This window comes from Ursus americanus, chromosome 18 (assembly GCF_024610735.1).
Source record: "Ursus americanus isolate L20-20 chromosome 18, mUrsAme1.1.p, whole genome shotgun sequence".
Taxonomy (NCBI): Eukaryota; Metazoa; Chordata; class Mammalia; order Carnivora; family Ursidae; genus Ursus; species Ursus americanus.
The window spans coordinates 1,839,521-1,902,774 of NC_142144.1; the positions used below are offsets into that span (position 1 = coordinate 1,839,521).

The 63,254-nt window shown below is 64.8% G+C and overlaps 1 protein-coding gene across 1 annotated transcript; it reads right to left on the bottom strand.

Annotated features, from left to right (window-relative positions):
• Positions 1 to 9,273: 9,273 nt before the first annotated feature.
• On the bottom strand, positions 9,274 to 42,506 carry KCNT1 (potassium sodium-activated channel subfamily T member 1). The gene is made up of 31 exons (XM_045813702.2): positions 42,339 to 42,506; positions 37,415 to 37,494; positions 36,653 to 36,752; positions 33,965 to 34,021; positions 33,138 to 33,186; positions 33,009 to 33,068; positions 32,303 to 32,377; positions 32,151 to 32,234; positions 31,386 to 31,480; positions 30,310 to 30,490; positions 28,464 to 28,628; positions 28,219 to 28,355; positions 27,089 to 27,152; positions 26,898 to 27,006; positions 26,567 to 26,675; positions 26,110 to 26,259; positions 25,782 to 26,020; positions 25,345 to 25,579; positions 24,138 to 24,243; positions 22,260 to 22,432; positions 21,492 to 21,563; positions 21,146 to 21,280; positions 20,458 to 20,569; positions 16,896 to 16,997; positions 16,515 to 16,598; positions 16,304 to 16,432; positions 15,941 to 15,961; positions 14,994 to 15,324; positions 13,711 to 13,773; positions 10,504 to 10,588; positions 9,274 to 10,405 (listed from the first exon to the last, which is right to left on the bottom strand). Coding segments are annotated over exons 1-31 (3,525 nt in total). The 5' UTR covers positions 42,341 to 42,506; the 3' UTR covers positions 9,274 to 10,284.
• Between the last annotated feature and the right edge of the window lie 20,748 nt (positions 42,507 to 63,254).

Below are 63,254 nucleotides of genomic sequence, written 5' to 3' on the forward strand. Positions count from 1 at the left end.
TCTTGTGTCATTCAGCTCTTGTTCTGGGATGAATGGCGCAGAATCGTCCTGGGCTGTCTTACGTCGTCACGAGAGGAAGTCACGTGGTGGTCGTGGTGCTGCTTCACCTGTGGGTTAAGTGGCAGGTGGGGCCCCAGGCCGCGACGGGAGGCGTCGAGGGGCCTGCATGTGCTGTGTTGACAAGCAGTTATTTTCAGTCGAGCTGATGAAACACTCTAGTCTTGAGTTTTGCAAGAGGTAGAGTTTACTTTTTGCCTTTTTATTCCAATTTTTGTTGGTTTCATTACAAAACAGTCCTTGTTTGTTTTTTTTATTTTATTTATTTATTTATTTTTTTAAAATGATATTTTATGTTAGTCACCATACAGTACATCCCCGGTTTCCGATGTAAAGTTCGATGATTCATTAGTTGCTTGTAACACCCAGTGCACCATGCAATACGTGCCCTCCTTACTACCCATCACCGGTCTATCCCATTCCCCCACCCCCCTCCCCTCTGAAGTCCTCAGTTTGTTTCTCAGAGTCCGTAGTCTCTCATGCTTCATTCCCCCTTCTGATTACCCCCCCTTTCTTTATCCCTTTCTTCCCTTACTGATCTTCCTAGTTCTTATGTTCCGTAGATGAGAGAAATCATATGATAGTTGTCTTTCTCTGCTTGACTTATTTCACTCAGCATTATCTCCTCCAGTGCCGTCCATGTTGCAGCAAATGTTGAGAACTCGTTCTTTCTGATAGCTGAGTAATATTCCATTGTATATATGGACCACAACTTCTTAATCCAGTCATCTGTTGAAGGGCATCTCGGCTCCTTCCACGATTTAGCTATTGTGGACATTGCTGCTATGAACATTGGGGTGCATATGGCCCTTCTCTTCACTACGTCTGTATCTTTGGGGTAAACACCCAGTAGTGCAATGGCTGGATCATAGGGTAGCTCAATTTTTAACTTTTTAAGGGACCTCCACACTGTTTTCCAGAGTGGCTGTACCAACTTGCATTCCCACCAACAATGTAGGAGGTATCCCCTTTCTCCACATCCTCTCCAGCAATTGTTGTTTCTTGTCTTGTCTATTTTTGCCACTCTAACTGGCGTAAGGTGGTATCTCAGTGTGGTTTTGATTTGAATTTCCCTGATGGCTAATGATTTTGAACATTTTTTCACGTGTCTGTTAGCCATTTGTATGTCTTCATTGGAAACGTGTCTGTTCATATCTTCTGCCCATTTTATGATTTATTTGTTTCTCGTGTATTGAGTTTGAGAAGTTCTTTGTAGATCTTGGATACCAGTCCTTTATCTGTAGTGTCATTTGCAAATATATTCTCCCATTCCGTGGGCTGCCTCTTAGTTTTTCTGACTGTTTCCTTGGCTGTGCAGAAACTTTTAATCTTGATGAAGTCCCATAAATTCATTTTATCTTTTGTTTCTCCTTGTTTGTTTTTTAAACCGAAGCAGAACATACCTACAGAAAAGTAAATGAATCACAAGTGTGCAGCCCAATTTCCACAGTTCTTTTTTAAATTTTTGTTTATTTTTTTAAAAAGATTATTTATTCATGAGGGAAAGAGAGAGAGGCAGAGGGAGAAGCAGGCCCCCCGCTGAGCTGGGAGCCCGACGCAGGACTCAGTCCCAGGACCCCGGGATCATGACCTGAACCGAAGGCAGACGCTCAACCGATGGAGCCCCCCAGGCGCCCCTTTTAAGATTTTTTTTTTTTAAAGATTTTTAAAATTTACTCGACAGAGATAGAGACAGCCAGCGAGAGAGGGAACACAAGCAGGGGGAGTGGGAGAGGAAGAAGCAGGCTCCCAGTGGAGGAGCCCGATGTGGGGCTCGATCCCATAACGCTGGGATCACACCCTTGGCCGAAGGCAGACGTTTAACGATTGAGCCACCCAGGCGCCCCCCCCCTTTTAAGATTTTTAAATGAAAAGTTCCCAATACTTGTCAGCAAAGTTCTCCCTAGGCCATTTTGCTCCTACGTTCTGTTACCCATCGTCAACTTGTCTGTCCGAGTACCGGCTGCGTCCCCGCTGCCGCGGCGCTGGGGTGACGTGAAGGTGAAGTGCGGTCGGAGACCATTGGCGGGGTTGCAAGGCACCGTGTTTCATTGTTGTGTGTGTGTGTTTGTTCAGGTCAGACGCTCCTGCAGCCGGCAAACACCCCTGAGTTTAACGGGCAGTCAGTTCCTGGTCCAGGAGCGCGCGTTGCTTGGGCACACGCGGACCCCGGGGGCTGTGGGCCGTCACGGGCTAAGTGCAGACTGCCCAGGGGTGTCCTTCCCTTAGGGTCACACCGGCTCTTCCTCCTCTGGGTGGGAAGTGCAGTGTCCGAAGACCCGAGGGTCGGACCAGGCCAGGGAAGCGAAGAGCCGGGCGAGGGGGCCTGGGGCGGGCACAGGCTCCTGGAGGGACCGCAGAGGACATCTTCCCTCGCTGTTCGCGCTCCGGCTGGGCGGCGGCCTCCAGATGGGCATTCGGTAGAAGTGGGGGAAGCTTCCCCTCGGGTGCAGGTCCGGGACACCGAGGCCTTGCTCCTGCTCCTGCACTGAAGCGTTGCGAGGAAGGTTGTGGGAGGAATCCCGTGCGACCCTGGGCGTGCTTGGGTGCTGGGGGAGGCACGGGGCCAAGAGGACCGCACTGAACTCCATGGGGACCGGAGCGCCGTAGCGTGGACGGCCCGTGCAGCCCGGACAGAGGCTGAGCAGAGCCACCGCCTTGGTCAGATGTGGATGGCGGTCCCACAAGGAGGGAGGGAAGGATGTATGCTCCTGGGGCGTGTCCTTGGTGGGGGCCCTTCTTACCTGGAGTCTTCCTTACAGGAAGGTCACGGGGGTTTTCAGGGTGGGAGTAGACAGCCACAGAGTCAGTGTACCTCCCAGTAACGGGTGGCAGGAGGGATGTGGCTGGACGGCCTGGCCTTCTGAGCACGTGGGCCTCCAGGAGCAGCACCCAGAAGGCCTCTGTGCAGGGCCGGGGTGGGAAACAGGCCAGGCCCCAAGTGACTGTAAATGGTGACAAGGGGGCGGCACTCTAGAGCGGCTGGGCCTGCTCTGGTCGCCTTCCGCGCACGGACCGCTGCGGGCTCGGACCTAGTCGGCCTTAAGCCTGGCGACAGCCATCGTCAGCTGGGCCGGAGGGCAGGGAGGAGAGCGAGAACGTGATGTTCCCGTGTCAGCAGCCAGGGCTTCAGCAACGTCACAGCTTTCTGGGAAGGACGTTCTCTAGAAGATGGCAGCGTCACGCGAACTCCGTGTGCGGATGCCGAGCTCAAGGCCGACGTCGCGCTGCGCGCTCCCCCGCCAGCCACGTCAGAGATGCCCGGGTCCTGTGTTTGGAGATCAAGAGCTGGAGGCGGTGGTGTTTGAAGATGAGCGTTTATAAGCAGTTGTTCACTGCAGTCCTGACTTTTTGCTTTCAGATAAACATGCAGACGTTGTTTACAAGCCCCATAGAGGTGGCAGCTCTGTCGCTCAGGATGGGGGCACAGACGATGTGAGCCGGGGAGGTGGGCTTCTCGCAAGGGGGCAGCTCTGGCCGGGGCGGCCAGGCCTGCCGCCACCCGGAGCCTGCTCCGCCCGCCACGTGGAATTACTCTCCTTGCCTGGGTTGGGAGTGGATTCATTGAATAAAACAATCCCTGCTTTCCAGACAATTAAATTTGATTTTTGTTTCTTTAAAAACGCAGTTTTGTGGAAAGTAGGAGATGCGTGGCTAGCTCACAGGTGCGGTGGTGAGCGTGGAGAGCCGCGCCTCCCCTCGCAGACGGGCACTGCTCATGCTGTCCTGGGCGCGGCGGGCCCTGTCCTTGTGGAGCTGTGGAGACGGTTTCCAGACGCACCGTTACTTTGAGTCTCCAGGAAAGAAATGCGCCAGTAAGACTGTGCCAGTCCGCTGTTGGGGGAGAGGTGGCGAGTACATCCCAGACCTGTGAAGCAGGTGGGGGCACCCTGCGAGCAGACCGCGCGGGGGGAGAGGAGACGCGCCTGGGAGCCCTGGCATCTCAGGGCAGGTCGAGGGGAGGGCGGCGTCTCCACGTTCTGGGCGCCCAAGCACAGCTCGGAGGCTCACGGGGCCCACCGGGAATCCGGGCTTCAGGGCACGTGGGCCGCCCCGACAGTTTCGCCGTGGAACCCTCGCGGGGGAGCCTTCTTTCCAGGCGCGTGGGTCACCCGTGCTTCCTCTCCTGGGAGCCTCCGGCTCGTTTTCTGTGCCGCATTTGAGTGGATTGCTTTCCCTGAGTAGTACTTGTTGCTGATTCATGGAAATTTTAAAAATAAATAGGAATCTTTAATGACGGAAGCTGCACATTTGCCGAATTGTGGCTTTTTGATGGCAGTTGGCGTTTGGAACACATCTCTGGGGCTTTTACCGAGCGTTTCCCTGATCCCGGCGGAAGAGAGCACGTGTCCGTGTCTTTGGTGGTCATTTTGAGTTTCCTCTTTTGTAAGACGTCTATTCAAGTGTTTTGCCCCTTTTTCTGCTGAGTTGTCTGTCTTTTTTCTAAGTAATTTACAGAAGGTAAATTTTTGAAAGCTAATACAGAAAAGATAATATAAACGGCCCGGTCTGTGATTTTCCTTGGTTTTGTTGGTGTCGTGATAAACACACGTTATTCAGGTTTATTTGGCCCAATTGTCATTGTTCTTATTAGAGCTGCCGTGAGTTTATGAAGGTGTTTTTGAAATGAACGTGTAAAGCCTGGGTTCTGGGCTGTTGTGTTTGGGCCCTTGTGCACCCGGAGCTGGCTGTCACGGCCACCTGTGAGGTGGAAGCCCCGTAGCATTTCCCTGCGGAGGTCGGATGACCCAGAGCCCTTTGGAGCGTACCCCTCTGCCCCAGCATCCCACCTGTGCTGTGATGTGGCTCCTGTGGTCTCTTCAAACCTGCTGGTGCACGTAGGAGGCAGAGTGACGACCCCTCGGGTGTCCACAGCCTCGTCTCCAGAACCCGTGTGTGACTGTGCTTGGTTGATGGTGAACGAGTTAAGGCCGCAGAGGGAATTGGGCTTGTTTCTCAGCTGGCCTTGAGATGGGAGGTGACCCTCCTTGTCCATGGAGCCCAGGGTGGCACAGGGGTCCTCCGAAGTGCAAGAGGGAGGCAGCCAAGCATCAGAGTTGGAGCTGTGGCAACAGAAGAGGGGTGTGGGAATGTGCCATGTGGCTGGCTTTGACCGTGGACGAAGGGACCAGGAGCTCAGGAACATGGGTGGCCTCCAGGATCCGGAAAAGGCAAGACACAGATCCTCCCCCTAGAGCCTCCCGAAAGGGGTGAAGCCCGCTGACCCCTTCACCTTATCCCGTGAGGCCTGGGTTGCATTTCTGACCCCCCAGAACTGGTGAGAGCATCTGTTCGTGGTGCTGGAAGCTGCTGCGCCTTGGCCGCTCCTCGCAGCGGTCAGAGACGCGCCGGCTGCCTGTGTCTCTGCGCCACCTTGCACGGGTCTTACTGCCTGTGGCCTGCTCATGGGTCGTGGTATTTGGGAAAGCAGCCACTCCCGTCAGGAATCTCTCGAATCCTTTTGCATGTCACTGCGTATGTGCTCCCAGCACCGTCCGCGGGAGTTTGCGGTCTTATGCGTCTTTGTTAAGAATTAAGAAAGATGGAAAAAAACGAGCTTTCACCAAGGAGGCTAAGATAATAGAAAGTGGAAGGAAGAAATTCTGCGTGTGAAAAGCGGACATTGATGAGAGACCCAAACACAGCAGAGCTGGTCGGTGAAACCAGCGTGACCGCACACCGGAGCCCGACCAGAAGCAGCACGAGAGTATAAGACTGTGGTCTGCTTTACCAATGGACAGACATACAGAAGCCGAGCTGAAGTAGTAGAGGGGGCCCAGCTGTGATTTTTGACGATTAGGACACCGTGCTCAGTCGCATTCCACGGGCATGAAAACGTCTTGGCATAATCCACACTAATAGCATAAAAGAGAAAAACTGTCTGTGAAAACAGTTGCTAACACTGAAGACGTCCCCATTGATTCTGCAGTTAGAACTTCTGTAGTTTGACCACACCTGCCAGAGACCTCCAGTAAACCCCACATTTGACGCAGGAAGAATCCCCGTGTGGGTCAGGATGGAGGCCAGGTTGCCTTCGGTCACCGTGACTAGCCAAGGCGTTAACTGGACATCCGAGCCATCGTAATAAGAGAAGAAAAATAAGGTATGACGTGAAAGTAAACAAAGGAAACCTCATTAAAAGTGGCGTCTCCCCTCGTGTTGTGACAGGAGTCCGTCCGGTTCTCCATCCCCGGCGGAAGGAGGGGGGCCTGTGGGAACGCGGCGAAGCAGCCTCTCCTGGCCGCCGCTGCCGGACTGGCCTTTGGCTCACCATACGCCACTCGTCCTGAGTTGTGATTCTCTGCTATTCTCAACTCATTTTGCTGATAAAGTAACTGGCTTTTTTTTTTTTTTCAAGGTCAACTAAAAAGTAGGAAAAGAAAAACCCAAATGGTTATTTGTAGAAATAGGAAAGTCATCTTAGAAAAGCAAAAATGAACAGATAATGAGTATTGGACTCCAGAGCGGTGGCTGGTAACAATCCAGCAGGTGAACCATTTCTGGACCCACGCGTAACCGTGTCAGGAAATGCATTGTGCAAAGGGGTCACGGAGCAGTAAGACTAGGAAGTCTCCGGGAAGAAGCCCAGTACGAAACACGCAGGATGCTTGTGGTCACTTAGGACACACTTGGAAGCAGGCCAGTGGCCAGGGCTCAGCTGGGGAGGCTCCGTCACCCACGTGGGTCTACGAATGGAATGCCGTCCCACGCACAAGTCCCCAGAGACTTAGCGTGCAGCTTCATCCACTGATTCTGGGTTTGCATTTGGGGACCAAGGACAAGACAGCCCTGAATTTGGTGCCTGCTGTGGTCCCGTCTTCCAGGCTTGGAGAGGGGCTTTGGGGCCCCTGGTGCCTCTTGTCCATCTCAGCTCCCTTTGTTGGGGACCCAAGGGCTCGGCGCCAGCTCTCAGAGGAGATGCTGGGGGAAGGAGCTCCCCTTGGAAGACTCATGAGCCCACATGGACAGCAGGACAGCTGGGCTCCAGCCACTGGGGCCACGTCAGAGCTCAGGGTGGGTGATGAGCACCCCGGGACCCCTTCTGCCCTGAAGGGCCAGGACCCTGAGATGGGACGGAAGAGGGAGCTGTGGCAGATGCCCAGAGCAAGTCTGGAGTCCGCAGCGTCTCGGGACAAGGTTCAGGGCAACAAGAGGGTGGCATGGTGGACAGTCCTCCAGGCAGCCCCAGAGGGACCCTGGCGGCACGGTGCCGGCGGCTGTGAGCAGCCCTGCCTGGGAGCCAGGCACGCCAAAGACCTCCGGGGAGCCCTGTCTGAAGAGCCCCTTCAAGAAGGGGTCCACTTGTGGGCCCCGGAGACCCCAGGGACCTGCCCGTGCGGCGGGGGAGCCTGTGCACACGACCCCCTCCAGGCGGGGGCCCTTGCAGATGCTGCGAGCATAGGTGGCTACTACCCCGAAGACCCCAGGCTCTGGGCCAGGCCCAGGGCGGTCAGGCCAGACGTGATGGGGTCATTTGTCTCCAGCTCAGTGCTCTGCAGCCAGGGCAAGGCGGAAGGTGCTAGAGATGCTGTGTGCTCACGTGGCAGACACGTGGCAGGGCCCACGACCCAGCTCCCTTGGGGGACAGAGTCTTGGGCTGGAGACCCCCACTCTGGGGTGTCCCCAAGCTCCTGCCGACCTCACTGGGGGTGAAGGTGGTTCTGGCCAGCTGACTGCTCCCCCAGCCCTAGCCCCAGGTGGGTAGGCTGAGGTCCTGGACTTGGAGCGGCCCCCCGGCCACCCCGGACCGTAGACCTCCGTGTGTGTCCAGCCTGCCTGCTGTCAGGTCCCGCCTGGCGCGCGGCAGCCTTCTTCTTGGACCCACAGCCCTGCCCAGCCCGCCAGTTGTGAGACCCGCGCCTGTGCCGCTTTCCAGAATGCTGAGTCCAGCTTGAGCCCCGCAGGGAGAGCGCTGGGGTGTGCACCGGGTGGAGCGAGGCTGCCCGCCTTGGTGCTTCTGTGGAGCCCGGGCCAGTTCGCGAGCTCCTCCTGCGGACACAGCTCGCTGCTCTTGCTAATTTGGGGGCTCCTCTTCCCACGTACGTCTGTGGGTTAACCTGCCTGCTCGTTGCTGTTCTGCCCGTGGCCTTGTCTTTGTTTCGTGATCTTGCTCTCTCCCTTCTGTGGTTCTCGTGGCGTTTTCCACGGTGCTGCATCCTTTCATCTCTGAGCATGTCACTTGGACTTTGGAGACGTTTTGGGGGTTGCTCTGCAGTTTGTGGTGTCTGCCACCCCTGCCGCCACTTTGCAGGGCACACCCCCCCCCGCACCCCCCGGCTGGTGCCTTCCCCTCGCCCGCCCGGCACCTTTTGGGGCTCCTGTCTGAGCAGTGTCCTGTCAGATTAGGAACCAGAAGTTTCTACTTGTGTCTGAAGACTCTTGCCAGGAAACGTGGAGAAGCTTCTCGCCTGTCCCGGGGGTGCCCCCTCCCAGTGTTCACGCCACCAGCCCTGTCGTCCTCAGGCATCCCCATGCCCCATCCTGGTCACCCAAGCATCACTGGTCCCAGTGGTGGGGAGGGTCCTCTCCCCTTCTGCTCCGCAGGGCCCCTTCTGCTGTTGGGGTGATGGTGTGGGGGGGATGCTCACTGGCAGGACCCTGTGCAGGGCCCTGGGACCCCCACCCACTCAGCAGCCCCTTCCTCACCGGCCCCGGCCCCGTGGCTGCACCAAGGGCTTGCAAGTTCCCCGAGGGCAGGAGGCCCGGGCAGGCCGGGCGTAGGGGGTGAGCTGGACGTGTGGCCGGGCCACACCCTCCTTCAGGGTAGGCATCTCTGCCGCTGTCTAGAGGCTTGTTGACCCTTCCCTTTCACCCAGCTTCTTGGGGCTCTGTGAATGAGGGCCCCCGCTCCGAAATGAACGTGGACGGCTTTGTGCTGATGCAGGCCCCCCTGGGGCAGCCCTGCCCTCCTGCCCCCAACACCTGCTGGTCTCAGGAGCCCAGCACACAAGTGCACGGGACTCTGGCAGGGCCTGGGGTCCCCGTGCCCGCCCCAGGGAGCCCCCGCCCCAGCCATGCTTCCCAGCTGCCAGCATGCAGATGCCCATGGAGGCCCAGGCCTGCAGCGCTTCCTCGGGACAGGGGCTTGTGGGGTCCGGGTGGGGTGGAAGTCACAGCACGTGTGTCTCACTGCTGGAATTGGGTGGCTGGTGAGGGGCTGGGCCCAGGCCTAGACCATTAGGCCATGGAGGGAATGCCTTATAAGCAAGCCGCATATTTGCAGAAAGCATCCATTTAATAGAAGGTCCCAGCATTGGCCTTGCAACACCTGCCACACACAGTCACAAAGGAAGCCCAGCGGCGGGTCACGGATGGCCACCGCTGGGTCCTTCCCTTGCAGAGGAGAACCTGGGCCAGCAGCCCAGGGTGAGTTGTGCTTCTGGTCGGGTGCTAACGGGCGTCGAGCGGCCCATGGAAACGCACCTGCCCTGCCCGACGCCCACAGACACGGGGCCGCAGTCGTTCACATAAACACGGAGGGGAAGGACGTCTCGTTCTTGGCCATGAAGTCCTCGGTCGCAGAAACCCTTGTATGCCGGCGGGATCCCTCGGGGGGTCTCGAGGCAGCCCGCCCCCCTCCACGCACTCCGAGCAGGCCCAGCCTCAGGGTGGGGGGGCTCCAGGCCAGGCAGCTGACTTCCTTGTGTTTACGGCTCCCCTCTCCCATCCGCCGCAGGGTGCTGGAGCGCTCGCCAGCAGGGGAGCCCCTCAGGGCCCGACTCTGGGCCAGACCCTCACAATCGTGTGGCCAAGCACAGCCCCATGAGCGGGCCATCGGTACACGGCCGTGGAAACACGGCTTCCACGTGAGCTGTGTGTCTGAGTGTGTACGGCTGTCGGGGGCTCGGTTCCCTCCCGTCCCCATGCACCCCTGCCTCCCCCTGCAGCACAGCCGTGGGCCCACACGGTCCTCCGTCCACCTCAGCCAGACCCGGTCACGAGTTGCGGTACATTGTGTAGGGACGCGGACTATACAGGTTTGTAAAAACAGGTTAAAAAAGGCCTCCCCGCCCGCGTCTCCTGGTGTCTGGGGGCATGCTCCCCCCTCAGCCGCGGTGAGGGCTGCCGTCCGGGGTGGGCCAGGCCCACGTGGCAGCGGGGGCCGTGCCGGCGTGGCAGGGTCCCGGCAGGCGCGGCGGGGTCCCGGTGCTCCATGCAGCGCAATGCATGCTGACGTGAGGGTGGGGGCCCGTGGGCCCCGGCGGCCGGGCTCCTCGCAGGCCTGGCTCAGAGCTGCGTCTCGTCGCGAGTCTCGGGGTTGCAGGAGGCCAGCCTGTGGCTGCAGCTGCTCTTCTGGCTCTGCGCGCTGCTGGCCACGTGGGCCAGGGGGTCGGAGCGGATGAGGTACCTGCGGGGGTGGCGGGACAGCCCTGGACACTGCCCTCCGCCCAGGCCGGTGCTCGGCGTGGGGCGCGGCGTCTGCTCGCCTGTGGACGCGGTACTTACACGATGTCGTTGGGCTCCAGCCTCGTGTCAGGCGGGGGGTTGATGAGGACGTAGGATAACGTGTTCTGCTGGTCGTTCATCTCGTCTGCAAAGGAGACGGGCCCCGTGGCGGTCACTGCTCAGCCGCTGCCCCCTCCGCTCTCCTGCGCCGGACGAGCCGGGGGCTCTGGCCCAGCCCCAGGATCTCCCTAGCCTTCCCAGATGTCCCTCCTGAACCCCGCAGGGCTGGCCCTGCCTGACGGGGTCCCTGCCGCGGGCCCGGCACGGGCAGGGGTCGGCCACCCACACCCTGGGCAGCCAGCACCTCCAATGTGGTGGCCTCGGGCACACCTGCTGCCCGCAAAGCCCCGCGTGCGCCCGCACACACCCCTGTCCCAGCCCTCCTGCCTGCCCCCCTGCCCCCGCTGGCCGGCCTCCCTCGCCGCTTCCTCGCCCTCTGCTTTGGACATATGTCCTGTTGCCCACAACCTGCTCCATGGCGTCAGCCCACAGGGCCCCCCCAGGCCCCCCAGCCCCCTTCCCAGAGGAGGGACCCTTCGGTTTCCACGGGGACAGCCTGGTCTCTGGTGCATGGCTGGCTGTGGGGACACAGCCCGCAGTGGGGAGAACCGGTTCTGGAGAAGCGGTGGTCCCATCACAGATGTCCTCGTGGCCACGCGCGGGGCTGGCAGAGGCCTTGTGTTCGCTAGCAGAGCAACGAATGGCTCATGACCTCAGTTTACCCATGTGGCAAGGTCTAAAGGCACCTTCTGACCCGGGGCGGCCATCAAGGGGGTGGCCCTCCAGAGGAGCCTAGCCCTGGTGGCCTGTGCCCCAGCCCTCGTCATTTCCTTCTCCCTGCACCGTCCCCTATCAGCAGTACTGTACTGGCCAGGCTGCCGAGAAAGGGACTCTGCAAAGCGGGAGAAGCAGCCAGCTGTCTGGCGAGGCTGGGGGCCGAGTGGTTCGGAGCTGAACCCGCCCCCTGCAGTGACGGGTCGGGCACAGCAGCTTCCTGGGCGGCAGGCGGGGGCACAGGCTGGGCCCTGGGGGACCAGCAGACACGAGCAGACCCTTGGTGCCGGCCTCTGTGTCCACTCCCGGAATGGCTGCCTGGTGACCAGGGCTCTTTCTGCTCTCTTCCCACAACCCGTGTTGGGCCCCTTGGGGGCAGCTGCCAGCCACCGGGCAGGGGGGCTCCATTGGTGACCTTGCAGGGAGGCGCACCTCCTAGCCCCGAGCCCTGCGTGCGTCTCTGGGGTGGGCCTCATGGAGCATGCGGGGGTGCTGCGGGTGGAGAAGGAGGTGGGTCTTGTCGACCCCCAATCGCAGGCATCAGCGGAGCGGCCATACTGAGAGATACGCTGGGTCGGGGCACAGAGCATGGGGCTGGTGTTGGGGCCGGAGCCAGCAGCCAGTTCCCCCCAGGGCACACGCGCCACCCTCCGTGGCTGGGCAGCCAGGCACCCAATCTCACTTGCTGACACTTGCCTCGTGGGGCCCTCCCCACCCAGCCTGGGCCCCCACCTCTGCCCCTGAGCTGGACGATCAGGGTCTTCCTGAAGCCAGCGGGGCCTGGGACTGGACTGAGCCAGGCCTGGCTTTGTGCGTCTGGGGTGCTGGGCTGCGAGGTGGGCAGGTGGGGGGTGGGGCCCCAGCTGTAGCGCCAGGGCCTGGGGGGTGCTTGGTCATGAGCCGCTGACCTCAGTTTCCCCAGGACAGGTCAGCTTACTGTAACCACTGCACTCTGGGATGGGGAGGGGGCTGACAATGGCTCTCCTGGCAAATGACCGAAGGAGGTGTCACCTGACCCTGCCCCCATCCCTGCACCTCTACTATCCAGGCCTTCCCAGGACCCTGCAGACCAGGTGCTTCCACTCCCCTCCCTGCCCCATGCCCTGGGGTCTGCACTCACCTCCCCCCAGCCCCCCACCTGACCCAGCCTGAGCCACCTCCCTTAAGGGTGACGGCGAGCAGGGGTGAAGGTGACCGCTGCGCTTTCAGGGGGCTGCCTGCGGGATGGTGCCCTCCCCGGGGGGCCTGGCTAATGGGCTTCCCTCTCCTCTGGTTTTCATCTGGCCTCAGGAACTTCCCAACGTCCACATGTGGGGGGCCCTCAGCCCCAGCAGGAAGCAAGGGTGCGGCTGGGCGCAGGGAGGGGGCGACGCGGCCACCCTGTTCATGGAAGCTGCCGGACTTGGATCTGTGCTGGCCCCATGGGTCTTTCGTGAACGCAGTCCCGGCTTTCAGGTTAAGGAAAAGCTTAAGAACCCAGGAGAGGCCTTGCCGGTACGGGCCCCGACGGGCCAGCCCCCAACAGCACCCCCGGACTGTGAGCCCCCGAGGTTTTCACTCTGGGGCCTGGGTCTGCCCCAGACGGCTCCCGGCCCAGGAGAACCGTCCCCTCTGGGGTCAGCCCTGGATGGGGGGGCTGCCCCCAGGCGCCGGGCGTGTGAGCTCTGAGCTTTCTCTAGGGCCTCGAGGAGCTCCCAGGGGAGGAAGGGGTCCTGGCAGCAGGACCTGTGGCCTGAATGCTGCTCTGACTTCTGTTGGGGTCTCAGGGCAGATCTGGGGGCTGTGGGGGCATCTGCTTGGAAGAAACCTGAGCCCCGAATGAGAAAGGAGTACGGACAGGCTTTGTCTCAGCTGGAGAGGGAGACCCCCTCTTGAAGCTCCTGCTGGTCCGCCTGACTCACGCGGCCCACAAAGGCCCAGGGCAGAGCCCACCCCAGTTCCCCAGCCGCCGGCCCAGGCCTCACCAGGCTCCACTGTGTGTGTGTGTGTGTGCATGGGTGCATGCAAGCCAGGCTCAGAACCATCCGTCTGGATGCTGCCCTGGAGCTGGGTGGGCTCAGGGTCCCCGGCATCTCGGGTCAGCTGCAGGCCGACAGCCAGCAGTGCTGTCAGGGCAGACACGGACGCGGGGCTTATCCTCAGAACACATGGAGCAGGACTGGGGGAGCCCCGAAAGCTGTGCGGTGGCCGTCAGGCTGCCGGCACAGACCACACGCCTTCCCGGGGTCAGTCCCGTCCTCCGCACGCACAGGAGGAGGGTGTCCGGGCCCCGCATGGGGGCGACCTGGGAACACGGGAGCCCCTGCCTGCAGGGACCCTCTCCTGTCTACTGTCCTGTCCGCCTGCCTGGCTGGGGCGGGCCCTGGGCGGCCCGTCGACCACGGTTGGCATGCCCCCTTGTGTGGCAGCCGAAGTCCGCCGGAGCAGAATTACCTTGCAAATATCCCAGGTTTACCCGATTCATGACATCACTGGCTGTTAAATTTGCTACATCCTCTACGGAACACACAGGAAGAGGGACAGACAGAAACAGAGAGAGAGAGAGGTCAGCAAGCAGCGTGCGGCGGCCGGCACAGCGGGCGGGGCAGCCAGCCGCGCGGCAGGCCGTGCACTCGGGGACCGGCAGGGGCCAGCACCAGCCATCTGGGAAGCAAGTCTGTCACCGGCAGCGTGGGCTCCTTCTCTGCCAAGCTCTGGGGTGGGTGGGGGGGTGCAGAGGTTGAGGGAACGTGGGGCAGGTGCCAGCTCTGAGGTCGGCAGGCTGGGATCTACCTGCCGCTCCTGGCATGGGGCCGGATGCACGCCGCCGAGGGGCAGGGACACGGAGGGCGCAGAGGTGAACCCTGCAGCCTCGGCATGGTGGGGGCGTGGCTGGCCCCCAGACTCGAGCCTCTGGTCCCACCTGGAGGGGGGGCGCTAGGGCCCTTGAGCCAGGCAGCATGGCAGGAAGCGGGGTGGGGAGAGCCCGTGCCCGCGGGGGGACAGCCAAGCCCAAGTCACAGGCAGAGTCCCTGAGACGGAACCCGACCCGCCAGAGGCTTGACCCAGTGCCGGTTGTGGGTGCAGACGGGTCGCGGCCGGGAGCCCGGGCTCCCCTTCAGCCCCACGACAGAGGCAGCACCTCCAGAGCCGTGTGAGAAAGAGCGTCACTTCCCCGGGTCTGCCCTTGGTCAAGGTCATGAGCTTTTCCCCAGAATAAGCCCCAGGGAGAAGGGGGCGGCCCAGGTCTGGGGGCGCAGCCACAAAGCAGTAGAAACGGGTGACTGTCTCAGGAGCGGCCTCGGGGCTCGATGTGGCCCCTGGTCCAGCTGCCCCCCGACGTGCCCCGTACGCTCTGGCTGCTGGGAAGGCCAGGGGGCTGTGGGTTCCCCCCGCCACATTCCCGTTCTCCACACGATGCACCCCTGCGTTTCTGATCTGTCCCCACGCGAGGACTGTGTCCTTGGCTTTGGGGGAGCCCTGCCCCGCCCGCCCGGCCCCATGGCCACGGCTCCCGTGACATCCACACGCTGGGCTCAGTCAGCTCAATCTAGTGCTTTGTTTTACAGGTGGGGAAACTGAGGCCCCAGAGCGCTGAGGGTGAGCCCTCCCTGCGGGGCTCCGGGCCAGTTCTGGGGGATCCTCGCTCCAGAGGGGCTCCAACGGGCCTCGCGGGGGTGGCGGGCAGAGCGGAGGCCCTGGGTGGTGGGGGCAGGCGGCGCTGCCCGGGCCCTTACCGTAGCCGGTGGTGGGCAGCCCCAGGTGCTTCATGCGGTTCTTGACCAGCTCGGAGAGCTCCTGCCGCTCGGAGCGCCGGTACAGGCTGAGCCGCTGCTGGCTGGCCCACTCGGCGGCCGCCGCCTTCCCCGCGGGCTTGGGGCCCTTGCGGCTCAGCTTGCGGGCCCACTGCAGGCTCTTGCGCCGCAGCAGCGGGTGCTCGGCTGGGTCCCCGCCAGCCGCGTGCCGGCCGTGGGTGCTGCTGCCGCCGCCGGTGCCCGCCCGTGCGCCCCAGGGCCCCCTCGTTTCCTGCGTGTCCTGGCAGTCCTCCACGCTCACCGAGATCTGGGACTGGCCAAGGCGGGAGGGTGATGGGGAGGGGGACCCCAGGGCCCAGGGGCCTGAGTGCCTCCCTCCTCCAGCCGGGGGCGGGGGGTGCCAGCCCCAAGCCTTCCTCCTGAGCCCCAAACCGCCAGCCTCCAGGTCCGTTGGCCTTTGGTGGGGGGACGAGGGCAGCTCCTTCCACCTCTCTGGGCCCTGTTCCCATGGCTCCCACCTGGGCCCTTCCTGTTCTGATTTTGCCACGGAAGGCCACCCCTTCGCGAGCCTCAATCTCCCCATCTCGGAGAGCGGGGATGGACAGTGCGGTAGACGGGAGTGCCCGTGGCTCAGTGGGGACATGGGACTCCCACCTGGGCAGCACCCCAAGAGGCTGGGGGCATGGGGTCGGGCCAGACCAGTAGGGAGGGGGCCGCAGCGGGACGTGCACAGAGCACATGGGGCCGGAGGAACCTGGTTCCCCAGGGGCCCTCCTGGAGCTGTGCCATGGCTGAGCCATCCTAGGGACACACTCCCTGACCCTGCCATTGCCCAGGGCCCCGTGACCCCCAGGCCTGGGGCGGGGGAGTTCAGGTGGGACTCTGCACCCGTCAGCACAGCTTGATGGGAGGCCCACAGGGCCACTCACCTGGGCTCTGAGGTCGTGGGGCTGCAAAGGAAACCAGGGGCAGCCTGGGTGCCTGTGGGTGACTCCGCCCCCGCCGCAGCCCCAGATCCCGCCTGAGCCCCTCGAGGACTGGGGACCCATGTGGCAGGCTGCCCCCTGTGGCTCTAGCTGGCAGCACAGGGCCCCTCATCCTCGAGCTCCCCGGCCCCACTTGGGGGTCCCAGCCACCCAACCACGTGTGGAGGGCACATGAACCTGACCCCAGAGAGGCCGGACAGCAAAGGCCCGGGTGCCCAGAATGAAACATGGCAGCGGCACGAGTTACACAGGCAGCCTGCGGGCTGCTTGGGCGCGAGCGCGTCCTCCGGAGACCCTGGCCCGAACCTCCGAGGTCGAGAAGACGTGGCACTGGGTCCTGTAGATGCCGATGGGAATCTCGGCACTGGAGGAGCAGAGCTTCTGGAAGAGCCGGCCGTATGTGCGAATCCACAGGTCCTCCTCCGTGATTTTCATCTAGAGCGAGCGGCGGCCCTGAGCGGGGCCGGCCGCACACAGCCCGACCACGGCGTGCCCGCCCGGCCTCCCCGTCACTCACGGCGCACAGGTAGCCAGAGCCTGGCGTGGTGTCGAGGCCCAGCAGCAGCCTGGTGATGGAGATCATGTAGTCCTTCACGAAGGACTGGCCAGAGAGGGAGGCCGCAGTGAGGCGGGGGCACCCGGGGACAGGCCGGGTCCCCTCACACGCCCGCCGGGCGCCTGCAGCCTCCCACTGGGAAGCCCGGCTGGCCTCGGAGATCGGAGGCCCAGAGGCTGCCGGGAGCGGAGCCCAGGGCAGTGCCTTCCTGGGAGGAAAAGGGCCGGGGACGCGAGGGGCGGACCCAGGGAGGGACGCTCAGAACCGGGCTGTCGGCTGGAAGTGGGGAGGAGACTGGGGCTCCCACTGCGTCCCCCGCCCCCGCCCCCCGCCCCCGCTGACCTGGTAGAGCAGCGTGTCCAACATGCTGATGCTGAAGACGCGGCCGGCGGCAAACGGCAGGCGGAACATGAAGGCCAGGTTGGAGCCGTTCTCCCGTTCCCTCTGCAGGAAAGCGGGACTCAGGCGGGAGCCCGCGCCGCGGCGGCCCACGCGGTGCAGGGCGTGCGAGCACCAGCCGACGGCCGGCCTCGGGCCCCAGCACCTGGCTCGTGTCCCCGCCCAGACGCACTCGAGCCCAGAGCTCAGGAATGGGGGTCTTCCCCCCCGAGCCGGGCGTGGGACCCGCACAGTCCCGTGGCACCGGGCGTGGGACCCGCACAGTCCCGTGGCACCCCATGCTTGCTTCAATGCGCCGCTCTCGCCATCCCAAAATTCGAGAACATCTCAGTGGTTTTATCCTTGAGCTTGTGTTTTTAAGTGAAGTCGGACGGGATGGTGGAGCCCGGGGACACAGAAGCCATGGCAACGCGTGTGCTGTCCCTGCCTCCCTGTTCCCCCGAGGCGTGCACGGTGCTCCGTGAGCACCGAGCTCCAGGGACCTGGAAGTTTCCTGCAGCTGCAGGAATAAGTCACCACAGCCCGGCAGCGGGAACACAGCCCCACCCTCGCAAGGCTCCGCACTCGGAAGCCCAACGTGGATTTCACGGGGTGGGATCAAGGCTCCGGCCGGGCCGCGCTCCTTCTGGCGGCGCAAGGCGACAGTCCTTTCTTCCTGTTTTGTTTGTGGAAGCTGACCACGTCCCTCCGCTCCTGGCTCACTCCTGCCCCACAGTTAGCAGCGCATCTGCTGACCTCTGACCCTCCGCCTCCCTGCTGGCAGGTCCCCGGTGAGGATGCTGGGCCCTGCGGGACCCTCTCCGGTCTACATGGTCCCTTGACTGTGCACCGCACTCCGTCTGGGCCCTGGTGAGTCGGATGTGGACGTCTTCGGGGCCATTGTCCTCAGCGCCCTGGTTCGTCTGCTACTGACGGCTGGGAGGCGCCCCCTTCTCGCGGGACCAGACTTTCTTCAAAGGCAGAAGGCAGACAAAGGACACAGAAGGCCCGGGGGCCACCTGGTGCCCTTTCCCGCCCGAGGGCGGCAGGGTGTGGGCATCGGGGCGCGAAGCCGTGAGGCGGGTTTTGGCGGCGGCGCCCCGTCCGGTGAACTGAGACGTGTCCGGACGCAGCACACGCTGCGCGGCTCCGCAGACCCCAGCCCGGTGGGCGCGTCTGCGTGCGGGTCTCCGGTGCGCGGTGGACCCCGCGAGTCCTTGCAAAGGGCGCTTTCCTTCCCTGAGCGGCACCGGCGAACCGAGGAGGAAGCGGACTGCGGAGGCTGCGGACGGCGGGGGAGGCATGGCGCTTGGGCAGCTTTAACAGGACTCCCCGGCGTTTCGAACACGGGGCCCATGTTCTCGGGCTGCAGGAGACCCTGCAGATTCTGTGCCTGGCGCTGGAAGGACCCGAGGGCTTTGTCCAGAGCCCCAGCGCGCCGGTGACGGCGAGGCTCGGGAACAGGTGTGCGTGAGTCCCTCCTGCCGGCAGAGCCTGGGCTGGAGGCCGGACTGGACGGGCAGCCCCGCGGGGGGACAAGCAGCCAGAACATGGTGGGGGGGTCTGCACAGCGAGGTCCCACCTTCCCCGGCCATCCTTCTGCCGGGTCCTCTCTCTACACGGCTCTGTGGCCGGCGGATGCCATGGCAACTTGGGTCACCATTTCAAAACACGTGTTCATCATCTCAATGTTCCTTGAGGTGGAAAACACACATGCTTTTATAAAAATAAACTGCCATTAATTCTTTCAGGGAATGAGCCCAGCTGCTCCTGTGGGGGGACGTCGTGGCTGGGCCATCTGTCCAAGCCGTCGGGAGCCAGGGCGTGCCTGGGTGGCAGAGACCCACGGGGGACCCCAGGGCAAGTCAGAAGACAAGGCCCCCGTGGCCTCCAAGCCCGGGACTCGCGGGGGGCGGTGGGACGCTGGCTCCGAGCATCTCTGAGGGCGGGTGCACCCCACAGCTCTGCCGGCCCTCCCTCTCCGCCGCCCGGGGCCCCGCCTGGGGCCCCCAGCCCACGTCTGTCCCGAGGAGCCCGAGCTGCTCCTTGAGGCAGCGTCCTGTGGTTGCACGCGCTGGCGTCCTCCCTTCTGTGCGGGCCCCGACCACGGAGCCACACGTCAGGGTTCACTGTCCTGAGCTGGGCGGCGGGTGCGCCTGCTACAGGAAGTGACGCTGCACAGTAAGGGGGGGTCCTCGGGGGACGTCGGCCACAGAAGGCGGGGGAGCGGGAGCGCGGCCTGCCTCGAAGCCCGGCTCCTCCAACAGGCGGCGCGGGAGGCCGCTGAGGGACTGCGTGTCCGCGGGGAAGCTGGAGTGAGGGCCGGGACCAGCCGCTTGGAAGATTCCCAGACCCCCAGACTCCTGCTCACGTCCGAGCAGCAGCCCCAGCGTTTGGACTCGGAACCCGGCGCGCTCCAGTCATGCTCCAGTCATTCCGAGGAAGGACGCTCAGTCCACAGGCTGCTGCCCGGGGTCAAAGGGGCCGGCAGAACCCCCTGCAGGGAGGGCCGGGCCGGGTGCCTGACGTCCCTCTGCCGCTGCGCCGAGCAGGAGCTCCTCTGTCTCCGAGGGCCTGGAGGCCACCTGTCCGGCTTCTACTTGTCCCTCTGGCAAGCGGAGCGCCAGGATCCCCACCGGCCTCTTGACCCCCCGCTGGGCGGGACGCACTTCCACACCCCCCCCCCCCCGGGGCCAGGGCGAAGCTCCCGCGTTTGTCCCCTCTGTCTGGTGTTGATGGCCCGGCCTGGCTTGGGTGCACGGCAGCTCCAGGGTCAGCCGCCGATGCCACTGAGGCTGCCGTCTGCTCCCTGGGGAGGCCGGCCGCCCAGGCCCAGGGGCACGGGGCTCACAGGAAGTGCTTGCTGCTGCCAGCCTCCTTTTCGGCAGCTCACCCGCTCCCCGGTCTCGCCCCCGCCCCAGCACATGCCCCGCCCCTCGCCGTGGAGTGGTGCGCCAGTGGCCTGAGCAGGGGCGACGTCACCAGGGCCCGTGTCCCCGGTCCCTATGCCCCGGAGCTCCGCACCAATGCCAGCAGACGCCCTTCCTGGAGCCCCCAGGACCCAATGGTGGATCCCCACTCTGCACCCCTTCACTGTGTGACCCCAAGCGATCTCCTCCCCTGTCTGACCCCCAGTCCTTTGTGTGCACCCACCAGAAGGTTGAGACGGGTCACGATTCAGGTTTGGGCATAACGCCTGAGGCGCGGGAAGTGGGTAGTTAGTGTCCCCGAAGCTGGTATTTATGGACACGGCAGGCAGCTCCGCCCCAGGCACGGCCAGGCCTGGACCCGGCCATCAGGGGGACCGTGTCTGCCTCTGGCCAGTGCCCCTAAAGGCTCCGGGTGACATAGGAGCCTCATGCGGGAGCTGAGTCCCCATCTCCGACCCCCTCTGGCCAGAGGGGAGCAGGCGCCTTGGCCTCCCGTGGCCCCTGAGCCTCAAGAGCCCCCTGGCCCATTCCCTTCAAGCTCCGGACCCTGACAGCTCGGCACGTCGGGCAGGGGGAGGTCGGGTGCAACTGCTCACCTTTTCCAGCTTGGAAAGAGCCAGAGAGTAGCTGTCCTTTGCACGGAACTGCATGAACCGCATGTTGGAAGGGTGGGTGAGCTCCGTGGTGATGCTCAAGCTGGGGAAGAGCCTGCAGGGCAGCGGGGGCTCAGGGCGGGTCCCCCGATCACGGACGGGGCAGCGGGGGCTCAGGGCGGGTCCCCCGATCACGGACGGGGCAGCGGGGGCTCAGGGCGGGTCCCCCGATCACGGACGGGGCAGCGGGGGCTCAGGGTGGGTCCCCCGATCACGGACGGGGCAGCGGGGGCTCAGGGCGGGTCCCCCGATCACGGACAGGGCAACCGGGGCTCAGGGCGGGTCCCCCGATCACGGACGGGGCAGCGGGGGCTCAGGGCGGGTCCCCCGATCACGGACGGGGCAGCGGGGGCTCAGGGCGGGTCCCCCGATCACGGACGGGGCAGCGGGGGCTCAGGGCAGGATCCCCCGATCACGGATGGGGGAGGAAGGGCTCAGGGCGGGTCCCCTGGTAATGGATTAGGGGACTCAGGGTGGGGTCCCCTGGTCACAGATATTGGGGGTGCTTGGGGCAGGGTGCCCTGGTCGTGGATGTCAGGGGGCTCAGGGTGGGCTCCCCGATGGCTGGGGGGCTGCTTGGGACCCAGCCTGGTCCTGCTGCGTCTGCCCTGGGTGCGAGCCCCTGGCTCACCGGAACATGGTCTGCACGTTGACGATGGTCTTGGCGTCTGCCATGTAGTCCTCCTCCGCACTCATCGTGCTCTCCTTGTCCACCACGACCAGGTTGTCCGCGTAGATAATGCCGCACTGCAGCAAGCTGTCCAGGCTGCGGGCGGCAAGCGGGTGCAGGGGTCGCCGACGGCCAGCTCGGGGGTCCCGGGAGCTCCCTCTGGGTGCACCTTGCCCTCCCACCGACCTCCTGGCCTCCCCACGCTCGGGGAGAGAGAGACTCTGGAGGAGGGGCGGGGCGGGGAGGGGCCTTCTGCTAAGCCGCCGTGGGCTCGGTGGGGAGAAGGCGAGGCGGCCCGGCCCCTTACTTGTCCACGGAGCCCTCCATGTAGTAGACCATGGGGAAGCAGCAGATGGCCTCCAGGAAGTGGTGGTCCGGCCTGTGGGGAGAGCAGGTCCTGGGGGTGCCCGTCCTGCTCTGCCACTCGCCCCCTGTGCCCAGCTTGGGCCCTGCCCTGGGTGAGCAGGGCTGGGTGGAGCAGGGGTCCCCCAGGACCGTGGCACATCAGACCCGGGTGGCCTTTAGAGACCCATGGGGCGGTTCTTTATTTTGCCCGAGGGAGAACCATGGCCTGACGAGGGGGGCTTGACCAAGTGAGACCCTGGGCTCTGAGGGCGGTGGGGGCTCGCCCAGGTGGGACCCTGGGCTCTGGGGGTGGTGGGGGCTCGCCCAGGTGGGACCCTGGGCTCTGGGGGTGGTGGGGGCTCTCCAGGTGGGACCCTGGGCTCTGGGGGTGGGAGGGGGCTCGCCCAGGTGGGACCCTGGGCTCTGGGGGGTGGGGGCTCGCCAGGTGGGACCCTGGGCTCTGGGGGTGGTGGGGGCTCGCCCAGGTGGGACCCTGGGCTCTGGGGGTGGGAGGGGGCTCGCCCAGGTGGGACCCTGGGCTCTGGGGGGTGGGGGCTCGCCAGGTGGGACCCTGGGCTCTGGCGGTTGAGGTGCTGGGGCCGGCTGTCAGTCACAGTGTGGGGAACAGGAGAAACCGTGAGAGAGGAAGAGAGGGTAGGGTGCTCCCGAGGACCGGGGGCCTGGGCACAGAGCAGGCGAGGAGCCGGGGTGTCTGCGAGCGGGGCCTCACCTGTTGTCCAGCAGCAGCACGATGGGGTTGAGCTCCTTGCGGGGTCGGTAGTAGGCGCGCAGGGGCACGATGAAGTTGTACAGCCCGTTGCCCGCCGTCTCCGCCGAGACGATGATCAGTCTGTTCTTGAAGCCGTAGGCCTTGGCGTCTTCGTAGCTGTTGTGCTTGCAGCCCTGCCGAGAGCCGGGGTCAACCGTTAACCTTGGAAATGGAACCGCCAAAACTGGGCTCGCCGGCAAGAAGAGAGAATTACGATCGGGAGCAAGCCGGGGCCAGTTCGGACAAGGGATGAGTTGGGAGGGGCTCTTCTAAACTAAGGTCCACCGGGGGCGGGTGTGCTGGCCTCCCACTGGCTGCCCCCCCACTGGCTGCCCCGCGGCTGGCCAGTCTCCTCCCGCTGGGTCTGCGCTTGATGGCGGGTGGGAGGAGCTCCCCTGTCTCCGTGGGGTTTCCCTTTATTGACTTTCACACGATGTTGGCCACCGTGGCGACGCTGGCTCCCCGGGGGCCCCTCACTGAAGGGCGCCTGCAGGCATGTGGTCGCCAGTTGCTGGCCCTGGTCCCTTCACGGCCTGCGGCAGCCCCATAGGAACCACAGGCCCCAGCAGACCCGTCCACCCCGCATTTGGCGGCTCCACGTCAGACCGCCGCGGGGCAGAGTGGCGAGCGGGGGCTGCGGTGGGGGACGGCCACGTCAGGGAGGGTAGGGAGGTGCCGTGCGAGCCTGTGTCTTAGCAGATGCAGAAAGGAGATCCGTGCCGTGCGTGTCGTATGTGTGTGTGTGCGTGTGCGTGTGTGTTCCAGCTCTGTCCGCTAAGGCCCAGATGCAGTGACACCCCAGGAGCCGTGAGCGCACCCCATGCCCAGAACGTGGTGTCTTCAACACCATGTTGCACCGAGAGAGCAGCAGGGCTCCCTGCAGAAATGGTTCCTGGACTGGAGCAGGGCAGGTGCACGACGGGGCGGGGCGCCGTAGAAGTGTTCCAGGGACGACAGGGACACGGCCCGCCCCAGCCAGCCTGAAGGGCTTCCCCTTGCCAGACGGGAAAGTCCGAGCCTCAAAATCGGTAACGATCGGCCACGAATGGCAATACCACAGGAGTAAGAGTGGTTATAAGCCCTGAACCAAAGAGGAATCTGAGCCTACGTGTGAACGGGCAGATGCAGAGGGAAACGTGCTTCCTCACGGCAGGACACCAACAAACCGAAACAAAAGTAATCTGGGACGAGACCCCCAGCTCTCCCACCACATCTCCCCACAAAAGACTCACTAACCACAAAGGCAAAAACGGAGGAACCTGGGTGAGCCACGTGTGCCACGTGACCCACATGAGCACCCCAAGGGATGTGGCACACGGATGTCGCGTGCCTCCAAGTATACGTGTCACATTCGGAGATCGGGCCCCAGGCGCACATGTGGAGTCTTCTCACGAGTGAGCTCATGCCCCCCCCCCCCCAGGCAGGTGCCACCGAAGCACCGTCCACGCCTCCAGATGCCAGGGCCGAGAGCTGAGCAAGACAGGGATGGGACAGCTACGTGCAGTGTGCGGCGTGGACCTGTCCTGACGGGGAACCCGCTGTGTGCAGGGCACTGAGGGCTGCGGGACAAGGGGCGCGCTCTGAGCGGCCGGTGGACCGGACGGGGAGCTGAGTGCGTCCTTGCTCCCGTGAAGCAGGCAGGGGTGTGGGGAAGGGGGCTCCACCTGCTGTCAGGTGGTCTGGGAAAAACGCGCCTCTGAAACGGACGCACGTCTACGGAGGACGAGAGCAAATGCAGTGAGTCTGGGCAAAGGCCCAGGATTTCTTTCTTTTAGCTTTTCCAGAAACTTGCAGTTACCTCGAAACGCAAGTCACGCAGCGCGCAGGGGCGCCACCCACCTTGTCCAGCCGCAGGCAGCAGAACGGGGCCTTCACAGGCAGAAGGTGGCACAGGGTGGGGGAGCTGCCGATGTAGGGCGAGTTGGGCGGGTAGCCCTTCACGTACCTGGCGTGGGAGACAGGAGCCCGCCTGTCCGCGAGGCCTGGGGGCCCTGCTGGGCCCCTGCAGCTCCGCCCCAGCCCGCCTGCCCCCCACCCAGCCCGCCTGCCCCCCACCCAGCCCTGGTCCCTGGCCCCAGAGCGCCGCAGGGCTGTTCCCCTGGCGGCCACACGGAGGCGCCAGACCCCGCGGACTGAGTGTGGCGGAAGGAGGGCTCTGAGGTGAGAATCACGCATCACGCACACACACGCACTACACACATGTGGACACACACACGAGCTTACACGGGGCCTGGAATCACGGCCATAGCCCCAGGGTCGCGTCCTCCCTGAAGCCCCCAGCACCCCAGCCAGTGGGCAGACCCCGGCCCTCGGCCCCTCTCTGCTGGCTGCTCGGGGCTGGGCTGGTCTCCCCAGCAGCACCCAGGGCACCCCACACGGGGGCGGCCACAGCCCGGCCCAAGCAGCAGCGCGGGAAGCGGACGGCCTTCTGCTCTGTCTCCAGTTGGCTTAAGGGACACGGCCTCAGCGGCCAGCCACACCCCCTGCCCCGGGTGTCCAGCAGCCCCGGGCAGCCCCCTGGATCTCAGACCAGTCCCGCTTTAAGGCCCATCTGCTTCATCTGGGAGCCATACGGAGGCCGGGAGCAGAGGGGGCAGTGACCACAGCCTCGCTGGGGGAGCCCGGGCACCTGGCCATGGTGTTGGTATCAGGGGGCCGCCTGTATGTCCCAGCCAAGGCCAAGTGGCCAGACACAGGCCAGGGCAGGAGGAGGGCTCCAGATGGCCAGGGGTCTCCAGGCCTGGATGGTGCCTCGTAAAGGGCTCCCCTGTCTGTGACCTCCACAGACAACGCTCAGACCGCCAGCCCTGCTGAGCAGGCCGGGCGCCGCGGTGTGGCGGCCCAGGGTGCGAGGCGGAGGGGGGACGAGGGGGCAGGCGGCTTTCACATCTGTGCGGAGTCCCCAGAAGATTCCATTTGCCGAACACGGTCTCCCGTGAAACCCACGGGGATATTTCCCTCCCCACGCGCTGGCCACAGCCCACAGGCCTGTCTCTGTCCCCCCCACCCGCCATCGAAAGCTTTTGTCCTGGCACACGGCACTCACTCCACCACAGACAGCCCCTCATCGTCCGACGGCGTCATCTCGTCCTCCGACGGGTCACTCAGCAGGTCGCAGGGCAGCAGGGCTGAGCTGTCTGCCAGCTCCAGGACGGGTGCGATGCTGGGCCGCCGGCTGCCCGAGCCGTTCTCTGTGGGCAGCGCGAGCTTGCCGCCCCCGCTGCCCCCGCCACTCTGTGCCGGCAGGCACTCTGTGTTCTGGAGGTCCATGGCCACTGTCCCTGGAACAGAGCAGCTGACCTCGGCTGGCGGCTCCTCCCCAGGCTCTCCCGGGGGCGGCTGGTTGCCGGATCGCAGGCGGGACCCCCGGCGCGGGGCACCCCCTCCCCCAGGCACCAAGACACCAGTGCCCACGAGGGTGCTGCAGGAAGGTGGGGACAGATGGGGACCCGGAGACGCAGGGGCGCCCGTGCCGCGCCTCACCCACGGAGGCCACGATGCTGTGCATGGGCAGGCGGGAGGACCCGTCGTACAGACCCTGCCCCGAGAAGCCCTTCTTCTCCTGCTTCTCCTCCTGCTTGACGATGAAGGCGGAGTTCTCCTCCTTGGTGACGTTGATGTAGAAGCAGGTGTCCGAGGCCGCCAGGCTGTGCCGGGGCCCCGGGTTCAGCAGGATGCTCTTGTCGTCCCCGCGCTTCAGCCCGATGAGGCACACGCCGTACCTGCGCGGGCGCGGCCTCAGGGGCTGTTGGCGGCCATGCGGCGAGCAGACCCGCGTCCCCAGCCCCCGCCCTCCCGCTGGGGCGCGTACTTTTTGTGCGCGTGGAAGGCGGCGTAGGTGAAGCTCTTGCCCTCGTACTCGCGGAAGAACTTGCTGTCCCCCATGCGCACGTGGTACACCTCGTTGCCCGAGCAGCGGCCGTACATGCGCTGCCACTGCTCTGGGGACTCCTGGCCTTCCCTGCACAGGCGGCCGCGGCGTCACGGGGTGGGGGGGGAGGGACGCCGGGTGGGGCGGCCCTGCGCAGCTGAGCCTCGGGGGTGGCCTGCGGGCTCTCGACCCCTGCCCGGTCCCTGCCCGGGCTGCACGAGCCGCCGAGGACCTGCACCTGGGGGCCCCCGGCCTGGTCTCCAGGAGAAAAGACAGCCTCCAGCGCTGTGCGGGTCCCCCCAGCCCGGTTGCGGCGAATCAGACGCACCTTCTCCCCCAAACCCAGGGCTCTCCCGGCACCACCCTGGCCGCTCCCTGCCCCACCCCCCGCACTCACTGGCCACGGGACGTGTGCACCAGCAGCGTGATGAGCGTGGACGTGGCGGGACAGATGCAGTTGAGGGCCAGCATGGCGTACTTGCACTCCTCCTCACACACCACGTGGTCTGCGGCGGGAGGGGCCGGGTGGCCGCCCAGGCCTCGCTGCCCCCAGAGCAGGCGCCCCCCGCCCAGCGCCCTCCCCGTGGGCTCCGCGCCCCACGCCTGCTGAGCGCACTCAGCTGTGTCCCCCGCTAGGCCTCCGCGAGCTGGCGGGTGCTCCAGCCCTTCCTCCGCCCCAGCTGGCAAAGGGCCACTCACCTGGGGGCACACCCACGGGCGCCACGTACCTGCAAACTTGACGTGGAACTTGTTCTCGGGCTTGAGAATCTGGACATAGAGGGGGCAGTTGGGCGCGAAGTCCTTCACGGCCCAGGCACGCAGGATGGTCTGGTGGTCCTGGGGGGAGGCGGGGTCAGTGCTGGGGGGCGGCAGCAGGGTCCTCCTGCTCTGGCCCGGGGCTGGGGGCCGGCACACTCACCGCCGCCGTGCGGTCCACTTCGTTGCGGCTGCTGAGGATAAAGCAGGCCTCCCCGTTGTCCATCCTGCAAAGCACCAGGGCTGAGCGCTGCCTGGACCGGCCACGCTCCCATCTCAGACGTCAGGGGCTCAGGGCAGAGGCTGGAAGGGGTGGGCCCGTCGAGACCCCACCTCGATCTGAGCTCATGACCTGGCATCAGGACACTGACCAGCTCGTGGGGGACCCATTCTCTATGACCTCATTAAGCCAGGGCTGGGCTGGGGTACAGAATGGGGGGGATCGCATGGTGGCAGAGAGGCTGGACACTGCCCACTTGCCGGCCTGTCCCTCCCAAGGTCTGGGGACCTGGATAACCTGTTCTGCTCTCCTCTCCCACCCTTGAGAGCCCCTTGGCTGCAGGGGCACCGAGGAACGACTCACACCCCAGAGCAGGGAGGCCTGGTCCCTCCTGTCCACCCTAGCTCATCGCTTGTCCCTGCCAGACCTCTGCCTCTCCCAGCCCCTTGGCCTGGAGCTGGGTGCTGGGTCACAGGAGAGGCTGGGCCCCCTGACCCCCGCCACCTCCAAGCTGGATTCCTTTCTGAAACGTTACAGGTGGGACAGTGGGACCCAGGGCTCAAGAGGTGGGCACCCCGGCTGTCCAGTCTCCTGCTTCCCCTTGGCCTGTACAACCCACATTCCATCACAAAGGAAGAGCCGAGATCCCTGGAATGAAGGTGTGATGAGGGGGTCTCCTGGCATATCCCAGAACAGGCACGGGCACATTCTGGAAAGTTCCATCTAACAACTTAGTCTTCTTACCTCAAGTCACTCTGTCAGCAAGTCTTTAAAAGAAACCTTGCCCACAGCCCAGGTCTTGGCTCCACCTGGAGCCACTCCTGGACCTGACGCATCTCCCAGATGCCAGAGCAGTGGGGGATGGGAGTTGTGGCAGGCTGACCCCAGGGCACGGGAGGACGGGGGGCTGGGCACGCCCTGGTGCTCTGACGCAGTGTCAGCGTGGGGCCTGGCTGGCCCCGGGCGGGCGGCGGGCACAGAGCCAGAGCTGCCGGCCGCCCCGCTGACCCTCCCACCCTCGGACCCCGCCCAGACAGGCTCAGGGCCCCCCCCACTGCCGGGCTGGCGCTCACTTGGCTCGCATGAGGTCCTGGTCCTTGAGCGCGGAGCCCTGGAGGTAGATGACCCGCTGGGACCACAGGGGGATCTGCAGGACCCTGCGGACCTGGATGTCCATCTCGGTAGGACACAGGATGACCACGTAATAGTCCTGCAGGGGGCCCGGGCTCAGTCCGGCCACGTCACCCCCAGGCCCCGTGTCCGCGCGGGGGGGGGGGTGGGTGGGAGGGCGGGGCGGACCCCCCGTGGTGCGCCTCACCTGGAGCCGGGGGTGCGCGTAAAACTCGTTCAGGAAGTCCATGAGGAGGTCGATCTTGAGGGAGCTGACGCACAAGATCACGTGCTTCTCCGTCTGCGCCCGGTGGCGGCTGTAGTTGCCCCCCGACTTCTGCCGCTCCATCCACAGGTAGACCAGCTCCTCGAACTGCCGGGGAGAGCGGCTGCGTCCCAGGTGGCCCGGGGCTCGGGGCCGCGCGGGCAAGGGTGCTCGCCCTTGTGGGAGCCGCTCACGCGGAGCCCCCCTCCCCCCACAGCAGAGAGCAGGACCCGCGGCGGGGGGGGGGGGGAGCCACCCGAGGGGCACAACAGAGCCCAAGTGACCGTGACGCGATGCCCAAGTCTGCACTCCCAACATGCAAGTGATGATGAGACCTTGGGGTCGCCGTCAGCCCCCAAGATTCCTTTTGGAGAAGCCTGGAGGTGTCAGGAAGTTCTCAGGCAGAGTCAAAAATCCAGACCCCGGCGCGGAAGGGCACTTTCGGTACCCGTGGGGTCCCACCCACCCCACCCATGCCTCCTGGACGCCAGCTGTGTATCATGAGTCCTTCAAATTAGGAAAAGGACGGATACAAGTGGCCCAGGGAAGGGAGCAGGGCTCCGCGGAGCCGCCAGGGTGCGGGCGGCCCCGTCTCCAGCTGTTCCCCCTCCCGCTCCGAGGCCCACGGTTTAATGCAGCCTCTGGCAGCGGCAGCGGCTGCGGCAGCCGCCACCCTTCCGCGGGCTCACCCGTGCTGGAGGCACCTAGTCTCTCGCCGAAATGGGATCATTTCAATGAATTTATGGCGCGTCTGCTAGGATCCGGGGACAAGACCCGTGGCCCTGAAGCACAGGACCGGCTTCACCACCAGAGGGGCCTGGGACCCCAGGGGGTCCCCTGTGCAGGGTGGGGGCTGTGTGCCATGGGCGCCGGGCCTCAGCCTCCTCCTCGACAAGATGGCACGGTGGGGTCTGCCTCCTGGGGCCGAGCCGGGGCCTAAGGGACCTGACCGTGCCAGGTTCAACCGTGTCCCCTAAGATTCATGTCCACTCGGAACCTCCCCGTGGGACCTTATGTGGAAACAGGGTCTTTGCAGGTGTGATTAGTTAAGGCGAGGTCAGGCGGGATTGGGGTGGGCCTCCTCCAATGTCTAGTGCCCCTAAAAGGAGGGCAGAGGACGCAGAGGGACACACAGGGAGGAGGCACATGAGGACGGGGGCAGGGATGGGAGGGATGCAGCCACAAGCCGGGGGAGGCCAGGGATCCCCAGGGCTCCGGAAGCAGGCAGGGCGTGAAAGGGAGCCTCCCTCGGGGTCTCCAGAAGGATCCAGCCCTGCCGACACCCCGGACTCAGACTCTGGCCTCCAGACGGGGGACGGACATTTGTGCCGTGTGAAGCCCCCTGGCGGCTGCCCGCGGATGTATGGCGAGTGTGGTCAGCGGTGGCCACTGCCACCTTCCGGGAGGGGGATGCGGCGGGCAGGCCGCTGTCTTTGCTCTTGTCCGAGGGCGCTAACCGGGAAGGACACGGGGAGGAAGCGGGGACAACCCCCTTCCACCTTCCAGGAGGGGGCGGGCAGCTGCTCCAGCCCTGAGCTTGCCGCAGCCTTGATCCCGAGCCTCCCCCCGCCCCCGCCCGCCCCGTCGCCACCAACAGACCGCAGTGCCCCATCCAGAATGCCGCCCCTGGCTCCTCGCCCCGCTGGCCGTGGCCTCACCAGCCCCAGGCCCCCGGCCACCCCGCAGGGCCCGCGGCGAAGGGGTCACCCCCTCCCAGCCCCCTGAGGTCTCCGTCAGCCCCGGCCCCTGGCTGCTCGTTCCTGTGCGGGGCGCGGGGCCGCAGGCGCACCTGCAGTGGCAGCACCACCAGCGCCACGCAGATCATGACGACCACCAGCAGCTGGGACGGCCAGATCTTGGGCGTCACGTCGCCGTAGCCCACGGTGGAGAAGGTGACGATGCAGAAGTAGAAAGCCGTGAGCAGGGACAAGTTCTCGCCTGCCCGCTCCAGGTGCTGGATGCCACAGGTCCTGGAGATGCCGGCGGTCAGAGGGCCGTGGGCGGGGCCGCGGCTCTGCCGGCCCAGGTGCCCCGTCACTGGCAGGGGGACCCCCACCCCACACGCGGTCCCGAGTCCGGCTCAGTCCCTGTGGGCTCCGGGTGCTTCCCCCGGTCTGCCAGAGCCCGCACAACCCAGCCCTTCGGATTTCCCCCGATGTTCCGTTTCCAGCGCACGGCTCTTTCGAGGCCCCTGGAAAACGTGCCTCGAGGGTGGAGGCGGGACTGCACTGGTTGAATGTGGGCCTGGGGGGCCAGTGGGGGTGGGCGTGCCCAGCTGTGACCCCCACGTGCCACCTCACCTCTGAGCCCCCTCCTCACCCAGGAGGCCAGACGGGGTGTGGGGCTTGCCCAGCCCCTCCTAGGCCCGGAGCAGGACAGCCCTGCTTCCCACGCCTGTGGCCCCGAGTCCCAGTCCCCAGACAGAAAGTGTTGCTGGCAGGGCCTAGGGGGCCCACAGCACACACCATGGGGTGCTCAGCACAGAGAGGGGCTCAGAGACCCTCCCCCAGGGGGCCGGGGGCCGGGAGAGAGCAGGCCGAGTCACCCAGAGCTCTCCGCCCTACGGGCGCGGGTCCTGCTCTATGGAGCTCTGGGTGTGTTGGGAGGGCGTGGCGGAGGGGAGGCAGGAAGCACATGGCCCTCCTTCTCTCCTTCCCAGGCCTCGGTGCCTGCCCCGCATCCTTGCCTGGGGGACAGGAGGTGGTGACCAGCTTCCCCAGCACCGGGCAGGGCCAGTCCCCGGCCTCCTCCTAGAGAAGCTGGCCTCGGGCCCCCGCCGCCTGGGAGTGTGGGCTCTGAGCCGCCCCCCGGGGCTCTGGACAGCAAGGCGAGGGGCTGGTGGGACTCCCTGCGGGGCGCACTCACCCCGTGAACACCAGGCACAGCAGGGTGCAGAAGAGTATGAGGACCTGGTTGAACATGGCCGACTGCGTGCGCAGGATGGCACGGTGGAAGTCATTCTGCGGGACGCGGGGCTGTCAGGGCCAGAGCCTCGGACCCGCCACGGAGCCGGGGCCCTTCTGGCAGCACATCCCAGGGCTCATGAGCAAGCGAGAGAGGGGAGGTGTACCGGTATCCCAGGCCCCACTGCGGGGCACCTGCCCTCAGCCCTCAGCTCTCTGCAGACCCCTCTCGCCTCCCTCCCGGGGGGGGGGGCAGCACTGGGGGCACAGGACTGGAAAGCCCGGGCTTTAGTTAGGATGGGGGTGAGACCAGGGGGCCTGGGCTCGGAGGGGACGGCCACCCTGGGGGAAACCCGTGTCAGGCTGCCTGCTGACAGCTCTGCAAAGGGATCTTGGCCAGACACTCAACAGAGGGTCTGTCCGTGGACCTGGTCTCTGTGGCCCATTTGCTCTCGCCCCTCCTCCCCGCAGCCACTTGTCTCCTGGGCTCAGGCAAAGCTCTGGGCTGAACTCCCTCCGCAGCACCGAGGCCGAGGTCAGTCCCGGTCAGGACAGAGACGGAAGGGCCCAGACGCACGGGCCTTCCGCGGTGACAGAGATAGCACGCTTCTGCTCATCACCCCGGCCTCCTGGGGCACCGAGGGATGGTGGCCAGCTCCCCGCCAGGCCGGGGGCGTCCTGGGGGGCTCAGCACCCAGGCCAGGGGGACGGGAGCTACCGGGCTTACGATCATGTTTTCCAGGGCGTGCTTGGCCAGCCAGCAGTTCAGGAACACGGGGATGAACAGGTTCCTCAGGGGCGCCCAGAATATCTGTGGAGGAGACGGGTCAGGGGGCTGGGGCTGGGGGCGCCCCCCTCCTCCGCCAGCTGCTCACCCACCGTGACGATGAAGGGTAGCGTGTTGATCATCTCCAGGATGAAAGAGACACGGAAGATCTGCTCCCAGATGTTGCCCTGGGGGCCGTGGGGCAGGAAGAGAAAGACAGGCCAGCCAGGGGGTTGGGGAGCGGGGTGGGGGTCGGGGAGCGGGGTGGGCGTCGGGGAGCGGGGTGCGGGGTGGAGGTTGGGGTCCGGGAGCGGGGTGCGGGGGGAAAAGCCAGCCAGGGGGTCGGGGAGCGGGGTGGGGGTCGGGAAGCGGGGTGGGGGTCGGGGAGCGGGGTGGGGGTCGGTGAGTGGGGTGCGGGGTGGAGGTTGGGGTCCGGGAGCGGGGTGCCGGGGGAAAAGCCAGCCAGGGGGGCGGGGAGCGGGGTGGGGGGTCGGGGAGAGGCGTGGGGGGTCGGGGAGCAGGGTGGGGGGTCGGGGAGCGGGGTGGGGGTCGGGGAGCGGGGTGGGGTGACGGAGGGTCAGGCCAGGTGGGGGGTCGGGGAGCGGGGTGGGGGTCGGGGAGCGGGGTGGGGGTTGGCGAGCGGGGTGCGGGGTCGGGGAGCGGGGTGGGGTTCGGGGAGCGGGGTGGGGGTCCGGGAGCGGCGTGGGGGGTCGGGGAGCAGGGTGGGGGTCGGGGAGCAGGGTGCGGGGTCGGGGAGCGGGGTGGGGGTCGGGGAGCGGGGTGGGGTGACGGAGGGTCAGGCCAGGTGGGGGCACTCACTTTGTAGCTGAGGTAAATAAGAAGCATCGTCTCCAGGAAGCTTATTATGGCCACGATGACCTAGGAGGGGCGGAGCCTGAGTGGGGCTGGGGGGAGCAGGGCCCACCCAGAGCCATGCCCCCCACTCACCTGGATCGCCCACAGAGTCATCTTTCTTTCCACCCAAAGGATGGGTGCCCTGGGGAGGGAGGGAGGTGAGCCTCGGGCTGTTGTCCCTCAGCCCTCCAGGCCTCTGCTGACCCCAAGCCGCTTCTTGGGCGGATGGAGGGCACCAGCCTTGCCCCCGGAGGGAACAAGAACAGGAGGGGGAGGGGAGGCTCCCCAGGAAAGGAGGCCAGACCTGAAGCTGGGGGGCATGGGGCAGGGCTGCAGGCTCAGTGGGGTCCTTCACCCTGGACGGGCTCCCTGGGGCAAGTGCAGACTGAGCCCGGGGCTCCCTTCCTCCCCAGCTGGACTCCGGGTTCCCGGGAGGTGCAGGCCAATGGGGGAGGGGGCAGGGTCTGTCGGAACGCTGGTGGTCACAAGGACAGGGCTGTCTGCACAGGGGCTCTGGGTGCTGGGGACGAATTAAGTGAGGCCAGAAACCAGAAGCCCCTCCATCCAGGAGGTGGCCGAGGCCCGAGGGATTCCTAAACTCTGGACCGGGCATCGTGGTCGCTCTGGGGCCACTTCCACTGCCTGCCAGGGACATGGCTCTCCTCACCCACAGGAGGGGCAGCCACGACTGACTGAGGCCTTCCCTGCTGCCCCCCTCCCCACCCACGGTCTGCGGGCTGAGCTGGAGTGGGGGGGCTGCTCAGTCAAGTCACATGTGGTGACATCTAGAATTTTAACACCACCCCTGAGACCTCAGGTGCTCTGCGCGGACAGCCCGGCATCATCCCAGCGCCCAGGCTGCACATCCATCCCGAGGGGCCGGGCCAGGGCAGGGGCCTGGAGCTGGCCGAGGAACTCACCAATTGATCTCGGACGAGGAGCCGTTGAAGGTGTAATTCTGCTTCGGGCAGCCCCAGCTGTGTGGAGAGACAGAGCTGGCCCAGCTGAGCCTCCGGAGAGACGCTTCCCAAGGTTGCCATGGGCTCAGGAAGCACAGTGGGTGACCACCCACCCCACCCAGGGCCAGCTCCCTGAATCTCAGACAGGCTAAGAGGCAGCCTGCCCCCACCCCACAGACCCCCAGGCAGGCAGGGTGGGAAAGCACGCCATGCTGGGACAGGAAAGGCAGAGCCCAGGGAAGAGTTGGGGATTCTGCCTGGTCTGACAGGAGGTTGCTGGGGAGGGTTGGGTGTGGTCGGAGATGGACTGCAGAGCATTCAGTGCCCGCAAACAAGGCTGGACGATGCGTGAGAGATAGGGAAGGAAAGCTGAGCTCCCACCCAGAGGTGCTGACTCCGAGACGCATGTCCTGAGTCACTCCCAAGAACAAGCCTCTACACCAGCTGGATGCCCAGCCCCTGGGAAGGTGGTAGGGGCATGGAAGACCTGCTCATTCTGCCCCACGATGTAACCAACTCCAGGGTCACTGACCAAGGGGAACTCACTCTCACAGAGCCCCAGTGGTTATAGGCAGCTCCCTCCTCCTTTTCTTCCAACTGACCCACTTCCCTTGAGCCTTACTGGGGCTACTGTTGCAAAATCAATGCTCACAGACGTGGCTGGCTGTCCTCCCAACCACCCACCATCCATCTACCATCCATCCATCCACCTACCATCCATTCATCTATCCACCATCCATCCATCCATCCATCCAACCATCCATCCATTCACCTACCATCCATTCATTCATCCATCCATCATCCACCCACCATCATCCATCCATCATCCACCCACCATCATCCATCCATTCATCCACCCATCCATCCACTTACCATCCATCCAACCATTCATCCACCATCCATCTATCTGTTCATCCATCCATCCATCTACCCATCCATCTATCCATCCATCCATCCACCATCCATCCACCTACCTATCCACCCACCATCCATCCATCCTTCCAAACATTCATCCACCATCCATCCAACCATTCATCTACCATCCACATGGCATCTATCCATCCACCCATGTACCCACCATCCATTCATCCACCACTGACCATCCATCCATCCGTCCATCCATCCACCGATTCACTCACCATCTACTTTCTATCCAATAAACCATTCATCCACCATGCACTCTTTCATAATTTATCCATCCACCCACCTATCCACCCATTCTACCCATACCTCCACCAGGCCCCTCTTCCATCCATTTGCCCTCCCCCCTGCCCATCCATGTGCTAGGCACTGGGCAATGACTATGATAGACGTGGTCCCTGTAGGGTTGTGGAACCAGATGTCTCAAGAGCCTCTGGGAATGGGAGAAGGTGGGATGAACTCAGGAAAGTGGCTTGAAAGGCAGAGTCCCCAGTTTTCCTTCTCAAACCACCATGGCTGAATCTGTGCAACCCCACCCGGGATGAAGACAGGAGGGGTCTTAAGCGAGGGTGAAAGAATGTCTGGCTTGGGGACACCAGGCCCAGCTGCACGCAGGGGGTTAAGTGCAACTTGCACTGTCCTTAGGCCCCAGCTTCCTCCCGGGCTTGGCCTGGGAGCCCAGTGGCCATGCTTTACCCTCAGGGAAGAGGCGGGAAAAATCTGCCCTGAGGAGGGAGCCCGTTCACCCAGATGGCAGTGATGACCAGACTGCCCGACCTGACGGTAGGGCCCTCAGCATCCGAGTGCCCACTCTTAGTGTGAGCAGCTAAGGACACTCACTCCGCGTGAGCTCAGGAGAAGCAGAGACTGAGCCAAAGAGAAAACCATAAGAAAGAATCTGGGTTACAGACGTCACCTCAGGAAAAGCGGGAAAGCAGTGCCTGCCTGAAGCAAGAAGGAACTCTCAGAAATTAAAGCACGATGCGGAAAGATTGAGCCGGCTGCAGGTAAGCTAAGGAAGTTGCACAAGAGGAGAAACGGGAGACAGGCTCGTCCAGAACCACACGCCCAGGCATCGGAAGCCCAGAGACAGTGGAGGGGAATGGGTGTAATCTTCCAAGGCCATGTTCTCCCTGGTCCGGTGTGGGAGAGAAGGGGCCACGCCAAGGTGTCCCACAGACTGCCAGACACAGGCACACAGAGAAGACTCCACCAGCCCGTTGGGAAGAAAGGTGTGCTTCCCACGGGGACGACGAGCAGAAACGGTAGCAGGAAGACCGCGCAGCGAGAGGGGTCGTGGCCGATTCCCCTGTACTTGTGAGCTGCGAGACAACTCAGACCTGAAGGTGGGCCGCGCGTGCTCCATGCCAGTGAGCGGTCCAGGAGGGGCAGGTGGGACCACGAGCAGCCCCGAGAAAGGAACCAAGAGGCCCTGCCTGGCTTGTATCCTGCCCCCTCCCCTGAAGGCAGCACAGAGCCACTCGCTGAGCCCCTCCCATGCACCACTGGACGCACACCCAGCCACAGTCCACGCCAGGGCGCCCTTCTCCCCGAGCTGAGCCCGTTGGTCGGCAGGACTCCGAGGGCAGCACCCCGGGCCTGGCTCCGCAGGGGAGGACATTGGGAAAGGACTCCTTGAGGGGCCAGGCCAGGGGCCGGGCACATGCCCCGTGCTGACCCCATCAGCCTCTGTCCCGGCAAGCTGCCGGGAGAAGCCGGGTCACCCACCATCCAATCCCCAGGGCCGGGTCGTCCAGCAGCACGCGCACAATGTACAGCAAGCAGGTGAGCAGCTTGAGGGAGAAGTTGAACAGCCGGATCCTCAGGCCTGCAGCGGACGGGCCACGTCAGTGCTCCTGGGCCACCGGAGTCCCACTGCGGTCCCTGCCAACAGCTCCGCCTGCGCACGCGGAGCCCCCGGACTAGGCTGCCCCCAGGGACTGAGGGACTGTTCTGCACCGTCAGGGGCTGCTGCTGGGCCAGCCTCTGAGAGCCTCCACCCCTGTCCCGCCTTACAGATGGGGTGCAGACGGCTCTCCACGCCACTCGCTCCTGGGAACAGGAGGGTGGGGGTCTGGGGGGCACGCTGATGGACTAGGACCTGGCGGTACCACCTGCATGCCCCATCCTGCATCCCAGGAAGGGTCCGAGGTGGCCAAGCTCCTGCTGGTAAAGCAGGTGGAGGGAACCTGTCGGGGGAGGAGTGGGGTTGCACGGAGGGGACCAGGGAACCTTGCGGGGTGTGGGTAGGAGGGCCCCAAGCCCAGCCTGGTGTCCAGCAGGGGGGCAGGATCCCCAGTTTCCGGGTCCCATCTCCCACTGGGGAGAAGGTGGCTTGAAGCTGAGACCAGGGGCCTTCCCACCCTGCCCTGTGCCCACCGCTCACTGACATAGCTCCTCCTGTGCCCGACCCCTGCCCCACGCAGGCCCCCTGACATAACTCCCCCCCCCCCCCGCTGCAGGCCCCCCCTCAACAGGCCCCCCGCTCACTGGATCTCTGGTTTTTGATGAAGAACAGCTTGAGCCGCTCCTTGAAGGTGTTCTCATTGACGTAGAACTCCACCTGGACCCTGGGGAGGGAGGGGAGAGGAGCATGGGGAGCTCTGGCCAGTGGGGGCTTGAGCAGGGCCAGACCAGCTACTCCCACACGGCAGGAGCCCAGCAGACAGACAGAAGGTGGTGGCGGGATGAGGAGTGCACCCCCCTCCCCCCGCCAGAGTGACCAATGCGCTGGCGTGGTCCTGGCAGACCTGCCCGCCCACCCTTGCAAAGCCGCTGGGCACAGCTGGGGGACAGTCAGAGGCCACCCGCTCAGCACCAGGGCCCCTGGAGGTGAACACCCTTGGGCCCCCAGCCTTGACTGTCACAGGCAGCCAGCCGCCCGGGTTAAATACTCCCTGCGTGGCCCTCAGCATGGGCTCAAAACCTGCCAGCTCATCTATATAGAATGTCCTGGAAGCTGATAGTTGGTCTGTCTGATGGCCCCTGGTGGCTGTGCCCTGAGACTCACTGTAGCCTGTAGGATGGTCAGACAGAGGGGCCAGCAAGATGTGACCTTCCCTGCACTCGCCGTCAGGCCCGCCTTGGGCCCCTCCAGCCTGGGTTGCGCTCTGTCCCTCAGGCTCACCGAACACCTGGCAAATGCCCACATGCCCCGAGTCCTGCCCAGACGCCCAGCATCCTGGGACAGACCATAGCCGACCCAGCACGTCAGTGAGGGAGTCGCCCTGGGGAAGGGCCATCTGGTCCCCGGGGAGTAACATGGAGCCGGAGGCAATGGGCCACTGCCCGGCAGTCTCCTGGCCTCAGTCAGGGGCCTCCTGTGGCCGCTGTGCCCAGCATGCTGGCCTGCTGGGGGCTCGGGGCTCCCAGAATGGAAACTCTGGTGTTGACAGCAAGCAGGACCGGCAGAGCGTGGTTCTGGACCCAGGGCTCCTGTGGCCAGCAGGGCTGTCCTCCCCCGGGCCTCCCGGCCATCGTCCACCAGGGCAGGGGGCTCTGACATGTGGTGGGGGGGCTGTGAACCGAGGCTCTGGCTCCCACTGAGGCAGAAACCAGCACTGCTCTCACCCTGACAGCTCACGGGGCTGCTCGGCCTGGGGTGCTCAGCCTGGGGCTGGCTGCCCCGTCTCCAGGAAGCGTCTGCAACAGTCCTCATTCCCCAAAGCCTGTTCTGGGCAGGGTACGTGACATAGCCGTGGTGGCCATCCGGACCTGCCCTGGTGGTGGGCCCTAGGGAGGGGCCTCGGGCAGGCCGCTGGCACCTCCCTGACCTGCTCCAGGCTGGGGTCCTTGGCCCTGGCCACAGTGGCCTCTGCTGGCCACAGGGCTCAAGAAAGGCCCCAGAGGACGCAGGGGTGGCATGGGCCCCTCTCTACTCTTGCGTCCTGGTGCAGGGCGGTCACCCAGCCACACCGTGGACTCTCGGAGCCGAGCAGCAGGAAGAGCCTCCCACAGACCAGTGGGGTCCAAACCCAGAGCCAGCTGCCAATGTACCCCGTGGCACCCCAGCACACGCCCTCTACCCCAGCGCGCCTTGTACCCCAGCACATGCCCTGTACCCCAGTGCGCCCTGTACCCCGGCGTGCCCCCTGTACCCCAGCGTGCCCCCTGTACCCCAGCGTGCCCTGTACCCCAGCACATGCCCCGTACCCCAGCACACGCCCTCTACCCCAGTGCGCCTTGTACCCCAGCACATGCCCTGTACCCCAGTGTGCCCTGTACCCCAGCACATGCCCTGTACCCCAGCGTGCCCCGTACCCCAGCGTGCCCCGTACCCCAGCACACGCCCCGTACCCCAGCACACGCCCTCTACCCCAGTGCACCTTGTACCCCAGCGTGCCCCGTACCCCAGCACGCGCCCTGTACCCCAGCACATGCCCTGTACCCCAGCACAGGCTCCTTTCCTCTCTCCTCGGAGCACCCCCTGCTCTCTGGGCTTCTTTTGGAACCTGAATCCCACCTTCCGCTGTACGTGCCACCTGGAGCTGGGTCGGGGGCCTGACGGTCTCTTTGGGGAGTTGGTCAGACAAGCCTGGCTGGGCCTGGGCCCAGTCTGCTCAGGTCAGGGGACGGATTCAACTCCGTGAGCCCAAGGGACTCCCCGGGGCCCCAGAGCACCCAGCTCAGGAGCAGACCCTCCCTGCCACTCTGGTCCTGCCACGGCAAAGCCTCAACACAGAGGTGTCCCCAACCCCACCTAGGCCATCCACTCAGGCTTGTCCCCTGGCAGGGCCCTTACCTGGCCAGCAAGGCCCTCCCTGGCAGCCCTCGGGCTCCTTCCTCCTCAGCCTCCCAGGGCACTGACCATGCTGCCCTCCCGCCCCCACCCGCTCTGGTCATCTCCCTCTCCCCCAGACTCCTTGGCTATCCCCCCTCCCAGCTCTGAATGTGCAATGCCCCAGGGCTGGTCACAGGTCCCTCTCAATGCCCATCTGGCCCTCTTGTGCAAGGTGACTTCGAAACCCCAGCTCTCCTCTGATCCCCCCGCTGCCCTCCGACAGCGCCCCTCAGGGTGTTGCTCCCTAGACCAAGCAGGACCAGCCCCTCCCCCACGTCGGACCTCAGACCCACCTCCCCGGGGCCACCCTCTATGCCTCTGAGAGCCCCTGTTCCGCAGGGCTCCACTCCCTTCCAGGGGTCCCACCACTCCTGCCTCCCCTGCCTGTTCCCGCTGGAAGGCTGGATCCCAGCAGGTGACACAAAGGGCCAGAGGCCAGAGTCCCTAGCTCCTTCCTGCTCTCTCTGTTGGGAAAACCCAGGGACCCCTAGCTCCTTCCCCGGCACTCCCAACCCTAACCCAACCTTGCCCCCTGCCCCCACTTTCCGCCAGCCCCTTGCTGCGTGGGAGCCTTTCCCAGTCCCCCTCCACTGCCCAGGCCCATGGGGTCAGGACTACTGACCTGGGGCTGGTCGGGCCCCACACACCTTCGCTTCCAAGGCCCCTGGTCCTTCCCCTGCTCCCCAGAAGTGGAACCCTAGTCACTCCTCGGCCAGCCTTTGTCCCCTTGTGGGGGCAGCTGCAGACACCCATCGGGACAGCGCCCCAAGGCGGTCGGTGGTCAGTGGTCAGTGGCCTGCGATGAGGCAAGAAGGGCTGGCGGACGTGGCCATGTGGATGGAGCCTGCAGGGCCAGGGAGCATCAGGAAGCCTCCCTCACGTTTAATTTTTCATGAGCCGTGGCTGCCCACTTCTGGCACCGTCACGAGAGCAAATGACAAACCGTCCATTTATCCTGAGGTACAGGTAAGGTGATGAGTGTAATTAGGCCCAAAGGGGCGCCGGGCCGATGCAGGAGGAAACGCCTTCCAGAGCCACCCAGACCCCGCAGCCCCAGATTCACGGCACAGGCTGGGCCTGGCTGCAGGCTCGGGGAGCTCGTGGGAAGAAGCAAGGGGGCCGGGGTCACAGACGGTCTGGCCTGGCAGAGGCCCTCGTCCTCGTGGCCCGGCTGCTCCATGGCCCCAGCACAGGTCTGAGCCCCGGCCTTAGCTGGGGAACGAACAGCGAAAGGCCCGTCTGCCCCGGCGTCTTGAGGGTGCCAGGCCGGGGGAGACTTTACCTGCTGTCTCTGCATCTCAGGCTTCTCCCTGGGGTCTGGCTGACCGCTCGCTCCCGGATGGAGGACTGAGTGCGGGGCCTGGGGCCTGGCACCTACCAGCTCGGATGGTGCCAGTGATCAGGGCTGATCTGATTCTGGGTCCCCCCAGTGGCCTGCTCTGTCGCTCACACCGCCCTGGAAAGATGGGCCCCGGGCCATAAATCACGTGTGTGGCTGTAGATGGCGTGTGGCTGATGCCCTCCGTGGGCGGGGGTGTGACCTGGCTGGGGCCGCCCCTCCCCCGATGGCTGGTCCAGCTGCAGCTCAAGGCCCTGAGATGGGGTGGGTGACCAGGCTCACAGGAAGCCGCCTGAGGGAGGGCTGGGAGAAGGGACCTGGGAACGCACACACAGTGCTGTGGCCTCGGGGCTCAGGGTCAGCATCCAGGGCCAGCGAACAGTGCCCGAGCGCACAGGCCAGGGTCCGTTCTCGGCAGGAGGACTGGAGGGGAGGGCTGGGCATGCTGCCAGGGGCCCAGGAAGAAGGTCTAAGGTAGGAGCGGATAGGCCTGGTCTGGGGCCCAGAGGCTGTGGGGAGCCTGCGGCTCAGACAGCCCTTGGCTTACCACCTGGGGTCAGACCACCAGCCCCGAGGCCCGGACGGGCCAAACCTAGGCCCCATCCCTGGGAAGAGTCCTTAGCCCTGGCTCGTCTGCCCTCAGACTTGAGCAGCTCTCAGGCTGGTGACGGTAGGGGTCCAGGCCGAGCAGACAAAAGCCACCTCACTGAGTCCTGCCATGGGGCCCCTCAGAGGGCTCCAGGCTGACTCACCCCTCCATGCACAGAAAGGAAGGTCCAGCAAGGCGGGACCACATCACCCAGTGGCTCGCAGGCACTGGGGGCCCTGGGCTCCCCACGGGACCAGGGACTCTTGAATGTTTGGGGTGGAAGGTCAGTCCCCACCTGGCTCTGCCCCATCCCCACCTGGCTTCTGTTTGAGCGAGGCCCACCACCTGCCTGGGCCCCACCATCTTGCCCATGCTGGAGTGGAACCAAGGAGACCCCCTTTCACCGGCAAAGCAGCTCAAACCTCCCCTACCCGATGCCAGGACAGGACCCGCCAGGCAAGGGTGGCTGCCCAGTGATGAGCCAGGCGGGGGGAGGCTGGGGGTCGTCCATCTCCCTGATGACCAGCAGGCTGACCGGTGGGCCAACAGGTAGGCCCCGGAAGCAGGCCTTCCAGGGAATCCTGGCAGGCAGCTCAGGCACAGATGGCCTGGGCCCCGCGGTCGGCCTGAGGGGAGGGTGGCCAGACATGAAGCACACGGCCACAGGCCAGGCCCACCCGCGTGGCCACAACAGCCGTGCACTCACATGGGGCCGAGATCCAACTGCCCGCTTCCCTTGGTCTGCCGCGGTGTGCTGTCCTCTGCGCCGGAACCCACAGACCGACGGGCCAAAGAAAGGGCAGGGCCCAGGCCTACCTGCCAACCCTGAGGCCAGCTATTCTGAGAAAGGGCAGAGCTTGTGAGCAGCCCAGGGACCCAGAGCAGGACAGACGTGTGGCTGGCCCCACCCCCGCGCATGGGCACTTCCTGAGGCGTGCGGGCAAGAAGCCCTGGTGGGAAGACTGCGGGGCGGCGGGGCACCGCGGTTGGTGGCGTGGGAACCAAGGCTGCTGTGTCCCCACCACTCCCAGCCCCAAGCCTGCAGACTCGCCCATGGGGGGCTGGCAGCCACGTCCCCCCGCACCCTGACCCTCATCAGGGTGGCTCGGGATCCACCTCAAAGGGTGGCTGGAGAGCGGGCTGAAAGGCTTTCCTCTAGCGCCTGCCCGCTGCTGGGGGCATCGCCGGGTCGGGAACCTGGAGGAGCAGGGCAGCCGGGGGAACGGAGGAAGAGCAGGTGGACAGTGGCTTCTTGAACCAGCAGATGAGCTCGGCCTGGGCATTCCCCACAGGGCAGTCCCGCCTGGGACCTGCTGCACACGTGTCAGAGAGGGCCCTTGTCCGGGCGCCCTCGGCTGGGGGAGGGGGCGCTAGGAGAGCCTCCGTGGGCCTCCGTGGGTCCGTGGTGTCTGCTCTACCAGGGACAATGCTGGGGGGGCAGGACCTGCAGCCTCGGCCCTTCGGGAGCCTGCACTGTCCACATCCTCCCGGGGAGCCTGGGGTGCCGGGAGGAGCCCTGCGGGCGATGGAGGGACCTTCCACCCTGCCCGTGACCCACTGCACCACAGGGCCTGGGCCGGCCCAGCCTCCCGGCTCCCACACTCCTGACGGGAGAATCCCGGCCCCAAGTCTCAGGCTGCAGGGAGCCGGGTCAGCAGCCGGAAGCCCAGAGGGGGCGGCGTCGCTGCCGACAATGTCAGCGAGTGAAATCAGGTCCCACTTGGCGGCCACACTGAACGCTGGGGGCCTGGGTGGGCTGTGGCTCCTCTGAGGAGGACTCTGGTCTCCCGGCCTCAAAGCCACCCTCCACCAGACCTAGATCTGAACTGAAGCCCAGAAGAGCCGAGTGCCCGGCGGCCTGGCCCTGCACGTGTCACCCAGGCCGGCTGAGGCTGCTGAGGGTCCCAGCAGTCATCTGCATGCCTGTCCCCGTAAGGGGGTCCCGATTCCCACTGTCTGGCCACTCCCAAGGGCAGTGGCCACCACTGTGGGTGGCTGCCTTGGACAGCCCTGTTTCCCACTGCAGGGCTCCTCCCCGGGGACTGCCTGCTGTCCCGTGCTCAGCCTCAGCTTCAGCCCCCAGGCCCGCAGTTCTGTTGGTGCAGGGAGGTGGTGGCCGGTGCCGCCTCGGGCCTGCTCCTGCCTGGGGTCTCCCCCAGAAGCGCAGGGCCTGAGTCCCCGCCTCCACTCCCAGGTCCGCTGCGGGTGCAAGGACGCTCGTCTGTCCCTGCTTCGGCCCCCTCCTTGCAAGCACTTACTGAGACAGGGAGGAGTCCAGACTGACATCTTCCACAGGAAGCCTAGGGACAGACACAGGTGGTCACGTCAACACGGAAGATGGATGGACCGAGGGCCTGGACTCCTGGACCGGGCGGGAGCACGGACTCTCAAAGAGACTCTGGGCAGGTGCGAGGGAAGTGGGGGCGCACCCATGTGCTTGCTCCCCCCGTCCAGACCCGCGGAGCCCCCAGGCAGGCAGAGGTGTCCACGGGAGGCAGCCCGCAGTGGGGCAGTGACCGCATCTGGCTCCCCTGGTTCCCGAGAAAGCAGCACAGCGCAGGCAGCAGCTGGCACACGTGCCCCCTGCCCAGGCTGGATCCCACCCAAGGCCAAGGCCAAGGCCATCCGCCTTCAGCCCAGGAATTAGGAAAGGATCAGCCTGTTTGGTGAGCTCTCACTGTCCCTGCTCCCGCCAAGCCTGCCCCAGGCACCACGACCCCGGCTCCAAGGAAAGGCCCCACTTTCCACCCGGGAAGCTGATGGGGCAAGGGCCAGTTCCCACACAAGACGGGACAGCCAGGGCTCCCTGGTCTCAAGTCTGCCCACCTCCCCTCTGCTCCCCTGCTGTCTCCGGGCCTGGCCACAGAGCCCACCAGCCCTGCATCTTGACTTCCCAGTGAGAGGACAGGTCGAGGCTGGGTGCTGATGCTTCTTAGGGGGTGCCCAGGTGTGCCCCCTCCACTGACCAGCAATCACAGCTGCTGCCCTTTGGACCGCCGGCCCTAGGGTTCTGCCTGCCTGGCCACATGCAGCAGACACCGAGATGGCTGGGCCTGGGCTGGAGGGGGTGCTGGGAGGGACAGGCTGGTGGGAGCTATGGGGCTCAGGGCACTGGCCGCTGGGGGGCTGGTGGGGGTGTGTGTGTGCAGAAAGTCTACTCTTTGCTGATGATGTGTCCATCTGGAAGACTTCAGGCCCTCTCTTAATCCTCAAAGCAACCATGTTCCAGAAGAGAAAGCACAGGTTCAGAGAGGACCTCTGCCTTCCCAAGGCCACGGGCAGGGAGGAAGGAGCCGGCCTGTAGGGCTGGGGCAGCCCCTCACCCTGGGCCAGGCCACAGGCACACATCCACCCGCTCCCTGGGCAGGGCCCTCTGGGTGGGCAGGCTCCCCTCCTAGTGCCCCAGCCTGCAGCTCCTGGTGCTTGGGTGGGCAAGGCAGGGAGGCAGGACACTCCAGGGAACGAGGTCTGGACGGGGTGTGCTGGGGGGCTGGGCTCCACACGGAGCAGGGGAAACCAGGGCTTCACCAGGGCTCAGCATGGAGTCACAGGGAGCTTCTGGCAGATTCTGCATGTTTGTCTGCTTTGGACAAACATGTTTGTCCTTTCGTTGGCCCAGGCACTGCCCCAGGCCCTGAGCTGGGGTGACAGCTGCACCAGAGGGTGGCAGGAGCCTGGCAGGGCCACAGCCGTTGTGGTGGAGCCAGGAACTCACGGAGAGCGGGTCGGGGGTGCTGGGGGGCATGTGGGGAGTGGCAGGGCTCCTGGAGGAGCACGGGGGCCACATAAAGGGGAGAAGGGCGAGTAGACCTGTGGGGGAGGGGCTTCTGCCTGCTGCTGTTGGACCGTGAAGGCAGGCTTGGGGTCATGGCAAACACACGGGGTCCTGGGAAGAACAGCAGGAAAGCAGGACCACATTGGAGCCCCAAACACCCCAAGATGTGGAGGCTCCGTGCTGGGCTTGTAGCACCCGGGGAGCGCCTGGCTCGGGAGTGCAGAGTGAAACGTGTTTCCTGCAGTCCTTGCTCCTCTTCCCTCCTCAGCCCCACAGTTCACAGGAGCTCCCACGGTCCTGCAAGCAGGGTTGGGCCCTGCCCCTCCAGGCCCATCCTCAGTGGTCAGAGATGCAGCCACGAGGGACGGACTGTACCCAGTGGCCACGCAGTGCAGCCCCCTCCTGGGGCTCACGGGATTCGAACCTGCCAGGAGCACCCCGACCTGTTCCGACCCCGCCCCCGTCAGGCCCCCCTCACCAGGCCCACCTCCCTGGCCCCGCCTCCCCAGGCCCCGCCTCACCTCGCCGGCCCCGCCTCCCCAGGGCCCCCGCCCGCAAGCAGCTGGATTCCTGCACTGTACCCCCAAAGCCTGCCTGTCAGCCCAGCTCTGAGGGAGACCCCTGCGAGGATGTCCCCTCCCCTGCAACTCTCAATGGCGGGGCACAGACAGCTGGATGGCCAAGCGCATGACTGCTCCGCCCAGGCCTTCCTGTTCCCCCTCCTCCCTGGGGACACCTCTTCCTCTCTTTCTGCTTGGGGACCCCCTGGCCTCCGCCTATCGCCTCACACAGGACCTGAGCTCCATCCTGGCCTCTGGCCTTCGGCTCCTCCCCTCCCCCCCAAGGCACCCGCACTCACAGGAGGGTCCCACTGGCCAGCCTGGGCCCTGCCCGCTGGTGTTCTCCTGGCTGTGCTTCCAGGTACCCCAAACTCAGCCGTCGACGGAGTGCCCCCCACACCCCGCTCCCACTCCTCACAACCCCCAGATCCCCGGATTCTCCCTCCTAGATCTTTCTGTAGCCTTTTCCTTCTCACTGGGGCTGCCATGATGCCTTCCAGGGTACCCACCCAGGTGTCCCCTCCAAGGATGGACCAGTGAGCCCCTCCTTCGGTGCAGAACCCAAACCCTGGGGGTGCAGTTTCCCAGTAATCAGGCCTTTCCTCTCCTGCCCTGTCTGTCCTTCCGGGTCAGCGTGCTTGACCTGCCACAGCACCTGGGAAGAGCGAGCCACCCAGCACCTGTTGTGGGCACTCTCTGCTCCTGTCCAGAATAAACTCCGTGCCATGCACCTAACGTCTGGAGACACAAGGCTGCAGGGCTCCAGGCCCTAATACCGTGTAGCTACAGACTGTTCCCTTTGCTCTGCGGAAGGAGGCCGATGAGGACCCTGTACTTGCTGGGGACAGAGCAAGTCACCCATGTAAGCGCCAGCACAGAACTGGGGGCAGGAGAGTGCGGGGATGGGAGAGGGCTTCCCGGAGGAGGTGGCCTTGCCATCTCAGCTCCCATTCTGCACTGCAGGCTCAGATGCAGCCTGGGCAGGACCTGCCTGCCATCTCTGCGTCCCTGCAGGAACAGGGACAGCAAGGGGAGCCAATCTCTTGCAGGGGCTGGACTGGCTGTAACCAGAGCCTCTGGAATCACTGCCCCCCACAGCGTCCAAGAGGCGGAAGGAGAGGAGAGACATCTGTCCTCAGGGCCTTGGCCAGCACTTGCTTCCTTCCCACCCAGGCTGCCCGTTAGCTGCTCCGAGGCCTCTTAGAGGCACTTAATCTCTAGCCTTAGCAGTCTGCTCCGGGGAATGGGGATGATTTGAGGAGCCAGAAATGGGGTGTGAAGGCAGGGAGGGGCCTGGACAGTCTGTAGCCAGGCAGGAGGGGCAGGGGAGAGGCTCCCTAGGCATCCCTGATCCTGCCATCTGCCAGGCCAAGTCCCTGCCAACCTCCGCCACAACCTCAAGGAGGCCTGGCACCCCCACCCCCGGGCTTCGGCCCTGGCTGCTGCCTCTGCCTGGAGGGCCCCTGCCCACCTGCTGGGGTCCCTCCCTGAAGGCCAGCAGCCCTGGGAGCCCCCGCTCTCCTCACCCAGGCCCAGCCTGCACCTCTCTGCCAGACACAGGATTCTGTGCCCACGATGTGTGCCCACACCAGGGTGGGTCTGATTCATCTCCGTTCCCCCCGCAGCATATAGAAGGGCTCCGTGCACTAGAAGATGCTAGCTAAGTACTAATGCTGCAGACAGAGCCTCAGTGTCCTCATCCGTGAAATGGGGTGCTGTGTCCAACCCTGTCCTCAGAGGAGCCAGAAAAGGGCCAGTGATGCCCCCTCCCCAGGCGGGCCCCCTCCCCAGGAGATGGGCCTCCTGCACCCTGGTGCCACAAGCTCTGGGCACTTGTCCCCAGGGAACCTGAGACCTGACTGTGTCTCAGCTCCAATCTGCTGTGCAGCCTTCCGCCAGGCCCCCAACCTCCCTGGGCCTCATGCTGCCCGCCTCTGAAGTGGGGATGCGGACGCTGGAACCAACAGGAGTGTGGGCTCAGTGGGCCAGGGCCGGGCAGGGGTCACCGAGCCACCTGGCACAGTGTCTGGGTCCTTTCTTCCTTCTCCCCTCCCCAGTCTTACCTGCAGGCCCACGGTACAAGCTACTGAGAGCAGGAGGGAGTTGGGGGGAGGGAAGCACAGGCTCCGGGCGCCTGGGTGAGGGTTCCGAGGGGGGGAACCGGGCCATCCCCCCTTCCCGGGCTGTAGGCGACTCCGCAGGTGCAGCCCAGCGGAGCCCGTGCGGGATGCGAGCGTTAGAAGCAAAGCCCCTCCCGGCGGCACCCGGGGTCCCCGGGCGCGCGCCCTTACCTCTGGCCCACGTCGCTGCCCACGGAGCCCCCGCCGCGGGCCGGCAGCAGCGGGCTGAGCCCGTGCGGCTCCTCCGGCGCCGAGGCGCCGGCCGGGGCACCCCCCGGGCCCGCCTTGCCCTCGGACGGCGAGCGCGGCAGCTTGGCCCGCGCCATCCTGCGGGAGCGCACGGGCGGGAGGCGGCGGGGGCGGTGCTCCCATCTCCGCGCCCCGCCCCGCGCTCCCCGCGCCGCCGCCGCAGTGGATCGGCCCGGCCGGGTGGGGGGCGCTGCGGGGCGGGAGGGAGGCGGGTGGACTCGCGGGCCCCTTCTCTCCCCGAGCGGAGGAGCCCCGGGCGGGAGGGAGGGTCTCGGCGCCCAGCGGCCAGGGCCGCCTTGTAACGGAAGTAGTAGTAAGAATCACGACAGTCACGGCGGGGCTGGGGGAGGGGAGCAGTAGTGGCGCGGCGACAGCTGGTGGCTCTCGGCCACTCACCTCCGCAGGCAGGAGCCGCTGGAGCCCAGGGAGCGTTGGTGCTCGGTCGTGCGCCCAAGTCCCACGCGGCCTGAGGGTCCCGGGGACCCAGGTGGGGCTCCGGATGGCCTGCCAGGAGCTGTGCCCACCTTCCAGGCCCCACCCCTGGTGCCTGGTCAGGTCGGGTGGGTCCACCCCAGCCAGGTGGGAAACGCGCGCTCTGTCTGTCCATCCCCCCATTCCCCACCTCCCAGGGCTACCGGGGAGTCCATGGGGACACTCACCGCGGGGTGCCCATACGCTAGGCTCAGCTCTGTGCCAGGCACAAGAGCCCTGCGTCGGACAGAGCAGTTGCTTTGTGGAGCCCTGTCTGCGCCCGATGCCCTGCTGGGGACGGCTCTGGTCAGCTCAGCGAACAGGAACCCGAGGAGACAGGAGACGGCCGACTTCGGTTTTGCAAAGTGGGGAGATGAGGCCCTGAGGTAGGAGGTGGCTTCCCCAGGAGGCAGGCAGGGAGACACAGAGCAAGGGGCCGGCAGGTGAGTGGCTCAGGCAGGGAGCAGCGGGCAGGTGTTGGTGCTGGGGGCACCTAGGCTCTGGCTGGAGCCCCGCTGGGGGCAGGCGGTGTTTAGGTGCACGGCCGTGCTCCACCGTGGCCGGCGGCTCCAGGCCTTCCCGACGTGCGCAAACCCGGACACCCAGACCCAAGGCCCCAGCTTGTCTGGCTTACAGAAAGTCTGCAGGAGGAAGGTGGGCCTCAGAACTCCCAGCCCTGCCGGGCCCCTCCCCAGAGAGGCAGGAAAGTCAGGTGCAGAACCATTCAGTGGTCTCAGCAACCCCCCAGCATCTCCCTGGACCGAGTTCCCTGTCAGGACTCTGCCCTAAAGGAACGAGGTGTTTATGTGGGCGAAGCCCTCTGCCTGCCCCTGGGGGGAGGGGGTGAGGAGATGGCGGCCCCTTGTCACCCTTCCTGTGGAGCGACACGGAGTGGCTGCACCCACTGAACACTGGGCTCTGTGGAGCCGGCCCCTGGGCAATGCCAAGGCTCCCCGCGTGTCGGTCAATAACAGAGCAGGGCTGGACGGCAGGGACGCTCGCCCGGCCACCCCGGGAGGTGCAGGAAGCCGCAGGGCTCCCTGGGATGCGTTTTCACCCACAGACAGGACACGAGCTCGTGGCCCCTGAGCGATGGTGGCACGTGGCGCCCACCTGTACGTGCACAGGCCGGCCAACGCGTCCGGTCCGCGGCAGGGAAGCCCACACATCTGGCCCGTCTGCCGCGTCCGCCACAGCTGCTGTGCTTTCTCCTGTCCTGGACTGTGAGAGGGCCGTGGGTCCTCACGTAGCGACGGCTTCCGAGGCCCTGGATGAGAGTCAGCTGATGAGGGAAGGTTTTTCCAATGTTTTATAAGGCGTGACCTAACGGAAACCGTTGGTTGATGTGCACGGAAGGACCACCAAGCAACTGTCAGCGCTGTTCCGTCTGGAGTGGGTGGCAGAGGCCCTTCCAGCTGGCCCGCTGCAGCACTTATGTAAGGTTTGATTTATTTTGAAAATGATCATCCAGTTCAGCATACGGTCCCTGTCTCCCGTACGCGGAGGAGGGACCCCCGGCATGGGGCAGCAGCCCGGGGCACCGCGTTCCCTGGTCGTGGCGCACCGCGAGGAGTGACCCAAACGGCCCGCTCCCACCGGGGTCGGACGAGCTCGAGCCCCATGGCTGCCGCCGCGGGAGGGGCGGACGAAAAGAGCAGTCTCCCTTTTCTCAAGCACTGCAAACGCTGCTTCACTCCCACCACAAGAGCAGCCCTGCGGAGGGGGTGGTCACTCTGCATTTCTGTGCCAAGAGGGGCTGGGCCGGGCAGAGGAGGAGAGGACAGGTGGAAGTAGCCAGGCTTCTGGAGGACTGGATGGCGGGGGAATCCACGGGGCTGAGGGAATGGGTGGGCGGTGACGCCCCGAGACGGGGAGGACAGGAGGATGTCAGGAGGAGGACAGGAGATGGGGTGGGTTTCCAGATCCGTTCTGGACATCCTTCAAGGGCGTGCCCGACACTGTCTCGTGGGGGGCTGGGTGCCCACGCCTGGCACGCCGTGGGCGGCTGGGCTGGAGAGACACCTGGGAGCAGGTGAGGCCTGCAGGTGGGACACCCACAGGTGGGAGGGCAGGGGGAGGGCTGGCCCAGGAGCCTCCTGAACCAGGGACAGGCAGAGGCTTTGTGAAAGGTAGTGCTGAGTGACCGGGCGGCAGGCAGAGCACAGGCCAAGGGTCGCCCAGACGGACGCCTGCCTCCACCCTCTGAAGCCAAACTGGTGTGCGCCTGCGGGGTCCTGGGGATCCTCACCCACAGCCCCACGTCGGGAGAGGTGAACTGGAGGGCGTGCTGGTGGCCGTGGCTGTGGCCTGGCTGGGGCGGTGCCCGGGCTGCCTGGGCCAGTGAGCCCACGGAAAGGTGCTCAACGCCGCCAGGCCCTAGAGAGTGTGAATCAAATCTACAACGGGATCCCACCTTGCTCACTGGGACGGCCGCTACCAACACACAGAAGTGAAGGTGCTGGCACGGACACGGAGAGACTGGACCCTGTGCGCTGTTGCCGGGCACGGGAGATGCTGCAGCCGCGGTGGGAGGGTCTGGAGCTTCCTCGGGAAACTAACCTGGATTACCCTACGGTCCAGCAGCCCCACCTCTGGGCGGAAAGCAGGGTCTCCGACAGATAGCTGCACACCACGTTCACTGCAGCGTGACTCCCAAGAGCTGAACGTGGAAGCAGCCTAAGGGTCCATCGGCAGAAGGATGGAAAGACGTGGTCCGTCCACACCGTGGAATGTCACGGAGCCTTGGAAAGGAAGGAATCCCGACACCTGCTACAACGTGGATGGATCCGGAGGATGCGGTGCTGAGTGAGGTCAGCCCGGTGCCGAGGGACCGATTCTGTATGAGTGGAAGTGCCCCGGAGGCCCCAGAAGACTCGGAGCCACAGACCTGGGGGCAGGGTGGGGTTGGGCTGAGGGAGGGCACAGCGTCTCCCGGGGATAGTTTAGTTTGGGAAGATGAAGGCATTCTGGGGACAGCTGCACAACTGAATGCGCTGATGCCTGGACCGCGCCCTCAAGAACAGGTGAGATGATGAACTTCACGGTACCGTCCACAGTGAAGAGAAACCGGGAGGAAGGCACCCGTACCAGCTGGAAAGGCTCTCGCCGGACCAGCAGGGATGGGTGACCTCCGGGGCGGGCAGTGATTAAATCGCGGTGGGGGCTTCCTGCCGCTGCTGTGACGAATCACCCCAAATTTAGTGGCTTGGAACACCACGAATTCACCACCTCACGGTCCTGGGGCCCACGGTCCCAGAATCCAAGTGCGGGCAGGGCTGGTTCCTTCTGGAGGCCCTGGGGGAGGGTGTCCCCCCGCCGCTGCCAGCTTCTCAGTGTCCCACCCTCAGGCCACTCTGACCTCTGCTTCAGTCCCCCTCCGTTCTCTGAGGACCGGATGACACCACGGGGCTGCTGCCATGATCCAGGAGCCCCCGTCAACAGCCTTCACCTCCTCACATCTGGCCAGCTGAGGGGACGTGCCCCAGGTGCTGGGGACTGGGATGCGGGCGTGCCGGGGGGGCACCACTGAGTCTACGTGACTCCATGGGTGAGCACCTCGTACGCGCAAGGAGGGTCAGAGAAGCAGCCCTGCGTGGTCACGGCTGAGGCTGCCAGGACGCGCTGCCTCGCTCCAGAAACTGCTGGTCACAGAGAAAGGACGGCGTGCATTTTCCTGCCTTTTCAGCAGGAGTTACGTGTCAGGGTGCGCGCCCGGCTCCCCTCGACGGAGGACAGGCAGCACCTGCAGAAGAGCGTGGCTAACACTCGGGGACGAGACGCAGACGAGGCAGGTGGCAGGGTCCCGCGAGGATGCTCCTGGGGCCGCGGTCCTGGAATGCACACGGGGTCCTTGCAGGGCCGGGGGCTGTGTCCGCTCAGAGCAGGGCTGCACGGCCATCCCTAACCCAGCCGTGGCAGCGGATGGGCAACCGGGGCACGAGGCCACGCAGCGACCACAGTGACCCCTAAAAAGTTCTCTTGCCCGAGTCTTTCCCGTTCAGTCCACCGGGCCTTCGGACCCAGGAGACAGCGTGTGAGGAAAAGTGGAGGCGGAGGGACAGGCTGAAGGGCCTTGGAAGAGGCAGCCGGGCACAGGTGGGCGGCGGGACATCCCGCAGGAGAGAGGCCGCGTGTATCAGCTGTTTTGCTGGGTGACAAGTCACCACCGACTTTGCTGCTGCAGGCGAGGCCGTCACCCCTCACGGAGCTGCGGGTGCATGACCGAGTGTAGCCTGGCTCCGTTTGTCCTCAAGGGCCTCGCGAGGCTGCAGCCTTGTCTGCGGGGCGGGGCTCTCGCCTGCAGCTCATCCGGACCCTGGCGGGGCGGCGGTAGGACGGGCCCCTGCTCCTGCTGGCTGCCATCCGCTCCGTTCCCAAGGGCTCCTCGCTCCTTGGCCCCTCCATCTGTACCACCAGGAGCCATGTGCCTGTGGCCCCGGGGCCCCAAACCGCCCCCTCTTCTGCGTCCCGCCAGAGAAAATGTCCCGCTTTCAAAGGGCTCCTGCGACTAGACTGGGCCCAAGAGACACTCTCCTGATTAACTCAAAGGTCGCGGATTCGTCACCTTGACTAGAAGGCAGCACCCCTCTGCCGCCTGCGAGGAAGCAGCACCGACCGGGCGGCTCACGACGACGACGGGAACGTAGGTGTCCACTTCTGGAGGCCAGACGTCTGGGGCTGCGGTGCTGGCGGGGCCGGTTCTTCTGAGGCTCCCTCCTCGCCTTGCAGACGGATGTCCTCTCTGTGTCTGTCTCCAAATTCCCCTTTATCAAAGGGCCCCAGTCACGTAGAAGCAGGGCCCCCTCGACGATCTTGTGGGCACCTCATGACCGGTCATGAACCTGCTTCCACACAAGGTCACCTTCTGAAGCTCTGAGAGCTTGGAACCCCGGCACATGACTTTCGGAGAGATGAATTCGGTCCCTGACACCGTGTTGGGCACTGTAAACCTGGGTGTGACATCTCATCGTAGTCAACGGACCTGGGCGCGGACCTCCACGGACCGTGGAGATCTTGGGGGGCCACCCCAGGTGGGAGCCGCTCTGGATCTAGGCAAGTCTGTGAATCCTAATAACCAGATGAACACGGTACTCCTGTTCTGAGCAAACCAGCCGCGAGGGGTGAGCTCTCCCCCAGCCAGGCTGCTGCCGGTCCCCTCCCCGGACCCCGCCGGCCCCTCACTCCCCTCCACGCCCTCCAGCAAACCCTGGCCACTGGGAATGTGCTTCCGGGAGAGTCGCTTCCCAGCGTGCGGCTGGCCCGGGCGCCTGGGGTGCACGACAGTGGGCACTTGCCCACCCCAGACAGAAACGGGGTGATTTCTCCTGATGGTCACTCTCCCCCAATAATTCTGTGTGTTCCAGTGTGCCAGTGTCCTGTGGCTGCCGCAGCAGGGACCATTCCCTCCAGTTCTGAGCCCCAAAGTCTGCAGTCGGTACCGCTGGGCTGAAATTCAGGCACCATAGGGCTCTGTCCCCCCCAGAGGCTCCAGTGTCCCTTGGCTTGTGGCCGCGTCCCTCTGATCTCTGCTCCGTCCTCACACGAGCTTCTCTGTGTAAAATCTCCCTCTGCCTCTCCCTCTTTTTTCAAATTGTGATAAAACATACATAGCGAAATTTACCGTTTTAACGTTTTTCTGCTCCTTCCCATGAGGACACTTGTGACAGTACTTAGGACCACCAGGGTACTCTCCCGCCTTGACAGGACTGGAGTGTGGGGATGCAGACACTGTGGGGGGGCGCTGCTCAGCCAGGGGCCACATCTCCCCTCACGGGCATTAGAGCCACTGCCAGGCTCAGCTGGAGTCCTTGGCCATGCCCCCCTCCACAAGGGGACTCAGGGCTGGGGTCCTTCTCCCAGCTCCCGGGCCCCGGTAATTGCTCTGGAAGAGGCCCCTAGAACAAAGGATAGACTGGCCAGAGAGGCAGAGGAAGAGACAGAGAGACAAGGAGACAGAAACAACTGGCTGCTAGTTACTGCGTAGGGCGGGGGCAGGGCAGGCCTCTGCAGGGTCTGGGGCTCTCCAGGGGCTGGATGCCGGAGCTTTCCACAGGTGACCTTGCCTCACAGCCCCCCCCCCCCAGGGAGGCTGGAATGCGGGTAGGGAGGAGGGAAGGAGCCAGGATGTGGGCCCCCCAGGGGTGAGGGTGCAGCCAGCTCAGCTCCCAGAAAAGACTCCCGCCCCTAGAAAAGACAGAGATGCGGTGGGTTTGGCCAGGGCCTCCCCAGGCTGGCGGGGGGGGGGGGGGGGTTGCCCCTGCCCAGCACGCGGCTGTGGAGAGGAGCTGGGGGCATCTACGTCTGTCCTCTCAGACCCCCCCATGCACCTGCACCACGCCCCAGCCCCTGCCCAGTGCAGACACCTTCCCTACCACCTGCAGGCCTTCTCCCTTCCCCCTGCTGCCACATGGGAGCTGTGTTTCCTGCCTGCAGAGCAGACTCCTTCCTGGGCTCTTGTGGGGGTCAGGGTCACAAAGGACGGACGCAGGGCCTCCACAGCCCCTCCCCTGCCAGGAGCCATTGTTCCCGCAGGCTGGGGGAGGCGACGCTTCCGCTTACAAGCATATTTTCAACGTCAATGTAGGACCCGCCCTGGAAAACACCCCAGCCAAAGGACGGCCCCGTTATTCACTGACTCCATCCAATTTCAGCGGGCCAAGGGTCCCACCTGACAAGGGCAGGGACCACCTCGCAGGCCCAGGGTGCCCTCCACAACCCCATGCTGGAAACTCTCTTAGTGCTGAGAATAGGGGCAGGCGCCGGGTCCCTGGGTCCCTGGGTCCCTGGCTTCTCGGGTCGCCTGCCCTGCCACACTTTACCCCATGATGGGGGTGTCGGCGTCCTGGGGCTGCCATAACGTGCCACAAACTGGGGGGCCTAAGACAACAGGAATTCATTTTCTGTCAGTTCTGAGGCTAGGAATCCGAAATCAAGGTGTGAGCAGAGCCACATTCCCTCTGGAAGCCCCAGGGGAGGGTCCTTCTGCCTCTCCTAGTTCCTGGGCCCTGCTCCTGGTTTGTGGCCACGTCCCTGCAGCCTCTGCACTTGTGTTCTAGGGATATCTGTCACGGGGCTCAGTGCCCACCCTAACCTAGAATTCTCTCACCTTGAGAGCTTTACCTTAATCTCAGCTGCAGAGACCATATTTCCAAAAGATCGTGTGCACAGGCTCCATTAGGCATGCATTCGTGGAGGGGGCGGTCCTTCCCTGCACTGTAGGGGTCTGGGGTGCTTTCTGCAGCCCTGCTCCTCTGCAGCTCCCCTAACTAGTTGGGTGACCCTGGACAGGTCCCTTTGCTGCGGGGGCCAGCCTCCGCTCAGCCCGATGTGCAGGCCCAGGCTGGAGGGACACGGGAAGCTCCACGCAGGCGCTCTCTCGCCAGTCTCTCCTGGGACGCCCTCGAAGCCTGAAGAATGTGAAGTCAAAGCACAGCTTAATCCCACAAAGGGTTACCTGCCATTTCTTTTGTAGTGTTACCTTGTTCCCCCAAGCCTGCTGTGGGCTGCCTGCATGCGTCCCCCCAACTTCATGTGTTGAAGCCCTAGCCCCCAGGGTGGTGCTGTTAGGAGGGGGACGCTGGGGGGTGATTAGGGTTCACTAAGGTCACAGAGCTCCCTCTGTCTACCCACCACAGGAAGACAGGACGAGAAAGCAGCTGTAAACCGGGAAGGGGGCCGTCAGCAGGACCCCAGCGTGCTGGCACCCTGACCTTGGACCTTCAGCTGCCAGAACTCTGAGAAATCAGCATCTGTGGTTTAAGCCTGGTCTACGGCGTTTCGTTACGCAGCCCAAGCCGACTGCGGCCTGGCCTGAACACGCCCGCACCCCGCTGCGTTCCAGACAGCGCGAGGCGACACGGTCCACCCACGATGCGGTTACAGCGCTAAACGGCACCTCGTGGGACGCACATCAGACACCAAAGGGAATTACGATTGAAACCAACACTAATCATGGTTTTCGCGGCCCTGGAGGATGCTGGCTGCCCCCTCACTGGGGGTCCATGCCCTGCTTTGCACTAACTTGGGGGGGACTGAACTCTGAGTCACGCATGTGAGTCTCCAGATGCGAGCTTAGAGGCCAAGACGCATGCTGCCCTGCACAGCCCAGGGGCAGGGTGGGGAGCACGGCTCCCAGGGGACACCCAGTTCCCCATCTGGGGGACTCCCGGACACCTCCTGGGCACGGACGGAGGGCCAGGAATGCCAGCTCATGGACTGAACCCCCCCACCCCCAGCTCCCAGAAGACGGAGTGGTGCGCCGGGTCCACAAATGCACACGCGGGTCCCGGAGCCCGGCTGACCCATCTCGGTGCACTCGTGCCCCTCCACTTCCCTCTCCTGTCCCTTTACTCCCTCTGTTGTCTCTTTACTCTCCTTCTGCCGCTGCTCACCTTCCCAGGCTGGGGAGAACCCGTCTCCAGAACCCCCACTTGGAGGAAGGCACGACCTGCCCCCAGGAGCCCAGACTCCACAGAGGGTCACCCGCCCTTCTCTCTGCCCCACCCTGGCCACCTTTCAGGCCCTTGCTCCCTTTGAGGGACCACAGGTGACACAGGGAACAGAAGCAGACAGCCCCGGCCCGCTCACAGTGCAGTGGGGGAGACGCAGGTGATGAGCCCTGGACCAGGAAGGTGACTGGAAAAATCACAACTTCACTCCCTGAAATCTCCCTAAAGCTCTTGGAATCGGCCAGAACCTGGCACCACCCCAGGCTTCTCCTTGATTCGATCACATAGGCAGCGCAGAAGCTAGGCCCAGACAGACAGATCCCCGGAGAAGCAGCCTCGTGGCGTCCAGCATCAGCTCTTGGTGCCCACACGCTGGCACCCTGGCCACGCTCCGATGGCGTAAAGCCAGAGACCACCCAGACCGTGTGTGGGGGCTGGGGGGATGTGGGCAGAAGGGCCTTGGGGCTCAGGCAGGATAGAGCTGCGGTGGGCTCAGGGATTTCGGGTGTGAGCCAGGGAACGAGGGAGGGAGATTGGGAGTCCATCAGAAGGACAGCAGGCAGGTGTCCAGGGGGCAGAAAGAGCCGCCCGGGGGTGACAGACTCAGCAGGTGTGGCTGCTGTAGGTTGAACAGGGTCTCTGCGGGGGGAGATGAGGGTTTAGCTTTAGCCCTGTGTCGCCCCTGCCCAGGCACCATCCAATCCTATTGTGCATGAGCTGAAGGTGGCGAGAGACCCCCAACCTGGCCTAGGCCCCACCAGCCTGGGCCCTGGCCATTTCCCCGGCCGCTGCATCCTCCGAGGCCTGAGGGTTTGCAATGGACAAAGGTCGCCAGCCAGGGCAGGGCAAGAAGGGGCTGGGGCAGAGATGGGGTCCCACCTTGTCCCACCCTACTATGGAGCCACCAGCCCAGCCCTGCCCATGAGTCATGACATGGAACAGAAGGCAGGCCCCCAGGAGGCCTGAGCCCAGCGGCCCCATGCAGGAAGGACCCGGGGCGAAGCAGTGGACCTGGCTGGCATGGGTGGGGGCACGTCCACGGTCCACGGTCACCCTCTACTGTGACAGGGCCCTCAGTGTTCATTAGTCCGCGGGGAACCCCCACATGCAAGACTTGAGCCAGCCTGTTGTCCCCGTGGCTTCCCTCACAGCCCTCACTCTTCCCTGAGCACCCCTGCGGAGGAGAGATCCCCGCCAGCGCTTGCCCTCTCTGGCTCTCGGGAGGGTCCTGGGTCCTGTGCCAGTGAGCAAGAACGGGGCCCCCTCTGAACCCTGCAGCCCTCCCAGGCTACTCCTCCCACGTCTGCGGGAGCCCTAGATGGAGGAAGGGCCTTGGGGAGGGAGGCAGGGCAGCAGCGGAGGAAACAGCCTGGGGTGGTTCCAACCCTGCCACACGGAGCTACGCCTCGGCTTGGTAATGTCCACGTCCACTTATTATCGGTTACAGCTGAGTGGCCCTGAGGGCAGCACTGGTCCCGAGAAACCCCTACTGCTGGGGGCCCTAATCCCCTTCTGCTCAGCGGATGGGGAGGGGCTGTGGGGAGGGGCACACCTCCTGCAGAGATTCCCCCCCCCCCCGGCCCTGCCTGCTCCTCCCTGCACGCAGTCCAGATTTGAGGGTCCCCAGTGGGCCTCGAGTTGAGGAGTCCTTGCCCCAGGGGCCATGGCTCTCAGCTACGCCCACTGCAGGGCTGGCAGGGTCTGTCCTCGAGGCATCCCCATGCTCCTGCAGCGCAGGACTGCTTGTCTTCCCGCTTCCCAGCTTGTGGTGTGAAATAATATTTGGCTTTGCTCAACTCCAGAGAAACAAGGCAGGATTCCTCCTCTGTTTTCAGAGGAGTGAAGGCAAACAGCCAAATGGGGTCCTTCTGGGTGGCATCCTGACCCCAGAGGCCTGGCCTCTGTGTCCTTCCTGCAGCAGGCTGGTGCCTCCCCCCCCAAACCCCAGAGCCCCTGAGAGCCTTAACCCCTGGATGCTTCTCAGGGCCCACCTGTCCTCCACTCAGATGCCTGGGGGAGAGGGTAGGGTGCCGACCCTCACACCGCCTCCAGCTGTCACCCCCCCTCACTCCACTGGGCTGGGTCCTGGCCCAGCAGGCAGCTGTGGAAAGCAGGTGGTCAGGGGCACGCAGGCCAGGAGGTGGCCACATGCCAGGCCCTTTGTCCTCACCTGTGGTTCTCCCCACCCCAGGCTTTTCCACAATTCTGCTCCTTGTGGGGAACAAGGCTGTGGTGTCCCCGTGTCCCCCTGTACCTCAGGGCACAGAGCCCACCTGCATCTTCCTGAGCTTGGGGGGTGGGCAGGGCTGAAAGCCTTCCATCTGTGTTATAGGAGGGGAGGTGGAGAAACTTGCAATGACGAAAGCCCCCACCTGTGTCGCTGTCAAATCACAGTGCCATCTGCGGGTGACTGACATCACCCCTTCCAGGAGGAGGGCTCACAGCTGGCAGGGCCCTGCAGCCTCCAGCTGTGAAGCAGACACTCAGATCCCTAAGTCTGCTCCCAGGACCACGGTGCCACGTGCTCAGGTGTCCAGGTGCACAGGAGGGTCAGCTGTGGACGGGGGTGGGGGTAGGGGGTGGGGCAGGGCCTCCTTGAGCTGCTCCTTGGCTCCTGGGCACAGGGCCAGTGAGCTGTCCTGAGGTGGGGTGGGGAGTCCTGAGCCCCAGGCCTTCCTTGCAGGGCGCAGGTGCACTTCTGAGGAGGGCCCTGCTCCCTAGGACCCGGACCTGGCCCCGCAGGCAGTGATGGAGATTGCCCGGAGACCTCAGCTGCTCCCTGGAACATCTGTGAGCTCTGGTTCTACCCTTCTCCCCCGCCTGCCCCCGCCCCCCCCAGAGGCCGAAGCAGGCTCTTTGGCCCATGTGGGTTGAGCCCCTCCCTCCGAGGCCACAGCGAGTGAGGCTGCAGTGACTCACTGCTGGTGGCTTTATTTCTCCGGAGAGCAGGAAGCCCACAGCCCTGCCCGCCCACTCACAGCCTGCCAAGATCAGGGCAGCAGCACCCCTGCTCACCCCACAGAGCCTGCCCTGGGGCCTAGGGGCTGCAGGTGGAGGCCTGGGGGGAGGGAAAGGGCTCCATGATGCTGCTGATTGTGTGTGGGGTTCCCCAGAGCCCCCAGCCTCATGGTGCATGGGGACAGCCTGCAGCCCCAGGACCCCATGCCAGCCCCCTGCCCCCCAAAACATCCTTACAAGGTCTCTATATGTGCATAAGGGGTCCTGTCAGGCCGGGCAGAAGCCCACCTCCATCTTCCACTTTAGGAATCAGTGATGCGGGAGGGGGCACAGGCACTAAGGATGAGAAGGGGACTCAGGGAGAGGCTCTAGAGGCCCAAGTCACAGGCATCCAGGAGGGGACCTCCAACAGCCAGGCTTCCCCTGGCTCCTCCTCCCTGAGCTTGGGGTATCAGCTCAGAGCCCAGCCTGGGCCTCCCCATGTGTGTGTCCTTAGGGATGAGGGTCTCAGGTGATCTCAGCCACCCCTGCCCCCGAACACCATCCTGGTTTCCAGCCTTTCTGGCTCCAATAAGACCTAGGAGCACAGCCTGTGAGCGTGACGGGTTCCTGAGAGGGAGAAGGCCACACTTGAGCCAAAGAAGTTTGAAAACAGAGAAGCTCTTCTGACTGGGCTCCTGGTAGTAGAGGAAAAGCCCCCTCTAGGTCCCCACCTGGCTTATTCCTCAGGCCTCCCTGGTCCCCGCAGCTGGCTGCTCCTGGAACCCTGGGCAGCAAGCACTGTGCCTCACAGGCTCCCCTCCGGCCCCCAAGCCAGCAGGGCAGCACCACCTGGAACCTGGCTGGAGATGTGCAAACCAGCAGCCCCCTCCCCACCCCGGAGCCCCTTGGAGCCTCCAAGGGATAGCCACCTCCACCCAGGCCCCGTGCCTCCTCTCTGGGGTGAGCAGGGGGAAGACCTCTGTCATCTGCTCCTGGAAGTGGAGAGATGTGTTGCTCTAATTACATCATCCACAGACACTGGCATTTATCGACGCATCCAGAGGCCCCAGGCCTACTCGGGGTGACAGACGCCATTCCTGTCCACATTGGAAAAATCTCCGGGGCTGCTGCCCTCAAGACTTAGCCGAGTCCCAGGGGAGTAGGTGCTGAGAGGCTGGTGCTGCCTTCAGAAAATGCTCAGCACACAGGTTTGACTCAGGAAAGCCCCCAGCCCTGCCCTGGGTTCTAGGAGGGCAGGAGAGCCCCGGCCACACACAGGGTCCTCCTGACCCCTCCGCCTCTGCCTCCACAGAGAGTGATGTGAAGCTCTTCCCTGGCATGTGCTCGGGGTGGGGTGGGGGCTTACTTATTACTACAACACTCAGTCCAACAAGAGGAAGCAGGGTTTCAGAAAGCCCTCTGCGGAACTTGCAACCTTGCCTGTGAGTGGGCAAACACTGTCAGCTCTCCGATTCCCACGCAAGCGGACCTGATGGGGTCTGGCAGGATGCTCTGTTTCTGGCGGTGGGCACGGCTGTCTTAAATCCCTTTCCATAAGCTTTGGCAGCTCCTCATGGTCCCTGCACACGGACCTCACCTCGTCCTCAAGTGTGACTTTTCCCAACTACAGCTTCAGCAAAGGATCATCCCCAGGGCTCAGTCTGCGTCCTGACAGTTTCAACCAGCGAGGCTACGTGCTGACTGACAGAAAGACTGCGCTGTGGGGGGACACTGGCCTCGGCCCGGCCAGTCCGGGGCTGGGTGGGGAAGGACCTGCAGGTGCCCAGGGCCCGAGGGCCGCTCAGCACACAAGGCAAGAGCCAGCTCCTTCCCAAGCCCCCAGGCTCCGGCCCCGCGTGAGTCCCTGCGCTCCCCTTCCCTGGCGGGCGGAACAGCACCTCCCCTGAGGCTGACAGAGCTTAAGTGCCGGGTGTTTACCCAAGGCAGCTATTTGGGGAAAAGGCAGAGAAAAGCAACATTTCTTCCAGCTTCCTGCCAGCTCCCTTGGCATATGAATTATTCCCAAGAGCTGGTTCTGCTGGTCTCTTACCGAAAGACTTGAGTTCATTTTGCTTTTCTCCGGAAGCCAGGAGAATCGGAGGTGAGGGAACATCGTCACCCTCCGTAAGGAATCACGACAGAAGCTTGAAAGACGCTCCCTCAGCTAAGAATAAATGGCCCCAGCCAGAGTCTGGAGGACACGGGCCTTCAGCCAGACTCCCCGGCTCCGCCACCGGCTTGCTTCCAGCCCTGGCCTGTCCCCCAAAACAGCAGAGCTGCGAGCAGGGCTGGGGGCCGGGTGCACACTCAGGGAGGCCAGGCCCCGGGAGCGGTCTTTGGGAGGACTCCCCAGCACGGAGCTCCCGTCCCATCCCCCAGGGCCCCTCCCGGAAGGAAGATGCTTCACCCCCTCGCCCAGCCCCCACCCGAAACTTCCCCCGCCCGGAAGCCCGGGAAACTCGGGAAAGTTGAAGGGCAGCAGGCGGCGCACCGGCCTTCAGCACCGCGGACAGCTCCGAGCACGCGGCGACCCCCGCCCCTACCTGTCGTCGTTCTGGAAAGACTGGTCTCCCAGCAGCAGGTCCCGGAAGCGGTACCTCGGCGGCAAGGGCAGCACCTCCGTGTCCAGGTCGCTCATCCTGAAGCTGGCGGTGTCCGGGCGCACGCCGTCCCCGCGGCCGCCGTCTCCGCCGCCGGGCTGCCTGCGGGCACACGCCAGCGCCCCCTCAGCCCGCGCCCGCGCCACGACCGCGCCCCCCCGCGGCCCCGCCTCCCACAGACCCCGCGGACGGGGTCAGCTGAGACCCATTCCCTATCTGCACCCCAAGTACCCCCCTCCACCCCCCAACCTCCCCACCCCTGTCTCCCGCAGACCACCGCCCGCGGGGTCAGAGGAGAGTGGCCAGGCTTGCATCTGCCCAAGTACCCCCTCCACCCCAAGCTGGAGCCGGGTCAGCCCCACGCAGCCCCCACCTGCACATCTGCGCCCCCCCCCCCCAGCTGGGTCAGCCATGCACAGCCCTCCCCCTCCCTGCACCCACTGCCCCTTCCCTCTGCATC

Bases quoted from the DNA above. Each gene is read 5' to 3' on its own strand.
- KCNT1 (XM_045813702.2), bottom strand. The intron at 34,022-36,652 runs GTGGGTGACCCG...CTCTCCACACAG, and splicing joins CCGGCCCTGGGGATTGGATG to CTGGGGCTGCCCGAAGCAGA. The intron at 24,244-25,344 runs GTGAGTGCCGTG...CTCCCACGCCAG, and splicing joins GAGGGGCTGTCTGTGGTGGA to GTACGTGAAGGGCTACCCGC.